General features: G+C 55.6%; 3 protein-coding genes across 6 annotated transcripts in view; 1 reads left to right on the top strand and 2 right to left on the bottom strand.

Annotated features, from left to right (window-relative positions):
• AUP1 (AUP1 lipid droplet regulating VLDL assembly factor) overlaps nucleotides 1-3,760 on the bottom strand; it is a 22,100-nt gene extending 18,340 nt beyond the window's left edge. For 2 of the 4 annotated variants that reach the window (XR_004375010.2, XM_032789995.2), the window contains exons 1-3: nucleotides 3,632-3,752; nucleotides 2,553-2,696; nucleotides 1,800-1,950 (exon numbers count right to left, since the gene is read on the bottom strand). Coding sequence is in view for 3 of the 4 variants with exons in the window: in XM_032789995.2 (XP_032645886.1) it covers nucleotides 1,800-1,950; nucleotides 2,553-2,696; nucleotides 3,632-3,729 (393 nt within the window). In the remaining variant the exon portion in view is untranslated. Of the gene's footprint in view, nucleotides 1-1,799; nucleotides 1,951-2,552; nucleotides 2,697-3,631 lie in introns of all 4 variants that reach the window. The other 2 variants (XM_032789994.2, XM_075066739.1) reach the window with 2 other exon arrangements.
• A 73-nt stretch (nucleotides 3,761-3,833) lies between these two features.
• Nucleotides 3,834-15,950, top strand: HTRA2 (HtrA serine peptidase 2). Its single transcript, XM_075066764.1, has 10 exons — nucleotides 3,834-3,962; nucleotides 4,312-4,433; nucleotides 5,758-5,790; nucleotides 8,141-8,345; nucleotides 8,516-8,710; nucleotides 9,052-9,084; nucleotides 9,662-9,770; nucleotides 13,428-13,497; nucleotides 15,126-15,221; nucleotides 15,563-15,950. Exons 1-10 carry the CDS (start codon nucleotides 3,834-3,836, stop codon nucleotides 15,726-15,728), a joined length of 1,158 nt encoding a protein of 385 aa, XP_074922865.1. The 3' UTR covers nucleotides 15,729-15,950.
• A 4,934-nt stretch (nucleotides 15,951-20,884) lies between these two features.
• Nucleotides 20,885-38,833, bottom strand: LOXL3 (lysyl oxidase like 3). The gene is made up of 11 exons (XM_032789991.2): nucleotides 38,516-38,833; nucleotides 36,816-36,979; nucleotides 36,133-36,344; nucleotides 29,823-30,045; nucleotides 29,408-29,588; nucleotides 28,691-28,845; nucleotides 26,609-26,782; nucleotides 25,811-25,973; nucleotides 24,937-25,180; nucleotides 21,777-21,892; nucleotides 20,885-21,604 (listed from the first exon to the last, which is right to left on the bottom strand). Exons 1-11 carry the CDS (start codon nucleotides 38,826-38,828, stop codon nucleotides 21,297-21,299), a joined length of 2,253 nt encoding a protein of 750 aa, XP_032645882.1. The 5' UTR covers nucleotides 38,829-38,833; the 3' UTR covers nucleotides 20,885-21,296.
• Between the last annotated feature and the right edge of the window lie 30,691 nt (nucleotides 38,834-69,524).

Below are 69,524 nucleotides of genomic sequence, written 5' to 3' on the forward strand. Positions count from 1 at the left end.
CTCCCTTCTAAACGCCACAAGCCAGCTGATTGCCCTGGGCAGGAGGCAGGGGAAGGAGGGGGAGTCTGCACACTGACTCCTCGTTCCTCCTCCCTCCCTTGGGCAATCAGCTGGCTTGCGGCATTTAGAATGGAGGGGGAGCCTGTGCGCTGAGTCCTCGCTCCTCCCTCCTGCCCCCAAAACGCCGCAAGCCAGCTGATTGCCGCGGACAGGAGGCAAGGGAGGGAGGGGGGATGCCTCCTGCCCAGGGTAATCAGCTGGCTTGTGGCATGGGGGTGGGGGGGAAGAAAGAGCCTGCACGCCAAATCCTCACTCCTCCCCCCTCCCTTCTGCCCCCAAAACGTGGCAAGCCAGCTGATTGCCGCGGGCAGGAGGGGGAAGGCACTGATCCGCAGGGTCTGCCGACAAGTGGGACGCTCTGTGGGGAGCGTAGGGAGGCTGCCAGCTGTGGAGAAAGCAGGAAGTCAAACAACGCAAGAGTGAAGTATTGCACAACTTTAAATGAGCATGTTCCCTAACTGATCAGCAACATAACAACAAAACAATGTTAACCAGGATGACTTAAAGTGAGGAGTTACTGTACAGCACTTGACCCAAGGTTTAAGAATCTGAAGTGCCTTCAAAATCTGAGAGGGACGAGATGAGGAGCATGCTTTCAGAAGTCTTAAAAGAGCAACACTCTAATGCGGAAACTACAGGCCCCAAACCACCAGAAAAGAAAATCAACCTTCCGGTGGTGGCATCTGATGCAGATGATAAAAACAAACATGCATTGGTCTGCACTGCTTTGGATTGTTATAGAGCAGAACCAGTCATCAGTATGGACGCATGTCCTCTGGAATGGTGGTTGAAGCATGAAGGGACATATGAATCTTTAGTGCATCTGGCACGTAAATATCTTGCAATGCCAGCTACAACAGTGCCATGTGAATGCCTATTCTCACTTTCAGGTGACACTGTAAACAAGTGGCGGGCAGCATTATCTCCTGCAAATGTAAACAAACTCGTTTGAGCGACTCGCTGAACAAGAAGTAGGACTGAGTGGAGTTGCAGGCTCTAAAATTTTACATTGTTTTATTTCTGAGTGCAGTTTTTTTTGTTTTATATAATTCTACATTTGTAAGTTTAACTTTCACGATAAAGAAATTGCACTACAGTACTTCTATTAGGTGAACTGAAAAAACACTTTTTTTATAGTGCAAATAATTGTAATAAAAAATAAATATAAAGGGAGCACTATACACTTTGTATTCTGTGTTGTAATTTAAATCAATATATTTGAAAATATAGAAAACATCCGAAAATATGTAAATAAAAGGAATTCTACTGTTAACTGTTATTTTTCACGATTAATTTTTATAATTGCTTGACAGTGCTGGTGTTTATTATTTCTATTGTCAGCAGTGTTATTTGGCTAGACCTTCATCACATAGCATCGCTCAGTACTTCCTGGGCAGGTGCAGGCGGCCCTCTGTACTCACAGGAAACAGCCAGCATCCTGGGAAAGCCCCAAACCCAGCTGTGCTTCCGCTCATGTCTATTTAAAGAGCCAGGAAGAGGAGGCAGAGAGGCTACATGCTTGCTTGGGTGGCCCGGTTCTGTGCTCCTCCTTTATTTGAACCAATCACAACGCAACAGCATAACATACAAGCCTAAAGAGAAGCTCAAGGCTTGTTCAATTATCCATTAATAAAGAAAGACCCAGGAGCCAGTCCCCAATCCCTGAACAGGTCACTAAGTGCTTCTCCTAGGGGAAAGGTTGAAGGGCGCACGCAGCCCCAGACCCCTGCATGACTCACGGTATTGCACGAGGTCAGTAGGTTGATGACACTGTGGTCGAAGTGCGTCACGTGGTTGGCAATATAAACCCTGACACTGGCATCCCGGAGATGGGGGTCACTTTGCCGCACAAACAGACCCAGCACCGAACACATCACACGCACGATAAACCTAACAACAGGAACAGAGACCCCCCCCAACCCCATTGTGACCAGAACTGGTTTAGATGACCAGTGAATGAAGACGAGACTAGCAAGGGCTATACAGACACTGCAGGATTAGGACTGAGAGGCACCAGAGGTGTGTCATGTGAGGGGGACAGGATGAATGGGAAGAAGCTCAGGGCTGAGATAGCACGGGCACCAACTATCAGAACTGTGTGGGGAGAGTTCAGCACTGGAATCGTGAGGGAGTGGCTGCGGGTGCATTTGCTGCAGTCTGTCACTTGGGCAAAAGAAACCTGTTGTCAGGCTGCATATATCATGGGGCTCGGTCCCTAGGGTCACCAGCAAAGGAGTCTCCTTGCTCGAGACTGGGGATGAAGGGCCTGGTAAGCACAAAAGGCACCAGGACAGAGCAACCACAATGCCAACCTGCGCACCACATCTAACAGCAAGCCCCAGCGGGCCAGGGAGAGGCAGCTCCAACTCCATGGATAACTGGGGGGCTCCACAGGACCACCTTGCAGACAGGTCAGAGAGGGCTATTTGCTGGATTTTTGGGGTGGGAGACTGACAAGAGACCAAAATCTCCCTGGGCAGTCCCACACCCACCCTAACCTCCGGAGCAGGCTGTCAGGCAGGGCGCAGCTGACCAGGAATACGTGGATGCCAATAAAGAGACGCAGGAGGAGCAGACAGAGCCCCACGGGGGCGTAGAGCAGCAGAGCCAGCAGCAGGAAACCATCGCTGGGAAATCTGACAGAGAAGACGACTCAGGTCAGGGTCCAACACCAGCCCCTGGCAACAACCCCCGCCAGCCAGGCCAGCCCCCCGACTCCTCTGCTGGCCAGGCCAGCCCCCCAAGCAAGATACCCTCTCAATGCCTCTGCTGGCCAGGCCAGCACCCCCCCCCAAGCGAGGCCCCCCCACTCCTCTGCCAGCCAGGTCAGCCCCCTCCCCCGAGCGAGGCCCCCCCACTCCTCTGCCAGCCAGGTCAGCCCCCTCCCCCGAGCGAGACCCCCCCACTCCTCTGCCACCAGGGCTAGCAGGTCAGCCCCCTCCCCGAGGCGAGGGACCCCCCCCACTGCCTCTGCCCCAGCCTCAGCCCTTCCCCCCAGCGAGACCCCCCCACTCCCTCTGCCAGCCCAGGTCAGCCCCCTCCCCCGAGCGAGGACCCCCCACTCCTCTGGCCAAGCCAAGGTCAGCCCCCTCCCCCAGCGAGACCCCCCCCACTCCTCTGCCAGCCCAGTCGCCCCTCCCCCCGCAGCTGAACCCCCCAACTCCTCTGAGCCAGGGTTCAGCCCCTTCCCCGAGCGAACCCCCCCCCACTTCCTCTCGCTCAGGCCCTCCCTCCGACAGCGAGACCCCCCCACTCCTCTGCCAGCCAGGTCAGCCCCCTCCCCGAGCGGACCCCCCCACTCCTCTGCCGCCAGGTCAGCCCCCTCCCAATAGGAGCGAGGCCCCCCCCCCCACTTCCTCTGCCAGCCAGGTCAGCCCCCTCCCCGAGCGAGAACCCCCCCACTCCATCTGCAGCCAGTCAGCCCCCTCCCCCAAGGCGAGACCCCCCCATCCTTCTGCCACAGGTCAGCCCCCTCCCCCAGCGAGACCCCCCCAACCCCCCTCCCTGCGGCCGGGCCAGGCCAGGCAGTCCCCCCCGCCGAGACACCCGCGCCCCTCCTCCGGGCTCTCACCGGTGCGCGTCGAAAGAGCCGCTCAGGAACCCGAGGCCGGAGGCTCCATCCCGGTCACGAGCCGGCCGCTTCACGCGAGGCCCAGGACCCGACCGCATCTTACTTCACGCCAGCCGTCTCCGCGCGGGGGCCGGGAAAGTAACCTGCTCCGCCTGCCCCGCGCGGGACTCCATCTCCCGGCCCGCCCCCGCCTCGCGCCCGGATGCCCGCGCGGGACTCCATCTCCGGCCCCGCCCCGCGCCTCGCTCCCGGCATGCTCGCGCGGGACTCCATTCTCCCGGCCCGCCCCGCGCCTCGCTCCCGCTGCCCCGCGCGGGACTCCATCTCGCCGGCCCGCCCCGCGCCTCGCTCCGGCATGCCCCGCGCGGGACTCCCATCTCCCGGCCCGCCCCGCGCCTCCGCTTCCCGGCATTGCCCGCGCGGACTCCATCCTCCCGGCCTGGCCCGCGCGCGTGCAGAATGGCGCGGCCTGGGCGCGGGGCGTGCGAGCGGCCTGGCGGGGCTGCCCCTGCTGGGGCTGAGGCGGGTTGCCGGGGCCGGTCCGTTTTTCCCGGGTCTGGCGGCCGCTTCCTCTGCCGCGCCGCGCCGGAGCCCCCGCCGCCCCCCCCCGGACGCCGGCGCCCGCTGGGGCACTGGCTGGGCGGGGCGGGGGCGCTGTGCTGCTGCTTCTGGGGCCGGAGTCGGGACCGGGACCCCGCGCTGCTGAACCTCGGGGCCGCGCCGCGGTCCGGTTCCCCCCCGCGCCGCCCCCGGCTCGCCGCGGCCGCTTCAACTTCATCGCCGACGTGGTGGAGAAAACCGCCCCGTCGCTGGTCTACATTCGAATCCTGGGCAGGTACCGACCCGAACCCCCCCTGGTACTGAACCGAACCTCCCCCCGGTTACCGTCCCGAACCCGGTTAGCGCCCCCGCGCTGCGTCTACATCGAGATCTGGGCAGGTACGACCCGAACCCCCCGTACTGAACGAACCTCCCCCCGACGGTACCGTCCCGAACCCCCGGTAGCACCCCGTACTGGTCTACATCGAATCCTGGGCAGGTACCGACCCAACCCCCCGGTACCGAACCGACCTTTCCCCCCGGCGTACCGCTCCGAACCCCCCAGGTTACTGCCCCGCGCTGGTCTACATCGAGTCCTGGGCCAGGGGTACCGACCCAACCCCCCCCCAAGGACGCCCCGAACCCCCCGGTACCGTCCCGCGAACCCCCCTGGTTACCACCCCGCGCTGCGTCTACATCGGATCCGGCAAAGGGACCGACCCGAACCCCCCGTACCGCACCCGAACCTCCCCCGTACCGACCGAACCCCCCCGGTACCGACCCGAACCTCCCCCCCGGTACCGCCCCGAACCCCCGACGCCCCCCGCTGTCTACATCGAGATCACTGGGCAGTACCACCCAAACCCCCCCTGGTACGACCCGAAACCCCCGTACCAATCCACCGGTTCTCCCCCCCCCGCAGGTACGCCCCGAACCCCCCGGGTACCACCCCGCGTTGGTCTACATCGAGATCCTGGGCAGGGGTTACGATAGACCCGACCGCACAACCCCGAGTACCGAACCGAACCTTCCCCCCCCGGTACCGCCCTCGAAACCCCTGGTACGCCCCCTCGACTGGTCTACATCGAGATCCTGGGCGGTACTGCCCGAACCCCCCGTACCGAACGAACCCCCCCGGTTACCGCCCGACCCCCCTGGGTATACCGCCCCTGGCGTACACTGAGTCTGAGGACGAGCCGAACCCATCGACCGATCCGCCGGTACCGGCCTAACCCGCCCCGCCGTGGTAATCCGAACGCAGGTACCCACGACAACAACCCCCCGGTACCCCGAACCCCCTCGGTAACTGCCCCGCGCTGGTCGTACATCGAGATCCTGGCAGGACCGACCCGAACCCCCCGGGTACCGACCGAACCTCTCCCCACTAGTACCGCCCGACCCCGCGGTTACACCCCCGCCTGGGCTACATCGAGAATCCTGGCAGGTACGAACCGAACCTCCCCCGGTACGCCCCGAACCCCTGGTACCGCCCGGCGCTGGTCTACATCGAGATCCTGGGCAGGTTACCGACCCGAACCCCCCCGGTACCGACCCGAACCCCCCCGGTACCGCCGACCCTGGTACGGCCCCGCGCTGGTCTACATCGAGATCCTGGGCAGGTACCGAACTCCCCCCCGGGTCCGCCCCGCGCTGGTCTACATCGAATCCTGGGCAGTACCGACCCACGAACCCACCCGGTGGGTACCGACCGAAACTTCCCCCGGTTACCGCCTGAACCCCCGAGTCCGCCCCCGCGGTCTACTCGAGATCGGGCAGGGTACCGAACCGTAACCCCACCCGGTACCCCGCAGCTGGTCTACATCGAGATCCTGGGCAGGTACCGAACCGAACCCCCCGAGTACTGACCCGAACCCCCAGGGTACCACCCCGCGCTGGTCTAACATCGAGATCTGGCAGGTACCGACCCGAACCCCCCCCCGAGTACCGCCCCCCCTGGTCATAACATCGGTCTGGGCAGTACCGAACCGAACCCCCCTGGTACCGAACCGACCCCCCCGGACCGCCCGCGCTGGTCAGCATCGATCCTGGGCAGGGTACCGAACTACCCTCGCTACCCCCCCCCCCCCACCCACGGAACCGAACGCCCCCCCCGTAGTACGCCCTGCATGGTCTACATCGAGATCTGACAGTACTGACACGAACCTCCCAGTACCGAACCGAACCCCACCTCAGGTACCGCCCCGCGATGATCTACATCCAGATTGGGCAGTACCGACCTGACCCATTTATTCTCTTCGCCCCTCCCTTCCCCGGATACGACTGATCCCTCCCTGTTAGCACCCACGCTGGTCTACATCGAGATTTGGGCAGTACTTGCACCCCCTGTCCGATCCCCCCCTCATATGACCCACCCCCCCCCGGTATGCCACATCTACTCATCCTGCCCCCCCCCCCCCGGTACTGCCTCCCTGCTGCTTAAGGTACTGACCTTCACCGCCGAACCTCCCCATACCGTCCTCCCCCAGTTACGACCGGTCGTTCTGCCCAAACCCCACCCTCGGTACTCACGCTTTGCGCCTGTCCCAACCGTACCAACAGATGCCAGTACCGACCCATCGCCTCACTCTCCCTGCCTGTCTGATCCATCAACCTCGCTTCCCCACCCACCACTACGGTACTGACCAATCCAGGGTACCACCCACCAGCCTTGCATTCTCTGTCCCTGCCATGCTGCCACCTCTTGCAGGCCCCCTCATTCTGATACCAACCTGTCACCTTGTACTGACTCATTCTTCTGATACTGGTGTTGTACTGATCGTTGCCCCGAGAGAAATCTGGCGACACTGCATCAAGATCCTGGGCAGGGTACCGACCATTGGCCTGCCCTAAGATTCTACCGACATCCTCTGGAGAGAGCCTTGGTTTGGAGCTGTGTCTGATTAGTGGAATGGCCTGCCCTGGGCAGGAGCTCAGGTCAGGAACGAGGTGTGTGTCCTAGCAGGGAGAGAGGTTGCTGACAGGAAGGAATCCTAGAATATCAGGGTGGAAGGGACTCGAGTATCTGTCCAACCCCCGCTCAAGCAGACCAACCCACAAATCATCCCAGCCAGGGCTTGTCAAGCCTGACCTTAAAAACCTCTAAGGAAGGAGATACCACACCTCCCTAGGAACCATTCCCAGTGCTTCACCACCCTCCTAGTGAAAAAGTGTTTCCTAATATCCAACCTAAACCTCCCCCACTGCAACTTGAGACCATTGCTCCTTGTTCTGTCATCTACCACCACTGAGAACAGTCTAGATCCATCCTCTTTGGAACCCCCCTTCAGGTAGTTGAAAGCAGCTATCCAATCCCCCCCTCATTCCTCTCTTCTGCAGACTAAACAATCCCAGTTCCCTCAGCCACTTCTCGTAAGTCATGTGCTCTAGCCCCCTAATCATTTTTGTTGTCCTGGACTTTCTCCAATTTGTCTACGTCCCTTCTGTAGTGGCGGGACCAAAACTGGATGCATACTCCAGATAAGGCCTCACCAGTGCTGAATAGAGGGGAATGATCACATCCCTTGATCTGCTGGCAATGCCCCTACTTATACAGCCCAATATGCCATTGGCCTTCCTGGCAACAAGGGCACACTGTTGACTCACATCCAGCTTCTCATCCACTGTAACCCCCAGGTCCTTTTCTGCAGAACTGCTTCCTAGCCATTCGGTCCCTAGTCTATAACAGTGAATAGGGTTCTTGCGTCCTAAGTGCAGGACTCTGCAGTTGTCCTTGCTGAGTTTCACCAGATTTATTTTGGCCCAATCCTCTAATTTGTCTAGGTCACTCTGGACCCTATCCCTACTCTCCAGCATATCTACCACTCCTCCCAGCTTAGTGTTATCTGCGAACACTAAGGAAGGGGGTCTGTGCCTTGACTAAAGGGGTTACAGATAACTGAGATGGGTGCCTTCCCCCACCGGTGCTGATCCTGGCTCTCCCCACAGCTACCTCTGGCTCTTGTCCTGCAGGCATCCCTTCTCAGGCCGGGAGGTGCCCATCTCCAACGGCTCTGGCTTTGTAGTGTCCCCGGATGGCCTCATCGTGACCAATGCCCATGTGGTGGCGAATCGGCGGCGGGTGCGGGTGAAGCTGGCTAGCGGAGAGCTCTACGATGCTGTGGTCCGTCAGGTCGACCAGGTGGCAGATATTGCCACCATCAAAATCAACCCCAAGGTGTGTGGGGAGCCAGGTGCACAGCCAGGGGCTAGCAGCCTTTTCTTCTTGGCCTCATCTGACCAGAGGGCTGGGAGTTCTCAGCCTGCTGCTGCTGCAATGCCCCTGCGCTGGCTGCCCGCAGGGCATTCCCTGGAGCTGTGCTGACCTGTCTCTCTCTCTCCCCCTAGCAACCTCTGCCCACGCTACCTTTGGGCCGCTCCTCAGAGGTGCGTCAAGGTGAGTTTGTTGTGGCTATGGGCAGCCCTTTTGCTCTGCAGAACACCATCACCTCCGGCATCGTCAGCTCTGCCCAGCGTGGCAGCCAGGAGCTGGGCCTGGCCGATTCCAACATGGAGTACATCCAGACTGACGCCGCCATAGATTGTAAGGGGAGTGGGGGGGAGGGGGGCCGTGGGCTGGGAGAGGGAGTGGGTGGGCCTCACTGAAGCCAGCATATTGTACATACAGAAGAATTTTGCTGCCGTTTGGGGTTGAGGGGGAGAGCTGGGGAAGGGGCCTGCATTCCGGAGGTTTCGGCGGTACCTTGTAGGATGAGCTGGAAAGCAGGATGGGGTGCGAGGCAGGAGATCTGGGTTATTTTCCCCAGGGGCTGTGTTTGCTGCCCGTGTTACTGACCACCCCAGGTTCTCTGGGGTTTGTCTCTGCCCCCCAGTGGGAATGTCGCTGCTGGGGTCTGATTCTCCCCCTCTCTCTCCTGCTGCAGTTCGGGAACTCAGGGGGTCCCCTCGTCAACCTGGTAAGTGCTGCCATTTGGGTGTTAGCCATTTCTGGGAGGGAACGTGGTGCCCGTTTGGGCTGGGTTCTCCAGCCCTATCTCATTTGCTCTGTGGAATGGGGGTGTCCACCTCATGCTGCCAGCAGGGAGGGCAGAGATGGGGCAGTTGGGGCCCTTCGTATTCCACTGGGAGCATTGTCTCAGACCCTTGGTGGGATGGGTGAGGCAGCAGCTTGACCCAGGCTGCTCATCTAGGCCCTGCCCACTGCCCAGGGGGCTCTGACCTGAGCGGAGCCACACTCCAAGCCTGGGGATAACTGGACTGGGGCCTGGTACTTATAAGTCACAGAGGAAGGGCTGCATGGCCCCCACAGCCAGTGGAACTTGGTCACCTCTGAGAGAGTATCACCACCTGACCCACCCCCAGCCAAGCGTGTGTTGGGAGCAAATTGGTGAAAGCCTGGATGGGCTGGGCTTGAGCCCTGCTGGGCGCCATGTCCCTCTTCTCCTTGCAAGGGGGTAAACTGGGGGGCAGGAGGGATGGCAGTGGGGCAGGCTGGTGCCCTGCTTGGCTTGCATGGTGACGGTCTTCCGGCAGGACGGCGAGGTGATTGGAGTAAACACAATGAAGGTGACTTCAGGTATCTCCTTCGCCATCCCCTCAGACCGGCTGCGGGAATTCTTGCAGAAGGAGGAGCAGCGCAAGAGTGAGTGAGCTGGTGCAGGAGAGATACAGGCAAAGGGAGAGGAGCAGAGCTGGGAGGTGGGGGGCAGGGGGCATAAGAGCACCCACTACAGACTCCTTGCTAGGGCTGTCACTCATCTATCTCTGGCAGAGGACTAGGTCTCAACCTCTTCCCGGCACCTCAGAGTCCAAGGGAAAAGTCTCTGCCTGGAAGGGCCCCTCAAGGCACCATCTCTCTGGGCTGGCCCCAGCACCCCTCCACTGCAGACTGGTTCTCCTCTTCTCAGCTATGGTAGCAGGGGGGCCAGAAGGGATGGAGCCAGGGAGAGGTGCCTGAGCACAGCTGGGTTCTGGAGAAGGGAGCTGGGGCCCATCTGTCTTCTGAGGAAAAGCAGTGCAGTTCTGCTGTTCAGGCTCTAGCAACTGTGCCCTAGCTGCAAAGGCGCCAGGGCTTAGGGGCCAGGGAACTCTCCCATCCTGGTCTGAGGGGACTGAGTGGTAAGAGGCCATGAGTTCCTACCTGCTCCCTGGCACCTATGTGGGGCAATAGGAAAGAGACACTCAGCCCATGCTGTCTGGATGTAACTCCTCTGAGACTTAACTCACCAGTGAAGAGGATGTTAAACAGTGGCTGCTGGGGAGAACCTCTTTCAAAGCAGCAGGCTGGATAACTGGCACCTCAGGGCTCCAAAAGGGCTGCTGGGGCCAACACTGAAATGTTGCATTCAGTTCTGGTGCCCACATTTTAAACAGGACATCAAAAAATTGGAGCTGGTGCAGATTAGAGCCACAGATGGTCTGAGGGCTGGAGAACATGCCCTGCAGTGAGAGACGTAAGTTAAACAAACTGAGCTCCTTATAAAGGCAATAAATACAGGTAGCTTGATTAGTGGCTAGGCACGTGCACAGGGAGCAAATACCAGGCACTAACTGGCTCTTTAATCTAGTGGACACAGGCAGAATAGGAACCAGGGGCTGGAAGTTGAAGCCAGACAAGTTTAGATTAAAAAAAAAAATTCTCCCAAGGGAAGTGATGGAGAATCCACCACTTTGTAGTCTGCAAATCCAGACGCGATGCCTTTCTGGATGCCTTTGTCAAACACAAAGTACATCTGGGCAGGCCTGAAGAATTTGTAGAGTGACTAGCAAAAGACTCAAAAACAAACAGCAAAAAAATTAAGTCCATTAGAAGCAGGAAGTCTGCCAAACAGTCAGTGGGGCCACTGGTCGAGCAAAATGTTAGAGGAGCACTCAAGGACGATAAAGCCATTGCAGAACAGCTGAATGAACTCTTTGCACTGGTCTGCATGCGAGGGGGATTCCAACATGGAGCCATTCTTTGTAGATGACAAATCTGAGGAACTGTCCCGGATTGAATCCTAGACTATCAGGGCTGGAAGGGACCTCAGCAGGTGTCTAGTCCAACCCCCTGCTCAGAGCAGGACCAATCCCCAGATCCTTAAGTGGCTCCCTCAAGGATTGAGCTCTCAACCCTGGGTTTAGCAGGCCAATGCTCAAACCACTGAGCTATCCCTCCCCAATTGAGGTGTCAATAGGAGGTTTTGAAACAGACTGATCAATTAAACATTAATAAATCACCAGGACCAGATGGGATTCACGCAAGAGTTCTGAATAAATTGAAACACGAAATTGCAAAACTGCTGATTGGGGTATCTAACCTATTACTTATATCAGCTTCTGTACCAGATGATTGGAGGATTCCCAACGTGATACTAATATTTTAAAAAGGCTCCAGAGGCGATCCTCGAATTACAGGCTGGTAAGCCTAACTTCAGTACCAGGCAAACAGAATTATCGGATGCAGAGATGAACACAGTTTGTTGGGGAAAAGTCACCAGATTTTGTAAAGGGAAATCATGACTCACCAATCTATTAGAATTCTTTGAGGGGTCAACATGCGGACAAGGGTGATCCAGTGGATATAGTGTCCTTGGACTTTCAGAAAGCCTTTGACAAGGTCCCTTGCCAAAGGCTCTTAAGCAAAGTAAGCTGCTATGGGATAGGAGGGAAGGTGCTTTCACAGATCAGTAACTGGTTAAAAGACAGGAAACGGTAGGAATAAATGGTCAGTTTTCAGAATGGAGAGAGGTAATCAGTGGTCCCCAGATTCTGTACTGGGACCCGTGCTGTTCAACATATTTGTAAATGATCTGGAAAACGGGGGTGAACAGTGAGGTGGAAAGTTTGCAGATGATACAAAATTACCCAAGATAGGGCCAGAGCAGACTGAAGAGTTACAAAGTTAAAATCTCACAAAACTGGGTGGCAACAAAGTGGCAGCTTAAATTCAGTGTTGATAAATCAAAGCGATGCACCTTAGAAAACATCATCCCAACTCTACATATACAATGATGGGGTCTAAATTAGCTGTTACCATTCAAAAAAGAGATCTTGGGAGTCACTGTGGATAATTCTCTGAAAACATCCACTCAATGTGCAGTGGCAGTCAAAAAACTAATGCTGATAGGAGCCATTAGGAAAGGGATAGATAATAAAACAGAAAATATCATAATACCACTATAAAATCCATGGTTTGTCCGCACCCTGAATATTGCATGCAGTTCTGGTTGCCTCATCTCAAAAATAATATATTGGAATTTGAAAAGGTACAGAGAAAGTCAGCATAGGGGTATGGAACAGCTTCCATATGAGAGATTAAAAAGACTGTGACTGTTCATCTTAGAAAAGAGAAGATTGAGAGGGATGTGACATGAATGGTGTGGAGAAGGTGAATAAGGAAGCATTATTTACCTCTTCACATAATGCAGGAACCAGGAGTCACCCAATTAAATTAATTGGCAGCAGGTTTAAAACAAATATAAAGTATTTCCTTCACACAGCACATAGTTAACCTGTGGAACTTGTTGCCACTAGATTTTGTTAAGGCCAAAAGTGTAACAGGGTTCAGAAAAGAGTTAGATAAGTTTCTGGAGGATAAGTCCATCAATGGCTATTAGCCAAGATGGTCAGGGACGCAGCCTTTTGCTCTGGGTGTCCCTAGCCTCTGACTGCCTGAAGCTGGGACTGGATGACAGGGGATGTGTCCCTTGTTAATTGCCCTGTTCTGTTTGTTCCCTTTGAAGCATCTGGCACCAGTCAGTGTCAGAACCCAGGATACTGAGCTAGGCGGATCGTTGGTCTGGCTCAGTAGCCCTTCATGTGTACAAGCTCTTGGGCTCAATGCAGGGGTTACTGACTGAAATTCAGTGGCCTGTGATGTACACAAGGTCAGACTAGATTGATCTGAGGGTCCTTTCTGGCCTTAAACTCTGACTTTGGGTCCCTCTCTGCCTATGAGTTGGCAGGGTGCTCTGGGGATCTACTCAGGGCCTGGACCAGAATCCGGGCTGCACCAGTCTGTATGTAGTGGGTCCGGATGGCAGAGCAGCTGCAGTTAGGATGTTGGCAATGATCTGGGGTGTCCCTGCTCTCCCAGCCCCCAGCTGCTGTTTCTCCACATGATACTTGCCCTGTATGGAATGGGGGTGTGGGATGGAACTGGCAGGCTGCAGCCTGGGGGTGGAGCGTGGTTTTCTCCTGGGTAAGCAGATTGAGGAGTGACCCAGCTGCACTGGCCTTGTGCTTTGGAGGGTGAGGGAGGGTGCTCACACAGGTCCCTTCTTGGACATCCTAGACCTGGTTCCCTTTCCTCTTGCAGGCTCCTGGTTTGGCAGCACGGAGATGAAGCGCCGCTACATTGGGGTGATGATGCTAACGCTGACCCCCAGGTATGTGTCCTGAGTCTGGGGCCAGAAGATGCTTCCAGGGCTTTTCCCGGGGGCCAGAGTGTCTCAGGAAAGCAAGATGGAGAAGGGAGCCTGTCACCCCTCACCCCACCCCCAGAAACCCATGCAGAGAATCACTCTGCATTTGGGAAAGCCCGTGTGGTCCTACCTCTCCTCAGGCCAATTAGTTTACTTGTGCTTGCTGAAGCCTAGGGGAGCATCCCTAGGGGCAGGGCACCCAGCCTTCGCTCTGGCAGATGAGTTCCCTGGGAGATTCAGCCTCCCGTCACCCCGTTACACCTCCCCAGTATTTGCCATGCCCCAGCCGTCTCTTAGCTAAGCTGGACAGAGAGAGCTATTCTCATCTCTGCCCAGCACCAGGTGTCTCTAGATTTACTCTGCCACCATGGTCTTGCACAGCAAATAAGGAGAAGTTGTCATTCTGGAGGAATGCAGATGGTCCATTTGGAGTTATGGGAAATCGCCAGGCAGCAGTAACAGTAGTCAGCTCTTGCGTTCCACGGCAGGTGACCAGGGTTCTGCATTCCCCACACCCTGCTCTACTGCATGCTCTGGGATGCCATAGGCAGGCAGCCCCTGGCAGTGCTCCAAAGGGTGGCACTGGAATACCTGTGTGCGCCCGCTGAGCCTCAAAGTGTCTTGGCAGGCTGGAGCTTTCAGGCTCAGCTGCATAAGGGACTTTGTGGGTCTCTCACTGCCTGGCTGGCTCAGTCTGTTAGTGGGGTTAGTAGTGCAGTGGTCCAACAAACCAGTGCCGCAGCATGAGCCAGCAGGCGTCTTCCCCCCCGGGGATGGAGACAGGTGCTGTTGCCTTCGTTGTGAGCTCACGCTCTGCTCTTAAGTCCTGCTTCCAGATAGGCCTGAGGATCCCGCTTGGTGCCCTTGGTCTTTTTCATCCCCTTCTTGGGGTGCTGGAAGGGGGGATGCCACTTCGTGTCCTTGAATCAGGGGTTAATGGTGGTGGTTGATTTCTTAAACTACATCTGTTGGTGTCCAGGAGATGGCGCTGGTGTGCTGGCAAGTCTGCTTTCCCTTGGGGGAGCCGGGCTGAATCCTGGAGGGGGGCAGGAGACAGTGGCCCAGCTCAGCGTTAGAGAAGCAGCTGCTGAGCAGTAACGAGTGTGGCAGAACTAGAACCTGCCTGCTGCCAGGTCAGGAGGGGACTTTCCTGGGGCAGGTTAACCTGGCCTTTCTATGGCAGGGCGGCGGCTGCTGCTGGCTGTTCTCAGGAATGGGAGATTGGGCTGGGTGCAGGCTGGCTCTGATCCTGCCTGGCATCTCCCATGTTCTTTTCTGGCTGCCTTGTCCTTGGGGAACTGGTCTGCTGCTGGGTGCCGGGGGCACACAGGGTGGGGCAGGGACTCTGTTTCCTTGTCCCCTCAGTGCGGCTGGGGCGAGGCAGCCTGTCCTGCCTGATCCTACTGTCTCTCCCAGGTCGTAGGGTTGGGCAAAGTCCTACCTGGTGGCTTTGTGCTCTGTTCCCCACGAGGAGCTGATTGCCCAGTGAGGCTGCTCCTGCGCTTTCCAGTGCTGGGACACAGTGTCCTGAACCCCTGGCCAGGGCCCTCTGGCTGGGTAAAGTTTCAGTGATGTGTTCTCTCTCTCTGCAGTATCCTGGCCGAGCTGAAGCTGCGAGACTCCAGCTTCCCTGATGTCTCGTACGGGGTCCTGATCCACAAGGTGATCATTGGATCCCCAGCCCATCAGTAAGTGCTGCAGGGGGAGGATCCTGGTGCTAGCTGCTGTGGGGGGTTGGGGCTCAGAACGTGGGGTGCTCACTGTGGACTCTGCCCATCCCCTGCCCCCAGGCAGCCTGCACCAGCAGCCAGTGTGTTCCTGAGGGGGTTAACCCTGTCCGTGCCCGGAGGGCCGCACTCACGTAAATACACTGCAGCTTTCCCAAGGGGGCCACAACCCAGAGCCAGCCAACTGTTCTAGGCGGGCCATGCCCCCATCCCCATCTGCCTGGGGCAGGGCTCTGTGGGGAGAGAGGGTCTGCATGCATCAATGTTGGGCCCCAGCATGCTGGTGTCTGCTCTCTTGCCAGGGCAGGCCTGAAGGCGGGTGACGTTGTGCAAGAGATCAATGGGCAAGCGGTGCGGCGTGCTGAGGACATCTACGAGGCCGTGCGGACGCAGAACAGCCTGGCTCTGCTGGTGCGGCGTGGCCATGACATGCTGCTGGTGAACGTCAGCCCTGAGGTCACGGAGTAGAGAGCTGTCCAGCTGGCAGGGGTGCCATGGACTTGGCTTGAAGCACACGAGCCAAGCCAGAGGCTCAGGGTGACAGGCAGGAGGCCCCGTGCTGCCACAAGAGACTCAGGGCCTTTGCAAGAGCCTGAAATGCCCCAGCCAACGGGGCTGATCCTGGAACTGGCATGTTAGGGGGTGGCTGCTGTCTGCTTCCCTCATCCCCATTAAACCTCTCGTGGGGAACCATTGGCCGTGGCTCTTGCTTCCCTCCTGAGGCTGAGGGAGTCAGCAGCCCGTGGCAGCTAGGCAGGGCCACTCCTGGTCTGGGCAGCCCCCCACCTGTGGCAGGCTGGGGGCTCTCCTCTTGCAGTCAGTCAGAGCCAGACCAGGGCAGGTGACGGAGCTCTGCCCACGGCATTGTGGAGATGCAGCCCCCACAGCAGCTCCAGCCATGCACTGAGAAGGGCAGGCTAGGCTCTGACCCCCCTCGGAGATCATGGTGGGGTTTGTGGTCTGACTCCTGCTCACCCACACAACATTTCCCTTCTGGGCTGCAGGGGCTCCTGTCATCACATGATTAGGGCCACATGTCAGCTGTTGCATGGGGCCAGCGGGTGGTGCTGGGGCTGGGGCTGATGTCTGCCCCAGCACTGCTTGCAGCTGCTGCTGTTTCTGTGGAGGCTAAGGGGAGTTCATGCTCTGGGATTGGCAGGCAGCGTTCTGCTCCAATCACTTCCAGTCACTGCATGGGCTCCAGGCCATGGTGAGAGGGGCTGCAGTACTGGGTCTGAACCCAGCCCTGGCCTCTGCCAGGAGGGGGCACGTGTGTCAATCCTGGCCAGCAACTTCCCTTGGGCCTAGGCCTGTCCCTCAGAGCCTCACGCCCAGCTGCCTGAGCACTGGGCTCTGGACTGCATCCTTCCTGGCTCCTCACCCAGGGAGACCTGCCCTGCTTCCCCCAGGGCCATCAGGGAGGGTGACACAGGCAGTGCTGTGGCAGTGAGGGACTGGCCCCCTGGCCATGCTCCCTTTAGCTGTGGGGCTGAGACTCCCTGCCTGCCTAGTGATGCCACAGGGTTGCCTTGGTCTCCTGCATTCACTGGCTGGGGAGCAGGCGCCTGCTTGCCTCTCATGGCTGTGCTGCTGCTGAGCCAGGGGCTGGCTGGGCTGTTTGTTCCCTTCCCTGGGCCCTGCATTCTGGGAACCAGCAGCTCCAAGCTGTTCCCCAATTCCTGGAATTCCCTGCAGCAGGGAAATGCTGGTGGGAGAGTGCTGCTGCCAGCAGGAGCACAGCTGTATGTTTGAGCCCTGGCCCATGGCTGTTTTAATGTATGAAAGGAGCTCCGTGCTGGGTGAGGAGGCAGCGTTGAACTACGGCTCCCTCCCAGCCGGAGGGAAAACAGCCCAGCATAGAAGCCTCCTTTCACAGCTGGCCCTGGCCCCTCGACTGGAATTTGTTCTGCACCAAAGCCCAGCTCGGGAGGAGGGGCGTGCGCTTGCGATGGAACAAGCTGTGTGGCAGCTGTGCCTGAGCTTTGCCCAGAGCTGGGACCCTCCCTGGCAGCTCCCCATCTTACCCTCACCTCCCCTGCAGGGCTGATCTCCACTAGTCTGGCCTGGCTTCTCCCTCAGTGGTGGCACCTGGGCTACCCTGCTCTCCTAGCCCAATCCACTTGCCTCTGATTCTTCCTGCCCCTGAGCTGGCACCTGCTGCTGCTTCTCAGGCTCCCTGCCCTGATTGAGCCGCATTGGGACAAAGGTGCCTAGTCCTGGCTGGAGGCTGCTGGGCCATGCACACCTGAGGCCTTGCCTGGGTGGCTGTCATGCTCTTGCATCTTGTGCCCACCTCCCCCCCTGGCCCTGCAGCTCAGCCTGCCTGCACTTCTGCTGCAGCAAGGCCAGGCTGGGCCATTGCCTCCGTGGGTTAAGCATTGGCCTGCCAAACCCAGGGCTGTGAGTTCAGCCCTTGAGGGGGCCACTTGGGGATCTCAGGCATAAATCAGTACTTGGTCCTGCTAGTGAAGGCAGGGGCTGGACTTGATGACCTCTCAGGGTCCCTTCCAGTTCTAGGAGATCGGTAATCTCCCATTTTATTGGTGCATTAGGGGCCCAGTGACAGCCCAGTGCACAGGGGGCAGAGGGCTGGCTCTGGGCTCCAGCTGATGCTCCTCAGCCAGGGGGAGGGTTCGGCAGCTCCCAGGCTGCTGAGCAGTGTCTGGATGGGCCAAAGGCAAACTGCCCAAGCCAGGGGCTTGTGCTGGAGCCAGGGTGGGTGTCAGCCCAGGGCAGTTTGTCCCCAGACACAGCCCTTATCACCAGGGCCAGCTCCAGGCACCAGCCTACCACACATGTGCTTGGGGTTTTGGTTTGGCCAGGCAGTGCTGGCGGGGGGGGGGGGGGTGATGACTTGGGCAGCGTGATGTTGGGGGGGCAGGGACTTGACGTGCAACATGACACTTGGGGGGGCAGGGACTTGGGCAGCATAGCACAGCACTGGGGGGGGCGGGGACTGGGGAACATAGCACAGCAGTGGGTGGGGGGGGCTTGCCTCAGGAGGGCGGGTGGTGTTTTGTTTGGTTTTTTTTTGCCTAGAACAGCAAAAATGTTAGAGCTGGCCCTGCCTATCACACCCTCCTCCCTGCCCCAAGGTCTGCAGTCTGCCCCCTCTGTCACACCGCAAACCCCACTCCCTGGGGACAGGCCCAGCTCTGCCCCCCTGGGTCTAGCTTCCTTTATCTCCTCCCAGCTGCTTTCAGTGACTCCCCAGGCACACTGGAGCCTGCAGAGCATTGGCCCTCCTGTGACTTGCCCCCTCAGATTCATTGGGTGGCATTCCCACCCCCCTGGCTGTGGATTAGTGAGCCCTACCCTACCCTTTGCAGGAGCAGCTGCCCTTGCCTGTCAGGTGCAGGGCAAAGCCATTCTGCCCCTCACTGCTGGCCCTCGCACTGCAGCTGGGCTGCCATCGCCCTGTTCTCTGTGCAGGCACCTACCCCTGCTGGGAGCTGTGGCTACGAGCAGCAGGCCTGTGCTGGCCTGGTTGGTCTCAGGGCCAGGCTCTCCTCTTGGCCAGGCAGGAAGCCCCTGCGCGTAGCCCATGGGAAAAACCAGCCAGCAGCGCTCAGGGAAACAGACCGTCACTTTTATACAGAAAATAAAATGACAACTGAGAGACGGGGCATCCCAGCTGCAGTCGGGGAAGCAGGACCTGGGGCTGTGGGCAGGGCAGCCTGATGTGGGTCGGCTCTAAGTCCATACACACGCAGAAAGGCATGACAGCCCAGATCCAGCCAGCCCTGCAGGTGGCATGGGCCAAGGGACGCTGCGTAAGGTGCCTGGAGCCAGTGCCAGCTCTTCCATGAGGTTCCTGTGTCCGCTGGGCAGGAGAATGGCTAGGAACCAGGTGGGGCTGGTCAGACCAGGAGTGGAGGGGCAGGATGAGTGTGGGGCAGTGGTGGGAGCAGAGGATGAGGGACAGGAGTTGGGGACAGAGCTGGAGGGAGCAGATGGCCATCCACATACCTCTCCAACTCTCCCAGGGAGAGGGTGTTGCTAGATTTGGCCCAGGCTCTAACCCTGCCCTGCTTGAGGTCATGCTGCACCTCAGCCCCACACTGAGGTGCAGAAGCCCCTCTACTGCCCCGTGGTAGAAGTCCACAGTTCTCACTGAGCAGGGCTGGGTTCTGTGGAGCGCAGTGCCCAGAGCCTACCTCCTGTGAGGCCCTGCGCAGCCAGACAAGAAGGTGGTGCCCACATCAGCCCAGGAAAATCCTGCCTGAGATCAGAGATTCCCAAGAACTCCACAGCCAGGCTGGGCCACAGGCTGCCCCTGGGCACAGAGCCTCGCAAGCCAGCCTGCTGCCAGCCCGGGACGTGGCACTGCCCCGGGACAAACGGCTTCCTCCTCGGAGCACCCAGCCATGTGTGGGGGCGGTGGGGGGAGACGGCCTCTCCGGGGGGTGTAGGGGGGAGAGGGGTCAGCTATACAATCCTGGTTTGGCTTGGAGCTGTCCTGCGGGACTGTTCAAACCGTGTTTGTTGGCCTCATCTCGCTGAAGGCATTCAGCCTTGAAGCATCAAGGTGAAACAGCAGGTGCCAGTGAGGGCAAGACACATCCCTAACAAGCCCCCTGCCCCAGCGCTGCCTAGCCGTAGCCCGCGTGGAAGCCAGTGCCACCTCCGCCGCCCGACCAGACTCCCACCCCCAGCACCACACCTGCACCCACAGCTTGCCAAGCCAGTGGGCCAACTTCCCCAAACAAACAAAACGAAAGATCAGCACCCAACCTGCCCCCAAGCGCAGGCCCTGCCCATACCCGCAGCCAGTGTCGGCCACCTCCAAACCAGCACCCAACCTGCCCCGCAGTATGCAGCTCTGCCCCGTAAGCCCAAGTGCCATCTCCCCCCCACCAGCTCCTGCCCCCAGCCCCACACCCGCAGCAGTGCCGCTCCCCATGTCCCACGCATCCCCAACCTATCCACCCCACCTGCCACGGCCCACTTCCCTCCCCCTACAATCCAACCTACTCCCCCAACCTTACCCCTCCTGCACCTCAGCCATTCAGCCTTGCCCTACCCCGCAGCCAAATGCCACCCCCTACCCCCCAAATCTTACCCCCTACATCACCCAACGTGGCCCAACGTGGGCGCCTCCCCACCCGCCTTCACCGCCCCCCAATGGCTTATGCCCCCCTGCCCCCATTTCTCCCAGGGCTCTGGCACGGCACCATACCGATATGGCAGTTGTGCACCCAGTGCGAATGCCCGGTCGTATTTGCAGTTGCCACTTTCATTGGCGTTGTTTGGTAAGTCACTCTCGGCGCCACCTGCGTAGTTGGGGGTTTAATTCACCACCTGCCAGGGCACCACCTCGGGTGGGACTGCGGGCACCCACACCTGTGTCCCCTGATCCATCCCCCCTTCCAGGCCAGGGCTCTGCTTGTCCCCCATATCCACCACCCCATCCCCAGCGAGGGCTCTGTGTGCCCCACTGTCCCTCTGGCGTGAAATGGCACTTGCCCCATGTGCGGCTTGGTCAGCCTGGGATTTTTAAATACATGGTTAAAGAAGCTGGTGATTAAAATGCTAATTCCTGAATGACGGTGGAGTTTGCTCCCCATCCCCCCCCCCCCCCACCACACACACACATTCACAGACGGGGCCATAGCAGCTCGCCCAGCTATGCACAAAGCCCCTGGCCTGAGAAAGCTCCGCCTGGTGCACACCCAGCAGCACAGGACGCTGGGCCCACATTCCCCACAGGGCCAGGCTCTGCACAGCCTCCCCACTGAGTACAGAGCCAGGCTGCTGGCCACACTGCCCTGGGGAACCCTCCCTGATGGCCTGTGACAGCTGCATTGCAGGGACACTGACCCTGGCAGCCCAAGGTGGTGAGAGTGGGAGACAACTGCCCTGGAGGCCAGGCCTGGACTGTGGAACTCACTGCCACAGGAGAGGATACCACGGCCCCATTGTGCCCCAAACTAAATGCAACCTCAGCTCTAGGACAGCACCTACCAATAAACTCATCTAGCTGAGCCTGGCCCATCTCAGCCCAGACACCACCCCTCCCCTCACACCCAACCCCGCTCACGCGCACAGCCGCTCCACACACATTACCCACATGTTGCAAAGCAAGCTCTGATGGGCTAGGAAGTGGGAGGCAGAGAAGAGGCACCTGCAGCTGAGGCTCCAGGTACCTGACGGCTGCCCACGTACACATGGGGAGGGCGCAGCAGCCTCTGTCCGCCCCCCACATACCTGCAGGATGTAGTTGCCAGGCTGGACGTCGGTGATATCGATCCACTGGCAGTCAATGTCGTGCCTGTACAGGTCCCAGCAGCCCACGGTGATGCCCTGCTCTCCGAAGTTCGCGCACTCGTACCGCTTGGCCACGTCTGGAACAGGGTGAGGTCACTTACCCTGGCCCTCCCTCTGCCCCACAGCAAGCCCAGCCTGAGGCAGGCAGCAGCTCCCCACGGGGCAACCCCAGAGGGAGAGGACACCCTCCCCCCAGCTCTCCCCTCGCTTCCAGCACAACTCGTGGCAGTGCTGAGCCACTGCACCCACCTTCCTGGCACTCCGTGTCCTCCAGGCAGAAGCTGGCCTTGTGGCCCTCGGCCACCTTGGTGCCATTGGGGGTCAGGAGGTCGTAGTGGGTGAAGATGTCCATGCTGTGATAGTGCCTGGGAAGAGACACAAACCGAAGGTGCTGCACCCACAGACACACAGTGGGCGCGATGAGAGACAGGAGATCCCAGTGCTGCAGCGGGGGTGGGCGGAGAGTCCAGAGACACGCACAGGGGGTGGAGTGCGAGCTGGGGGGATGCCTGGGAGGGTGGAGGAGGGAGAACGGCCCAGAGACATGCATGGGGCAGCGTATTGGGAATAGCCTGGAGACATGGCCCTCGGGAAGGGGCAGCCCAGAGAGAGGCATGGAGTGGGACGTGACGTGTGTGTCCTTCTGTCCAAAGAGGCAGTGGGAGGCAGCCCAGACACATACCCATAGAGGGGCCCCAGTCCTACCCCGTGTGACGTTATTGATATAAACTGGGACCATATAGAACATGGGTTGCAACCACGGTTCTGTAGTGGCACCAAATCCTATGTAAAGGGGGTCATATAAGGTGTCTAAGACCAGGTTACGGGTTACTGGTTATGATTATGCTGTCTGTATGTCTGCATCATTTTGTAGTTGAAGTTATGAATATTGGCTGTATGCTGTCTGTATTTCAAACTTGTGCTGTGTTTCTGGGAAAGATCCCAGACAAGTTGGTGTTAGCTCTGCTTAGCCTGCTTGATGGCCCATTAAAGACCATCAGCTACACAATTGACCCATTGAGAGGAGGCAGATACGCCTTGTGACTCAGCAGGGTGTGCAGAAACTGGCCCATGTGACTGCAGACTCCATTTTGCTGTAACTTTCCACAGTAAGAACAGAGAAGTGTCCTTACACCTGGAAAAGCCTATATAAGGCTGAGGCCTCATCTCCATCTTGTCTTCAATCCTGCTTACTACCTCTGGAGGGACTTTGCTACAAGCTGAAGCTCTACACAAGGGACTGATGACCCATCACAGCGGGGGATGTTCTCCAGAGACTTGATTTGAACCTGCAGTTTACTCCATCACTGCTACAAGCCTGAACTAAGAACTTTGCCATTACTGTATGTAATTGATTCCATTTAACCAATTCTAGCTCTCATCTCTATCTTTTTCCTTTTATGAATAAACCTTTAGATTTTAGATTCTAAAGGATTGGCAACAGCGTGATTTGTGGGTAAGATCTGATGTGTATATTGACCTGGGTCTGGGGCTTGGTCCTTTGGGATCGAGAGAACCTTTTTCTTTTACTGGGGTGTTGGTTTTCATAACCATTCATCCCCAGGACGTGTGGGACTGGTGGTGATACTGGGAGACTGGAGTGGAAATTGCTTGTGTGACTTGTGGTTGCCCAGTGGGGTGAAACCAGAGTCCTTTTTGTCTGGCTGGTTTGGTTTGCCTTAGAGGTGGAAAAACCCCAGCCTTGGGCTGTGACTGCCCTGTTTGAGCAATTGGTCCTGATTTGGCACTCTCAGTTGGGTCCCGCCAGAACCACATCGTCACACCTGCCCCGGCGCTTTCTCATGCAGCCCTACACAGACCCCCGGTCCCAGTGACTCCCGCTCCATTGTCATGCAGAATGAGGGAGAGCAAGGAAAAGCCCCCAGAACTGGCAGTCACAGAGGATCCTGCTCCCCCTACATTAGTGCTCACAGCCCCACTGCGTCCCCATGCGAGTTCTGTGCCACTGGAGCCCACAGATCCCCCTCCCTCAACACATCCATAACTTGCCCTACAGCAGCCTCTCCCAGGGTTCCCCCCTCCCATCTCCAAGCCAAGTCCCTCCCCTCCCCGCCTTCTCCCATGGCCCTTCCCCTGAGAGCGGAGACTTGCCATGGCTTGGACAGGACAACCCAGGCACCCAGCTGCCCTGCACGGCCTGGAGCTGGGACTTCCTGGGGCTGCTCAAGGGGTCACGCGGTGGCAAGCGTTACGCCTCACTTCCACCTGCTTCAATGACTGCAAGGCTCCCACCACCCCATCCTGAGACACAGGCTGGCCCAGAGACCTGCATGAGGGAGCCCAGCCCCACAACTGCCACTCCCACAGCCTCACAGCACCTCACCCTGTGGCAGACGAGGCAGTGACTGAGCAGCTGGCCAGCAGCCCACGGGCAGGATACCAGCACTGTCTCCCCAGGGTGCAGCATCCCATGCCCCCCAGCCTCCCCCGGGACCCCACCCAGCCTCCTCCCCCCTCGGACCTCGGCCTCCCCCGGGACCCCGCCCAGCCTCCTCCTCCCTCGGCCTCCCCGGGACCCTGCCCAGCCTCCTCCCACCTGGGACCCTGCCTAGCCTCCTCCCCCCCTCAGCCTCCACTGGCCCCTGCCCAGCCTTCCCTGGGACCTCAGTCTCCACTGAACCCTGCCCAGCCTCCTCTCCCCTCGGACTCTCCTGGACCCTTCCCAGCCTCCTCCCCCCCGGGACCCTGCCTAGCCTCCTCCCCCTCCTCAGCCTCCACTGGCCCCTGCCCAGCCTTCCCTGGGACCTCAGTCTCCACTGAACCCTGCCCAGCCTCCTCCCCCACTTGGCCTCCCCCAGACCCCACCCAGCCTCCTCCCCGCTCAGACCTCAGCCTCCCCCGGACCCTGCCCAGCTTCCTCCCTGCGCAGCCTTCCCTGGGACCTCAGTCTCCACTGAACCCTGCCCAGCCTCCTCCCCCCTCGGACTCCCCTGGACCCTTCCCAGCCTCCTCCCCCGTGGGACCCTGCCCAGCTTCCTCCCCCCTTGGCCTCCCCAGACCCCACCCAGCCTCCTCCCCCTTTGGCCTCTCCCAGACTCCACCCAGCCTCCTCCCCCCTCGGACCTCAGCCTCCCCCAGACCCTGCCTAGCCACCTCCCCCCTCAGCCTCCCCAAGACCCCGCCCAGCCTCCTCCCACTTTGGACCTCAGCCTCCCCCGGACCCTGCCCAGCCTCCTCCCCCTCTCAGCCTGCACTGGCCCCTGCCCAGCCTTCCCTGGGACCTCAGTCTCCACTGAACCCTGCTCAGCCTCCCCCAGACCCTGCCAACCCCCTGTCCTGTCAGACCTCGGCCTCCCCCAGCCCAGTCTAGACCCAGTTGAGCTTCTTTCCAAGCTGGGCCCTGGCCCGCGCCCCTGCACGTCTGAGCCATGGTGAGCCCCCAGTTTACCTATGGCATTCGTGCCAGACCCAGGAGTGGCGCCCGGCCTTGGGGCGGAAGTCGGCGCGGCCGTTGTTGTGGATCTGGGAGGAGAAGCGCAGCAGGCGGCGGTGCCCGTAGGGCCAGTTGGCATTGCGGGCAGTGCTGGAGAGGCAGTTCTCCTCCGCGGCACAGTACAGCATGTGCAGGGGTCGGTCCTCAATGTAGGCCGTTTCCTGGACCAGCGGGGCGTGCAGCAGCAGGTCCGAGGCAGCTGCGGGGAGAGAGGCCTGCTCAGCGCTGGGGGCAGGAGGATGCGGGGGGCACCTGCTCCTTTCTGGGGGGAGGGGCCTGCTCAGTGCTGGGGGGGGGGACGGACAGAGGAGGTCAAGGCCATATTTGGTTTAGCAGGGATGAGCCAATCAGAGCACAGGATGGCTCAGAGCAGTTCTTAGCAAGGGGCTGCCGCCTTGCACAGCTGTTTTTAGCACAGCTGGACCACAGTTCAGAAGCTGCTGCTCTGGTCTGGCAGGGGGTGGAGCTGCCTAAGGGGAGCCAGGGTCTTGCAGCCTCCACCCGCGCTCCTGTCAGCAGGGGGTGGTTAGTGCTGCAGTGGTTGGGAGAGTGGGTCTGGGGGTACGTTGGGGGGGGCTCTAGGGGTTTGCCCCAGGTTTTACTTGGGGCTCTGCTCCTGGCCCAGTGCTGGGGCTGCAGGCTGCTGCCCGGCCCATCCCCAGGACTCCACTCCTAGCCCCAAACTGGGCGAGGGCACTGGGCATAGGGGATTGTGGGCAGTTTTGGGGGGGGGGTGCTGTGGTTCTCAACCTGCAGCCCACGTAATACACTGAGAGTTGCTAGTACATGGGGCCAGGGTGACTGAGAGCTCCCCCCACCCCTCGCTCACTCTCGGAGCAGATGACCCCAGCGGCGAAGCGAGTGCCCGTCCTCTTGCAGTTGAGGCTGTTTCTGTGGTGATGGCAGTGGCTCAGTGCCATCTCGTGGCCAGCGCACCTCACACCGCTCAGCACCATCTCCGTCACGTTGCTGGCATCCCAGTACCACGTCTCCTGGGAGAGACACCAGGCTGGTCAGAGTCCTGTGTTCCCCCTGCCCCTCTGCACAGCAAGCCAGGCACTGAGCCCGTGGCATGTCCCTCCTGCCCCACACTTGTGTGTGCCATGCCCGTGCCATGCCCCCTCGCCACCCCCGGCGAGACCTGTGCATACCTTCCCGCCTGCTGTGTGTTTAACCCCACCAGCAACTCCCAGAGACCAAGCCCCCAAGCGTCCCTCCCCTCACTGCCTGGGCCCTGCGAGCAAGCCCTGAGCCAGTCCTGGTGGATGAACCCCTGCCCCCCACACTCCCTGAGACCTGGGCCCCTCCAGCACCTACCGTCACTGCATGCAAGGAGTAGCCCAGGCCGAGCTGGCGACATGCCACCATGGCTTCCTTGGTGGTCCAGCCCTCACTGCAGACCGTTCCCCACTTACTGCCTCGCTTCACCTCCACGCGGCCCTCGGTTGGGGTTCTTCCTCCTACTATTCGGATCTGTGAAGAAGCCCTGTGGGCCGTGAACATGCAGCCCCACCCCACAGCCAGCCGGCCCTGCGAACCCAGCATGCTGCCTTTGCCGTGCCAGGGTACTAGGGAGGAGTCCTGGGCCCTGCCTGACGCGGTTAGCCAAGCCAGCACTAACACCTACTTGTAAGCCATGGTTAGCGAATCCCAGGCCCAGCTGGCGACAAGCCACCATGGCCTCCAGGGTGCCCCAGCCATCGCCACAGATCAGGCCCCAGGTGGGGCCACCACTGCTTCCAGTGCCCAGCGCCACCTCAACCCGCCCCTCGAAGCGGCTCCGGCCCCCGCTCAGGCGAATCTGTGGAGAGAAGGTGACAAGGCCGGGTTAGCTGGGGGGCAGCGGGAGGGGCTGGCGGCAGGGCACAGCTGGGTCCCTGAGGGCTCCACTTGCAAAGCTCCAGGCGTCCCTCATCTCCCCCAGCAGCCTTCCATGTGGCCACAAGTACCACGGGGTTGGGGCCTGAACTGGTGCTGGGGAAGGGGCCAGAGGGGAGCCCCTACAGCCTGAATGTTGTATCTCAGAGTGGGTGCACCCTGGGCAGTGCCAGAGGCAGCTCCAGCTCCGGTCCTGTCTGCTCAGGCTGCGAGGCAGTGCCTGCGCAGAGCTGGCCTGCGGAGCCAATCACCTTAAGGCCGGAGTTGTATCCCCCCCCCAGCCCTGATCCCCCTGTGGTCCAGACGGCCCCTCCCATCTGCTGATGGTGATTTGCAGTCGCTTCATCTCCAGGGGGCACCAGGTGCCCAATCCGCCACTGGCCAGTGCGGCAGGACTAGGGCAGCCCTGTCCAGCTGCTCGTTCAGGAGCCAATATCCTCGTCCAGGCTGGTGCTGGGGGCCCTGGAGATGGGGAGTGAAATCAGCAGAGACCTGCCGTGTGGGCAGCTCCGTGTTCACGGTGGGAGCGAGCCGAGGGGGGAGCTGCATGCGCCCAGTTTCCCAGTGCCCATCCCCCATGAGCACGCAGGGAGCATGCAGTGCAAAGCAGCAATCTCCTGATGGGTGCTCGGGACTCCCCTCCCCGTGGGCGCAGGTAGGAACGGGCACCTCAGGGCAGGCTGAGGTTCCCCAACATATCCTCCTCTCCACCCCTGACCTGGGGTGGCACTGCGGGGTGCCACGCCTGGGGCAGAGGAACAGCTCCAGCTCGGGCTGTGAACTGAACAGACCCTGGGCATGTGGGACACCTCCCATCATCACCGCCCCTGGCCGGCACCAACCCACATGGGAGAGAGAGATGCCTGGGGGCAGGGGCACCACAGAATGGGGAAGCAGAGAGGAAATGGAAGAGGGACTGTGCTGAGGGTTCCTCCCTCCCCCCCCATGATTGCCCCCCAAGTGCCCAGCGCCGAGGGTACGACCAGTCCTCCTGCACCCCAGCCTGGGAATCGTCTCCTTTCAGCCTCACCATGGCAGCACTGGGGTCTCTGCCACGTGTTCTGGATGGTAAAAACCCAGCTGGCACATGCCCCCCCACCAGGGGACTCTCCCAGCTGGCACACGACACTCCTCCCCCCGCCCGAGCAGGGAGCTACCCCAGCTGGCACATACCAGCCCCCCCACCACCAGGGGACTCTCCCAGCTGGCACACGCCCCCCCCACCACAGGGGACTCTCCCAACTGGCACACAACAGTCCTCCCCCCGCCTGAGCAGGGAGTTACCCCAGCTGGCACATACCCCCACCACCACCACCAGGGGACTCTCCCAGATGGCACATGACACCCCCCCCAGCAGGGAGCTACCCCCGGGCCACATGGGTTGCCTGTGAAAGGCGTTAACATGCTGGGTTTCCCATGGGCAGTCAGACAGCTCCGTGCACGTGCTGGGTTTCTGTTTGGGTCCCACGGCTCCACCCCACTGCAGTAACAACCAGCTCTGCTGGGCACTAGCACCCTTTTTGTTGCAGGTAAAGCGGGCGCTGCCCCACCTTTACCTGCGTCTCAGAGGTGGCATACGAACGGTGCCAGGGCCTCCTTTCCTGCCCCCTCCATGCCCAGGAGCTGTCAGTGTGATGGAGGGACATGAGGGGAAGCTGCTGGCAGAGGGCTGGACCCTGTGATCCCTGCCAGAGGAGGTGGCCCCCTCTGGGCAGTGACCTGGGATGCTGGCAGAGCAGCAGATCCTGGGCTCCGCGGGCTCCACGAGCCTCTAAGCCAGGCCCCCTACCCCAGCCCGCCGGGCTGCCCCCCTGCACAGGGCAGTGCTGACCGTGGTCTCGTAGCCCATGTAGGGGATGTTGCAACGGACCCCGGCATCCTCGGAGTGCTTGCAGTCCTCCGCCGTGATGTTCTTATAGGGGCAGCTCCACAGCAACTTCTCCGAGCCTGTGCACTGCACCTCGTTCATGTGGATGGGCCCCATCCCTGACAGGGAGCAGAGGGGCCAGGGTGATGGGGAGGCAGGCAGCCAGCGCCCCAGGAAATCCCCATACCTACCCCAGTCTCCGGAGCCCTCCCTCCTGCTGGACACATATGGGGGTCTCCTCAGACCTGATGGGTTCCCATGGGGCTGGCGTCAGGCATTTCCCTGGCCCTCCAGGAGCTGGGCTCTCCCTCAGAGGCTGAATTTCTCCCAGCCCTTGCAGCTTGCCTGGCTGGAGTCCCCTTGGAGAGGCTGGCGGAGAGGGGGCAGGGCGCGAGGGCACCCAGACTGCACAGCACTCACTAACTGAGAGCTGGAGCAGCTCAGCAACAGGGCCCACCCCAATGTGGGGAGAGCCCCCTCGAGCCAACATCCATGGGATAGAGAGCCCTCAACCCACCTTACCTGGTTCTCTCCCCTGCAGAGCAACAGGCTCAGGGGCTCAAGCAGGCGCCCAGAGGGCAGACGTGCCCTGACGGGCTCCCCGGCATGCATTGAATCACTCCCACGTACGCATGGGGCTGCCCCAGAGCTTCTCCCCTCACCACCCCCATCCCAGCTCACCTTGGCCCATGCGTGCTCCCGTCAAAGCCTCCTTGGCACTGCCGAACCCCAGCTCACGGCACACCACACTGGCTGTCAGCAGGTTCCAGCGGTCATCGCAGACGGTGCCCCACTCACTATTCTTCAGCACCTCAACCCGGCCTTCCCCGGCCTTGGCACCGCCCTTCAGCCGGACGCGCTGCTGCGGCGAGAGCATGGGAGACACGTCATGAGACAGCCGATGCTCCTGCACTGCTGCCAGGCCCAGAAGCAAGGGCACCTCAGGGCTCCTGCTGCCCCCACTAGGCCCTGGGAGATAGTCACTGGGCTGGGGCAGCCTCCTGACTGACCCTGGGCACCCCCTATTCCAGCTGCTGGTGTCACTGCCTGATACGCAGTGGGTATGCCCCACGCTGAACCCACGGAGAGCGCTTACCTGGCCCGGCTGGTGCTGCCGCTGCTGCTTCTTCTTCAGGGACCTGCCAGTGGTGAAGAGGGGCCCTGGCATGCAGCTCACCACAGCGGGCATCCCGCCTTTGCAGGCCACAGTGGCGTTGCCCTTGTAGAATTCAAAGGGGCACATGGAAATGTGCACCTCATTCCCCATGCAGGCCACCGAGTGCAGCCGGTAGCTGAGCTGCTGCCGTTCCAGGTACAACCTGCCAGCAGAGAGCAGAGCGTGAGTGCCTGGCAGGGGGGGAGAGAGGGGCAGCGGGGTGCCAGGAGCCGAGCCCAGCCCAGGGACTCTTGCCATCCATGACCCTAACACCAATCAGCAGGGAAGAGAGAGACTGTCACTCCATGGCCCAGCTCCTTGCAGCACTCCCCCCGGCCCCGGCCAGCAAGGCTCACACTCCTTCTTCACCAGGGAACCCCAGAGTAGGCCACAGGCCTTTGGACTCCAGGAGCCTCTGGTGCCAGGCACCCATTTACCTCTTGGGGACCCTAAAGTCCTCCCTGTGCTTGTGTTTGGGGCGAACTTTGGAGACCGGCCTGGAAAACAGAAAACAACAGTCAAGGAGTTCGGAGCCCAGGTCTGCAACCAACGTCCTGCCCTGGCTCTGCCTGCCACTGCCAGCCTGACAGAACGGGGCTGCCCAGCTGCCTCCAAGGCCCTGGTCAGATCCAGCCATGTGGGCACCAAATCCACCTGGACAGGGCCCAGGTGCTGCCCATTTCACCAGGCCTCAGGTAGGGCTCACAGCAGGAGGGCAGCTGCTGCCAGTGACAGTTTCTCCCACCTCATGGCCGGAAATCAGTCACCCACTGCAGTGACTCCATTTCCCACCTGACAGCCCATGACAGGTGTGACGTAGCCATGTCCTGTGTCACGCCAGCCACCACATCCCACAGGCAGGCACATGCTCCCTGGAATGCAGCACACATGGCGCCCGGTGCCCTATGGCCATGGTATGCATGCTGCATGCTCCCCACCCTGGCGACCCCTGGGCCTGCACCGCTCGCAACCTCACCCTCTCCCATATAACCCCATAGACAGGCAGGGGCCTGGGCGGGGACCTAGCTGCAAGGGGCCAGGTAGGCTTCCGGGCTGTCTCTCACAAGGCCCTGCCGGGAGCCCCACTCCTCCTGATGCAGCGTCAGTCAGCCCCCAGCAAAGCTTGAGTGCCCGGTGTGTCTGGGGCGGGAAGGAAAGCTGGAATTCAGACTCTACTGCTCGCTCCTGCACTGGCCATAATTCAACCCCCTTGCTCCAAACGGAGCTGTAACGTGCAGTATCGCTGGCACCACCCGTGTAAATACTGCCCCAAACCATGAACTCCATTCTGTCCTGCGCTACCCCTCTATCCCGTCCAGTGTATCCCCCTCAGCACACCCAGCAGCCAGCGAGCCACCAACCCACACCTGTGCATAGCTATCCTCCCTCCTATCTCTCCCCCTCCGTACACCCAGCCAGCCACCCCCATATGTACCCACCAACCCACACCTGTGCAAAGCTATCCTCGGGACACCATCCCTGTCCATCTTGGCCAACAGCCATTGATGGACCTATCCTCCATGAACTTTTCTAGTTCTTTTTTGAACCCTTGGCCTTCACAACATCCTCTGGCAATGGGTTCCACAGGTTGACTGTGCATTGTGTGAAGAAATACTTCCTTTTGTGTGTTTTAAACCTGCTGCCCATTAATTTCATTTGGTGACCCCTAGTTCTTGTGTTATGAGAAGGAGTAAATAACACAGAGGTGAAAGTAAGCCGGTTCGGTCCAGTACGACATACTGGCAAGGACCAGTATGCTGTGCTGGACCACACCGGCTTCCACTGGGATTAAAAGGCCTCTGGGCTGCCCGTGGCTGTTGGCAGCCCAGAGCCCTTTGAATCCCAGCTGCGGTTCCAGCTGCCAGGCTGAGGCCGGGATTTAAAGGGCTCAGAGCTCTCCGCGGCTGCGGGCAGCCCAGAGCCCTTTGAATCCCAGCCACAGCTCTGGCGGCGGGGCTGGGGCCAGGATTTAAAGGGCTTGGGGCTCCCCTCAGCGGCAGGCGTTCTGGGCCCTTTAAATCCCTGCCCCAGGCCCGCAAAGGTCGGGGCTCCTCCAGCGGCAAGATGCACTCAGGCCCTTTATTTGCCTTGAGCCCGGGGGTTCCCAGCTACCTCTTCAGCTGGGAGCCCTGGTTGATTTAAGGCCCTGGTTCTCCAGCCACAGCTGATGCCCCAGGGCCTTTAAATCTTGAGAGGCCACGCCCCTTCCAGATGAGGCCAGCCCCCCTCGGACTCCAGCAGTTACCGGTAAGTGTTGTAGTTACTTTCACCCTGAATAACACTCCTTATTTACTTTCTCCACACCGTTTATGATTTATAGCCTTTATCATGGTCCTACTTCGTTGTCTCTTTTCAAAATGAAAAAGTCCCAGTCTTCTAATTCTCCTCATCGGAAGCTTTCGTCCATCTCTTTATAATTTTTTGTTGCCTTTTTCTGACCTTTCCATTCCAATTATCTTTTCGTAATGCAGCAACCACATCTGCATGCAGTATTCAAGATGTAGGTGTCTCATGGATTTACGAGGAAACATGATATTTTCTGTCTTATTTTATCTATCCCTTCTTAATGATTCCCAACATTCTGTTTGCTTATTTGACTGCCGCTGACATGGAGTGGACGATGTTCACGAGAACTATCCACAATGACTCCAAGATCTTTCTTGCAGTGTAACAGCGAATTTTTAGACCCCAGTCATTTTCTATGGTATAGTTGGGATTATGTTTCCCATGTGTGACGTACTTTGGCATTTATTCAACATTGAATTTCATCTGCCTTTTGTTGCTCGGTTTTCCAGTTTTTGCGAGATCCTTTTGTAGCTCTTTGCAGTCTGCTTGGGACTTAACTATCTGAGTAGTTTGATATCATTGCAAATTTTGACACCTCACGGTTCACCACTTTCCAAGTCATTTATGAATATGTTGACGCATTGTCTAGTACAGACCTCTGAGGGGCATATATTTACCTCTCTCCATTTCTGAAAACTGACCTTTATTCCTACCTTTTGTTTTCCTATCTTTTTAACCAGTTACCAATCCATGAGAGAATCTTCCTTCTTATCCTGTGGCAGCTTACTTTGCTTAAGAACCTTTGGTGAGGGCCTTGTCAAGGCTTTCTAAAAATCCAAGTGTAGCGAGGCGGTGTGGCTCCCCTCCTCCACAGGGAGGGTTGAGCCCCATCCATCTTCCCCCAGGGCGGAACTTCCGGGCGAGCCCCGCCCCTCAAAGGGTCAGGCGGCGACCGGAAGTATAAAAGTCCGGGCGCCGGCCTTCAGTTGGGGCTGAGCAGCTGGCCAGAGCAGAGTGCCGGCCGACCCTCGTCGCTGGGGGCTGCCGAGCTCCGGGACAGGGATCAGGCCTCGCCGGAGCCGACCCACAGCAACCCGATGCTGAGCTGCGGAGCTACCAAGCTGCCACCCCACTACGGTGGAGGAAACCTCGGACCGACCTGCCCAGCTACCAGGGGTGCACCGCGTCTACCCAGCCCAGACTGGGAGGACCCATGACGGTAGACGATCCGGCGGACCAGGCAGGAAGCGAAGGGGAATGGAAAGTAGCCCGGGGCGGCTGACCACAGTCAAGCCGCAGAAGGCCCCGAAGCCCGATGACCGTTTGTGCCTTGTCAGGACCCCACTGACCGCGCCTGTCAGTGTGTTCTCGGTTAGGATCCCCCGATCACTCTGTCAGTGTGTTCGGGCTGGATCCCCGCTGACCTACTAGCGGCGACAGCCCGCACTGGGCCCCCGGCTGGACGCAGAGGAGTGGGTGGGCTGCGTTCCCCTGCCACCGTAGCCGGGTGGCAGTACCCCTTCAGCCCCACAGCTACCGTGTGTTGCTGCTCTGCCTGCCCCAAAGGGCCAGAGCTTTCGGACACTATTTGCTGCACTGCTCTGCCCTGCCCAAAGGGCCAGAGCCCCCTGAACAGTTTGTTGCTCTGCCCTGTCCCAAAGGGCCAGAGTCTAGTGTACTGTGTTTGGTGTCCGCCTGTATCCAAGGCGGGGCCCCACTAACTGTGCTATGTCCCGCTCCATAGGGGCCGAACGCCCGGACAGTGGATCGCGGACCGGAGGGACAAGACCCGGTGAGAACAGGACGAGGCCGGTGTGGCTCCCCTCCTCCACAGGGAGGGTTGAGCCCCGGCCTCCCTCGTCACACCAAGTAACTATATTCACTGGATCCCCCTTGTCCACATGCTTGTTGACCCCCTCAAAGAATTCTAATAAATTGGTGAGGCATGATTTCCCTTTACAAAAAACATGTTGACTCTTCCCCAACAAGTTATGTTCATCTATGTGTCTGACAATTCTGTTCTTTACTATAGTTTGAACTAGTTTTCCCGGTACTGAAGTCAGGCTTACTGGCCTGTAATTGCTGTGGTTTTTAATTCAGGGTATACATTTAGGTTAAGCCTCTATTATGGTGTCTTTAAAAAGTTTCCATGCAGCTGCAAGGATTTCCCTTTTGGTGCTGTACCTTTGCATTTCTGTTTCACTAACTTCCTCATGTTTGTGTAGTGCCCCTTTCTGAAAGTAAATGCTGCCCCTTTGCACAGCTTCCACTACAGCCTCCAGGCTCTGCCGCCACACACGAGTCCGCCAGCCCCATGGCTTAGGCGCAGGCAGAGCCAGGTGGGGAACGGAAGGGACTCTCAGCCAGCCCAGCTGCTCCACTGCCATTTTCGCCAGAAAATGGCCCGTGTCCACCAGCCCTTCCTTCCCCCTCCAGGAGACAGAGCTCTGCTCCAGGGCCCTAGGCTGACCCCGCTGGCCACCGAACCCACTGCTGGGCTGGGTGGGGTGACGACCAACAGTCCCATCTCTGTGGCAATGGCCCCCACATAGGGATCCCCAGTGTGTCCCCCTGAGAGGTGCCCTTGCCAGCCAGTGGTGGGCATGGCGCTCCCAGCTCCCAGTACAGAGACCAGATCAGACCCCACCTGGGCATAGCCCCCTCTCTGCCCTGCCCCTTGAGGGGCTGGCTTGGGGACCCTATGCAATGCCAGGCCAAGGAGAAAAAGCCATTTCTCATGGAGGACACAGAACACATGCAGGGGCGGGTCAGACCCCAACTAGGCCTCACATCCCATCCACGGCCGAATGAACTTCACCCACTGACATGCAAAGGACCCGAAGGAGCTGTGCAGCGAGGGGCTCAGCCTGCCGGCCCAAGGCAGCCTTTGAATCCCAGGGTGAAGTTCGTGGCTCCAGCTGGATTCCCAGGGGCCAGCCCAGAATCCAGCCCTGATGGCAGAAGAGACTGGCCCAGGCAGGGGCAGCTTCTCCCATCCAGAAAGACTCGGAGCCCCAGACCTGCCGGGGAGACTTGGCCCCAGGATGTGGCCCTGGCCCTACCCTGTTACCTTGCACCTGGCCCTGGCCTCTGGCTCTTTATCTTGGCTGCTTGTTTTAACCTCTTATAGAAAGGAAATGGTGACCGGCCAGTCAGGGGATGGTGAGGGTCCAGCAGATGCTCAGAGCTACAGCCTATAAGTCCAGAGACAGCACCAGGGCTGGAAACTGCCTGGCAGCCATGACAGAGCCAGGCTGGGGCCGTCGGCCAGCGTGGGGCCTGGGAGGGCATGAGGAAGGCCTCCTGGTGCTCAGCACCATGGTGCTGGATCCCTGCAGGGCCGTGCACATACAGCCTCCTGGGCCAGACCCAGCCTCTGCACAGGCTCCAGGCCAGGTCTGAGCACCTCAGGCCACCCAGGCACCACGAGAGCTGGGCAGACGCTTCTGGTGACAAGGGCTGCCCGAGGCTCCCCACGCAGCAGGGCCAGGCTCAGTGTGGCTGTCAAGATGGGAGCACGCTGGGGCTCGCCGGACACAGGCATGGACTCAGGGTCGCTGCCTCAAAGGCAGGGAATTTGTAACAAGGCCCATGCAGGGTCCCTGCCCTCGCCCAATTCTGAGCCATCAGGTTCCACCTCCGCGTCCCACCCAACCGACCAGCTTAGTCACGTGGGAGACGACGCCCTCACAGTCACCTGACTTCAGCAGCTGGGGATTTAGGAAAAATACCAAATATCACGACAGTCACAACAGAATCATAAGCGTTGGCAGCACTGACCCAGCTACCACCAGGACTGCCCCACTGTGCGGCCCCCCAGCCTTACCCCAGTTCCCCCAGGGTTGCCTTGCCATGGGCCTCCTCCAGTCCCCCAGGACTGCCCCCTCCTTGGTGCCCATGCAGGCCCCACGGGGCAGTGCCAGGCCCACCCCATTGGTGGGTTCTCCTCCGGCCCCTCACTCACTTGTAAAAGTTCCTGTTGACCTTCTTCTCGGCCGGGAAGCCCATCATACCGCAGACCACACGACTGTTCTTGGGGTTCCAGCCCTCGTCGCAGATCTGCGCCCAGCCCTCCTTGTAGCGCACCTCCACCACGCCCTCTGTCACCGGCAGCCGCTTCCTGGCACCCGAGACCACAGGCCGCAGCCTGAGCTCCTCCACCTGGTTCTGCTCAGCCTGGCGGAGGGAGGGAGAGCCCAGTCAGGGCTGCTGAGCTCCACCGGACAGGTCTCAACAGCCTGCTCAGTGCCAGCCTGGCCAGTCCACCAGGTCCAGCCCCAGCCCGCCCGGCCCTGTGCCAGCCGCCCCAGGCCCCTGTCCCCCGCCAAACCCACCCAATCCACCCAGCACCAGTGCCGACCTGCCCAACCCTCCCAGCCCGCTCGGTGCCAGCCTGCCCAGTGCCAATGATGGGGACGCAGAGACCGCATCAGGCTCAAGAGAACCCGGGAGATGGAGCCTGAGCAGGAGCGAGAGCTGCGGTGGGGCAGGGCAGCCCCAATGTGTGGGCCCCAGGGAGAGGGATGGTGGCAGCCCTGCTGTGTGGGGGATGGGAGGGGACTGGCAGCCCTGCTGCGTGGGGCATGGGGACGGGGGACTGGCAGCCCCCCTGGCTGGGGCCCAGACCCCAGGGCTGCAGCTACTCACCTCGATGACGTTGGAGTCCACATAGCCCGGGATGTGCTCGTCCTTGCAGATCACGCCAGCGTCCTCCTCGTGGCTGCAGTCACTGTTTCCCCAACCCCGGGACTTGCAGTCCGCGATGCTCTTCTCGCTGCCCCCGCAGTTCACATTGTCCAGCCAGACCCGCCCTGCAGAGGCACCAAACCAGGGAGGGGTCGCGGACAGGGCTGGGGCTGGGCTGGAGGGGTGTATATAAGGTGTGGAGGGGGTCTTTGGGACATATGTGGCAGTGTGGGGCAGGTCAATGCAACTCAAAAAGAAGTCAGAAGAAACGTGAATCTCGGCCCCAAAGGGTGATTTCCCGGGGAGCTCCCGGGACAGGGGGTTGCAGCCTGGGGTTTCCCCACCCACAAAAACCAGAGCAGCCTCCTTAGGAGCCACTGCCCTGGAATCCTAGCCCCCCACACTACCCAGTCCCACAGCCACAGGCGGGGGGGCAGGGGGCACTTCACATGCACTGCCCCCTGCCACTGTGTGTGCAAATCTACAGCAACACACACCCAGCCCCACTGCTCGCACACAGCCCCCTGGCCCACTGTGCACTGTGGCAGAGCTCTGACCTTGATCCCATGGGTCCTGCACTTCTAGGCGGTTTATACTAGCCTCAGTGGCTCACTGTGACCCTCTACGTAGCCTTCTCTCTCTAGGGCCAGCGTTACTGTCTACTGAGCTCTTTTCATCATAGGCCAGCAAGGAGGTTGTTGAGAGAACTCCCACAGTCTCTGCTGTCCCTGAGGGCTTATTTCAGAACAGTTTAGCCTCGTGTCCTGACAGGGACCTGACTTCCGCTCCTAGGAGATGTTCCTGTAGTGGTGGGTTGGGGGGAACCCAGGCCTGCCCTCTACTCTGGGCTCCGGCCCAAGGACCCTAATGGTAGCAACTGTTAGCAGCCAAACTTTCACTGCCAGAGTTGCTTAGAGTCAGGTGGACACATTAGCTTAATGGCCTCACCTGACTCTTTGCAGGTTAATTGGAGTCAAGTGTTCTCACTAGCCTGGAGCAGCCCCTGCTCTGGTCAGTCAGGGAACAGAAAACTGTTAATCCAGTGGCCAGCGTATCTGTCTTCTGCTATTCTGCTGTACCCAACTGGCCTGAGTCTACACCTAGCCCCACTGCATGTGCACCTAGCAGCACTGCACACACAGCCCCTAAACCCACTGCATGCACACACACACCTAGCCCCACTGCTTGCGCACTCAGCTGCACTGCACATAGCACACAGCCCCCAGCCCACTGCACATGCACACACACCCAGCCCCACTGCACATGCACACACAGGCTCACTGCATGCGCATCCAGCTGCACTGCATACACATCCAGCCGCACTGCACGCACACAGTCCCCAGCCCGACTGCATGAACACACACATTCAGCCTCACTGCATGCGCATCCAGCCACACTGCCCACACACAAAACCCCACAACTGCACACACACATACACAGCCCCTCCGTGCATGTTCACACACACAGCCTCACTGAGCACATACAACCCACAACCCCATCACATGCACAAACAGCCCCCAGCCCCACTGCACACATACTCCCCCATAAGCTCAGTGACACACACAGTCCCTCACCCACACTCAGCTCCACCATGCGCACCCCCCAACACACATACAGATTCTGGCCCTGGCAGTCAGGGCCACGCCAGCTACAACCCTCACCAATGCCTTTGCCATATTTGGCACTGTGGGCCCAGCCGGTGGCGGCCACGAAGCCAAGGTGGCGGCACAGCACGTGGGCGTTGGCCAGCGTGAAGTCGTCGTCACAGATGGTGCCCCACTCCTCATTGTAGAAGACCTCGATGCGCCCCTCGTTGTGCTTGCGGGGATACCCAGCCAGGCGAAACTTCAGTTTGGGGCCCTGGCTCTGTGCTGTGGGAGTGGGCCCGCTGCGTTGGGCAGCGCACACCCAGAGCCAGACGCTGCAGAGCAGGGCCAGCAGTTCCTGCCATGCCCAGGCACTGCTGCTTCTCATGGCTGAGACGGCCTGGAAAAAAAGGAAGACGGAGTCAGATGGGCTCCCACGCTCACAAGCAGGGGCACGGCCCCATGGAACAGCAGAGACTTAGGGCCTTGGGGCACGTCTGCACATATGGCGCTGCATGGCCCGGGGAAGGGCCGGACCCATTGGGCCTCGGGGCCCGTCTGCACGCCCGGCGCTGCGTGGCCTGGGGAAGGGCCGGTCCCGTCTGCACGCCCAGTGCTGCACGGCCAGGGGAAGGGCCAGCCCCGTGGGGCCTCAGATCACGCCTGCATGTGCGCGCCGCGCAGCCTGGGGAAGGGCCGGTCCCTTCAGGTCTCGGGGCACATCTGCACATCTGGCTCTTCTCTGCACCCTCTCCAGTTTTTCAACGTCCCTTTTGAAAGGTGGGCTCCAGAATGGCTGCTATATTCCAAGTACCTGCCTCACCACTGCCATATACAGAGGGGAAATGTCCTTGGCGCTCCTACTCACGACTCCCCTGTTATACACCCAGGCACTGCATTAGCCTTTGCCCATGGTATTGCACCAGGGGCTCATTGCTTTGCTTATCCACTATGACCCCTGTATGAAATTGGATTTGCTTGATGAAAGCTACGTAACCCACAAAACTAGGTTGAGTGGCATTAATCATATTCATATTCTGTAATTCTTCATTATCTAACTGAATCCTGGATCTGCTTTTCCATTATTTTCCCCAGGACCGATATCAGGCTAACCAGCCTATCCCGTCTGCCCTTACTCAATATTTGCACATTAGCCCTGTTCCTGACTCCTGGACTTTCCCCAGTATTCCAAAATTTATTAAAAATAAACACCACTTGGTCAGAGATCACCACAGCCAATTCTTTTAGGACTCTTGGGTGCAAGTTATCCAAGCCTGCTGATTTTAAAATGTTTATCCTAACATTCAACTTGATGGCATTTCATCATTTGGATATTACACAATAACTTCAGAAGGCAGAATCTGATCAATAGCAGAATCCTATTGATTTTGATGGCAAGCAGGAAAACAGGAAGGTGGAAATGGGGAGCACACAGAGCACTGGCATGTCATCAGCAGAACCAGCAGCTTTGGCCACCTCTGTAATTGTCTGCAGATCAAGGAACCAGTTGATGTCACCATTGACACCTTCCAGCATAACCACCACCCGGTCAGCTCTGCCCACCCCACAATGCAGTTTACCGTGTTAGAGAGAAATGGAATAAAAAGGAGGAAAGTTAGGGGCGGCAGAGAGCCCCTGGCATGGGAGGGAGAGGGAACAGGGGGACGCAGAGCCCTGGCACAATGGAGGAGAGGGGCCCCTGGCACAGGGCAGTTGTTTCTGAGCATAGTGCAGGCATGAGGGGCACAGGGGACACTGATTGGCAGACTCTGATCAGACAGGGCATGGCTGGCTCCCAAAACCTCCACGGCCAGGTTGGGTTTGCAAGAACAGAACCAAAGCCAGCTGGGAGATTGTTTGTGGGCAGTCAGCAGGGCTGGCCGGGTCGCTGTACACACCCATGGAAGGCATCTGCCCCTTCACCAGGCCAGATCATCACTGTGTCTCGCTGACCCTGCAGGATCAGGACTAAAAATGCCGTCGTTCACCTGCAGCTTGCCAGGACACGCCAGCCCTTGCTGCTGGCCAAAAACTCCGGCACTGACATTCCCTGCATCACGGGCTAGGCTGCTGTGTACACATCAGGCCTGTGCTCGTCCCCAGCCGGCCCCTTTGGTCCAGCTCTCCAAAGCCATTAATGGACTCAGTCTGCTCTGGGCTTCGTGATCGGCATCTTCCCAGCAGCTGGTACCTTGGCAACACAGTCCCAGCGCTGCAGAGCTCACAATCTGAACTGCCCAAGGGGGGAGGGGACACAGAGCAGCGGGGCAGCTGGGTTTTGTTGGCTCTCTCTCTTTCTCAGCAGAGGTCAGTTGGGTTTATTGACCTTTTAGAGAGTGGAAGGCAGAGAGACTGGGGCATGTTGGGCCCAAACATTCAAACCTTCCAGCATGAGACCCCAGCCAGCTCAGCCAAAGGGGCTGCCGAAACGGGGGAGCAGAGGCACTAGCTCACTCACCATGGAAATATTGGTGGGGGGTCAACACCATGTAAACTCACAGAGGCAAGAGTGGGACCCAGAGGGGCTGCTGAAGCAGTCACTGCAGCACCCAGGATCTGGCCAGGGAACAGATAGGAACCACTGGGACCCCCCCCTTCCCCAGCCTGGAACAATCTCCCCCTTCCCCACCCCAGCTGAGCCTCAGTAGCTCCCCTTTCTCCCCTGTTCACAGCAAACTGTCCTCTGCCTTCCCCCCACTAGCAAGGGCAGAGGTCTGAAAAGAGACAGGAGCAGAAACATAGTCCAGCATGCACCCGGATAACTTGCACCTGCAGCATATGAAAAGCATTGGCCCAGGAGCTCTCTGAATCACTAGATATTTTTCAACTTGACTGGGAACAAAGGGAAATTCTGTGGGACAGAGCTCATGGTGCACCAGAATTTAAAAGGGGTACATGGGGTGACCTGGGTTACTACAGGCCTGATGACCCGACATTGGTTCAGAATAAAATCATGGCCAGGCTGATATGGGAGGCAGCGAGTCAAGAAAGAAGATGGCAGCATAAGTGATGCCAGTCACCAGGGGTGTATGGAAAATGGGTCTCGTCAAAAACTTGATATTGTTTTTAATGAGTCCCACGTTGGACTGATCAGAGAAATGTGTTGTCATAACAGACAGACTTCTGGAAGGCATTTGACTTTATCCCATGTGACAATCTGATAAAAAGATCAGCACTACACAAAATCACTGTAGCCCATAGTAAATGGATTAAAATTGGTTACCTGCTAGAGCTAAAATGTAACGGTGAATGGAGAAGAGTCACCCAGTGGGGGTGTTTCTGTGGGGGTCTTAACAGGGATCTGTTCTTGACCTGATGCTTTTCGATATCTTTATCCATGATTTGGAAGAAAATATAAAACCATCCAAGGGGTGTTTTCTCTCTCTCTGGGGAACAGGCTGTAACTCTCACCCCGTCCGAAGGACGTTTACTCTCTGGGTGAATTCAGCAAACCAGCAAGGAGAAACCGGACACACAAATTCTAGTTTTCATAACACCCTCGCTCTGTACCCACCCATTGGCGGCCTGCAGGATTTCCTCCTGAGACCCTCAGCACCTAGGGTGACCAGATGTCCCGATTTTTGGGTCCTTTTCTTATATAGACTCCTATTACCCCCCACCCCCATCCCAATTTTTCACACTTGCTGTCTGGTCACCCTATCAGCACCCCAGGACAGGCCTCTGTCACATGACCTGAAGGAATCATAGACTTCAAGGTCAGAAGGGACCATTACAATCATCTAGTCTGATCTCCTGCACAACGCAGGCCACAGAATCCTACCCATCCACTCCCGTATCAAACCTGTGTCTGAGCCATTGAAGTCCTCAAATCATGGTTTAAAGACTTCAAGGTGCAGAGAACCTTCCAGCAAGTGACCTGTGCCCCACGCTGCAGAGGAAGGCAAAAACCCCCCAGGGCTTCTGCCAATCTGCCCTGGAGGAAAATTCCTTCCCGACCCCAAATATGGCGATCAGCTAAACCCTGAGCATGTGGGCAAGACTCACCAGCCAGCACCCAGGAAAGAATTCTCTGTAGTAACTCAGATCCCACCCCATCTAACATCCCATCACAGATCATTGGGCATATTTACCGCTAGTAGTCAAAAAGACCAATTAATTGCCAGAATTAGGCTACCCCATTATAACTATTGATCCCTAGGAGAGCAGCCACAGAGGGGGACATGACACATTTTGCCAGTCAGTCACACACCTCTGTTAGAGAGCAAGACTCCTGAGCTCTAATCCTGGCTCAGGGAGGGTAGCATTGCCCTGTGGTTAGAGCAGCAGCGGCCAAGTAGTGTGGCCAAGCAGCTGAGAGCTGCCCCCTGGCTTCAGCTTTGCCAAAAGTGCCGCTGTGCAGCGTCTTGGTACCTCATCAGTAAGATGGTCTGAGCTGCAACTGCCCTTGCGCAGGGTCTGAGTCCTCACTCAGTGCAAGGCACTGCACAGAAACATGGACAGCAGCCACACAGGGGCTCCCGGGTCCCAGCCCAGTGCCCCTTGCTGCAGGATATTGGGCGGGAAGTCCCCCGCTCCAGTGCGGCACAGCAGGACAGGCAGCCCCATCACATGACATATGCAGCAGCCCAAACAACCCAGCCCCCCTGAAAACTCTGCTTGGAGCACACCAGAGTAGGGAGGGCACAAGGAGAGAGACGAGGCAAGACCTGAGCACTGGCCAGGGGCTGGATTCTGCAGGGCTGAGAGGATGGGGAATGCCAGGAAGGGGTGCCAGCACTCTGGCACCAGAAGGTTAGATAACCTGAGAAGGAACAGGCCATGGGAGGCAGCACCTGGACTCTGTGTTTCCTGCCTCAATTCAGGGCCCTCCGGCTGTGGAAGGCTCTTCCTCGCACTTAGCCGAGTTCTGTCAAGGCCGGGGGAGAAGAGGGTGTTTCTGAGAGGGGTACGACATGCTGGCTGAGGCAGGGCGCTGGGCTGGTCCCCTCATGAGCGGACAGCTCCAGATACTGGCAGGCAGCACATTTACAATGCAAGGAAACATATTTCACCCAACATGTAATCAGTCTATGGAACTCTCTGCCACAAAGTATCGCTGAGGCCGAGATCTCTTCAGGAGTCTCACAAGGCTCAGGCATTTGCAGGGACAATGGAGCCACGCAGAGTTACACTGGAGAACACCAAAAATTCAGCCAGGCCGTAACCTTCCAAGGTACAAGCTGCCCAGCCCGCTCGGCTGGTGCCTCCCACCTGGGGCAGGCTGCTCAGGAGGGGCTGCCGGTGGATGCAGCTGCTAGTGTCAGGAGCTGTCATACAGGAGCCTAGTGTGTGATCCCGCCTGGCCGCTCCTGCGGCTCGGGAACCCGGGTCGCCTACTCCGGCCAGAGACAACGTTTCCTCTGACTGGGGTTGTGTGTGAGGGGTCCCCGCCCAGAGCAGGAGATTTGATCCACCCCACACCGAGCCAGACGTGCCTGCCTCCCCCGCATGAATGGGCCTCAGAGACTTCGGGGAAAAGGCTCGGAAGGACTGACAGGCTTTCCGCAAACAGCAGGGAGGGAGTTAAGAGAGCCCAGCTCCCTGCGACTGCTCAGGAAACCTCAGGAATTTACTAACAGCTCCAATGAATGGGCAGGCTGCATGCAGGGCCCAAGGCCACCTCCTCACAGGGGAACGGGGCCAGGAGCGGGGGTGGGAAGGGGTTAACGCTGCCAGCTAGGGGAATGAGAGGCCTTGCAGAATCCAGGGGTAGGGATAAGGATGGGGGCTCAGCAATCCCCCCACACCTCTACGCTGGCCCCTGCTCAGACCCTCCCCACGGCTGTCCCCTTGCCTGGGGGCTCAGGGAGTCTTCCACCCACACTAGCACTGGGGAGCGTCCCTCAGCAGCCGGGGCCAAGCCCTGCAGAGCTCAGCGTGGACATGGCCTGCTCTGCTCTGCCATCTCTGTTGACAGCGCCCCCGGCCCTCTGCCCTTCCTCTCCCTCACACGTTCATGCAGGCCATGGCCAAACCCTACCTCCTCTTTCTGTTGTTTGTCTCCCTTTCCCATCCCCTCCTGCTGGGACACCCCCTCACCCCCCCGTGCTCCCCTTTCCCCCGCACCAAGCCTGTGGCCCTTGGTCCCTGTGGTCAGTGTGCACTTCTGGAACAGCGGCCTGTCTCGACATCAGCCGCTGAGCTGCTCGTGCAGGTGTCGCTGTGCCCGGGCAGAGCCAGAGTCTGAGCAGGGATGTGGGCTCCAACCCCTGCTTGGCAGCCCAGCTCCTCATGGCTGGGTTGGCACAGGGCCAGTTAGCACTCAACCTGCTACCCAGACACGCTCATCAACAGTGAGACTGAGCCGGCCTGGAGCTAAGTCAGTGCTGGTCACATTTTCAGAGGCGTGGGAAATGACAATGGGGAGGGGTCCATTCTACAGAGCTGACTGTGGTGGCTGGTACAGTGGGTGAACAGCATGCACTTTAATACAGTCACAAAGGATGTAGGTCATGCATATGGCAAGGCCACGTCCAGGAATGCAGCAGCATTGGTGCAAACCAACTGAGCGCAAGCTCCCCATGGGGCACTCTGGTAAGAGAAAGGACATGATCCTGCAATGCAGAGTGAGGAGCAGGGAGGTGGTGTCACCTTTGTATACAGCATTACGAGACCATCACAGGGCATGGCCTCCAGTACCAGTGCCCACGCTCCAGAAGGGATGTGGACCACTAGGTAAGGGATGAGAGAAGAGCTACAGGAACAACGTGAGGTCTGGCAAACCAGCCCTGCAGCAAGACACTGAAGCAGCTCAATCCAAGGGTAGGCTAAGGGGTGAATTGGCCTTGTCTGCAAGTTCAAATCCCAGAGTCCAATTGTTCCCTCCTGAAATGATGCTGCAGAGAGCAGGAAAGTCCCCACTGACTGACCGTCTGGCAGCACTGGTGCTGTGAGCAATGTAGCTCCTGGGGCTGGCAGCTGACCTGGCTGCCAGGACACACTTCCTGCTAATACAGAGTCTGGGGCAGGGATGGAGCCAGGTGCATTGGGGGAACCAGTGGTGGTGACATTCCCGGGTGGCACCAGGAAGAGCTGCGGCCCTACATAGGGCAAAGACAAACTCCGTGGCTCCACGGCCAGACACAGCTTGGGAAAGGCAGCTGGAGAATCTTTAGGAGCTCTGGCAGTCCGGTTCTCTAGTGGTCAGGCCCCAGCAGAGCCCTACCTGCGCAGAAGTCCTGCCTACAGCTCGCCGCAGCTGCCCTCCTTCATTCCACGTGTTCACAATGGGCTTGCGGCCCTTGCCAGCCCAGCCTCCGCAAGGGGGCCACAGCCGGTTCAGGTGCTCAAACAGTTCTGGTCTCTCCTGCTGATTGGGGGGCCTGGCGGGAAGAGCGACTGACAGCCACGTCTGCGCTCTCCGTGTAACGCCAGGGCTGGGGGGCGCCCGTACTATCTCACCCTCCACGTCCCTCCCCTCTGGGGAGCTGAGCAGAGGTCAGTGCTGCAGCTGGGCCTCTGGGGCAGGCAGTTTGGTAGTGCCAGTGCCAGTCAGAGCCAGGGGCACCATTCTGCCCACTACAGACACGAGTCCGTGTGCATGCGAGGGGTGGGGCTGGCACCAGTCCCTGTGAGCCCCTGGCGAACAGATGCAGTGCAGGGGAGGAAGTGCGGCCAAGGCAATCCTGTGGAAATAGGGTATTTCTGGGGGCTCCCAAGCATGCGTTGGGGACAGGGCCAAGGCCACAGCCCTGGAACGGGGGAGGACACAAGCCACTGCCCTGGCATTATCACAGGGATGTCTGGCCACCAAGGTCTAGCCTAAGCAGCAGAGAATCCTGTGGCACCTTATAGACTAACAGACGTTTTGGATCATGAGCTTTCTGCTCCAGGAGCATGTTGCCCAGGGCCCTGCTCTCTGTCTGAGCTCCCCACTGCATACAGAGCCCAGCCTGCTGCCAAGCCCCCAAGGTATCTAGGTCCCCAAGAGATGCCTGTGGCCACGATGACAGCCACATCACCAGGACAATGAACTGGTCGCCCCACAGGGGACAGCTGGGGGCTCATGACAATAGAAGACAGAACTGTCCCAAGAGCCTGCCTTGGCCTCTGGAACTCACTGCCACAGGATATGCTCCAAAGCTCAGCTCTGTGTCTGAGTTCCCTTGCAAGAGCCCCTCGCTCACACATGCTGGCTGAGCCTGGGGTACAGCCCCTTTTCCAGCCCCGCTCACACCAGCACTCCCTCTGCAGGTGTGCCAAGCCACCCGGCTGATCCAGGCAAAAATTCCCATCTAGGCACCGGCTGCAGCCCCAGGCAAGTGCAATCGCAGCCCAGGAGCCCGTGACCCATTCTGAGGTGAACAGCTTCCCTGCGCTGTGACAGCTGCAGCAGGTGTGACCAGGTAACAACCATGCAGCCCTATGGAACTCAGCCCCATGGAAAGAGCATGGCAGGCAGGGGAGACTGTGGCCCAGCAGCTTCAGCCCCACTGGGAGGGAGGTGTCAGGGCCAGTTTTGGCTCTGTTGGGGAATGGGGGGGCAGTCATGGCCCCGCCAGGGCTGGAGGTGTTTCATTAGCAGCTGGTGATGCTGCAGGGAGGCAGGCAGGGCTGAGAGGCCAGTGTTACACACAGCAGCCAAATTGGGGCTTGCTGGGCCAGGGCACAGCCTGGCCCTTTCCATCAGTGGGGGCTGCTCCCATAAACACGGGAGCCCCAGAGCCAGCAGCCTGGATTACTCTCTAAGATACACCTGGCTCCTCTATGTGCCCTTTCATTTCCAGAGCTCCAACGAGCTTTCTAAGGGCAGGGGAATGGGAGATACCACCTGCTCCACAGAGGCAGTGACAGGCAGGACTCATCAGCCATGAGGAGAGAATCCAGGAGTCCTGGCTCCCAGCCCTGCTGCTCTCACCACTAGACCCCCACTCCCCTTTCAGAGCCAGAGATAGAACCCAGGAGTTCCTGCTCCAGCCCTGCCTGCTCTCACACTAACCAATACTCCTCCTTGCTTGGTTACTGTAACCTCCTCCCCAAGCACAATTCTCTTTCACTCCTGGCCCATATGGCTTCAGCAGACCTATAACATGAGGTGCAGGGCCGGTGCACAGCATTAAGGTGACCTATCTGTCGGCCATAGAGGCACTAGGATCTTGGGGGCAGCATTTTCTGTTGGCAGTGACCATGGCAGGCCGGTCTTTTGGCTTGCCCCAGCTGCGCCAGCAATTAGGTGAGGGAAGCTGGGGCGGGTAGCGCAGGGAGGGCGACTGCAGCAGTAAGGAGGGCGGGCACGCAGGGAACTCCCTGCCCCACTCACCTCTGCCCCGCCTCCATCCCCGAGCATGCCGTGGCTGCTTCATCTCCCGCCTCCCACACGTGGAGTGCCTGCCAATGGGAGGTGGGAAAAGTGAAGCGTGCCATAGGCGTGCTCGGGAAGTGGAGGCGGAGCAAGAAGGTCGAGCTGGGCCGGGGGGGAGTGTCTCAGGGCGGAGGGGTAATTTTGTGAAAGCGACTGCCACAAGGGGAGCGCCTCAAGTGGAGCGGGGGAGGCTGCCGTGGGGGAGACTCCTCAGCTTGCAGATAGAGGGGGAAGCATGCCACGTGATCGGGAGGGGGGGGCCTCAGGAGTGGGGCATCTCACAGGGGGAGGCGAAGAGAAGGTGGAAGTTTTGGCCTTAGGGACAAAACATCCTTGCCAACCTTGCCCTGACACGTCGAGGGGGCTATGGATGCCACCAACTCCAGCCTGTGCTGTGAGCTCCCTTCATCTGGAGGCACAGAGCCTAGCAGAAAGACTGGGCCCTCTCTCTAGATGAAAGCACTCCCACAGTTGGTATGGGTACTCACCTCTCAGCCCATTCACTGGCTGACTTCGCTCCTTCCCAAAAGGGAGCTGGATGCCGCCCCCTCGAGTTGGGGAGTCATCAGTGCAGCTCCAAATACCTTCTGCCCTCCTGCAGGGCCCCAGTGCCTCCCATGGGTAACCACACAAGAAATCAGGAGCGGAGGGATGTGGCCCGCGCATGCGGCAGTGGTGGGGACTGCCAGCACGGCCCTTGGCTGGCACTGGGCAGGTTCATTGGGTCCGCTGGTGGCTTGAGAAACTGCTAACAGGCAGTGGTGTTGCAAAACATGATCTAGATCGGGAATGGCAGATACTTGGACAGCTGCAACGCATCTGCAGACTTCACCACTACGTGACGAGTTGCTGTCATGCTCAGGCCCCAACGGCTGCCCGGCCAAGCACTGCATGCTACCCGAGGGCACAGGCTGCTCCATTTGGACTTACCCGCATCGGGTGACCAGATGGCAGCGTGAAAAATCAGGAGGGGCGGGGAGGGGACGCATGACGGGGGAGGAAGGCCTATATCAGAAAAAAGACCAAACAAATCAGGACTGTCCCATAAAAACGGACATCTGGTTCACTTCGCTCTAGTACCCAGGGACATGGACCTCTGCCTCGGCCCTAGCCACCGACTTCACCCTTACCAATGCTGCTGCAGGTCAGCATGGTCTGAACCCAACCAGAGAGCCGACTGGGGCGACTCTGCCCCTGAGGATAAAAGAGAGCTCCCTCCTCCCTCACACACTCTGTCCTGTCCACCCTTCCTTCGCCAACTCATACACAGCTCCTCACAGGAGCTAGCAGTAGCCAAAATATCCAGAGTCTGTGGAAATATCTTGAGTCCCACTCGTGAGGTGTTAATATTTTACAGCATCAGCAAACAAGCTGCGGCGGCCAGGAGCATTAGCAGCCCAACCCAAGACGCATACGACAGCTACAACAGCTTGCGCACTAGCACAAACGCCTCAGTCTACTACCACGCTCAACAAACAGGCCCTTGAGACTGACAAGAACCTGTGCAGGCGCACCAGCCGGAGCATCCAGACCAACAACAACAACCAGCACAGGGTACAAGGCCCTCCTCCCTCAACACACTACCATAGTGACCTGAACCTGCACAGGACCCCAAGTATTATCATGCCGGACTCCCACGCACAACTCCCAGCCCCTAGCTACTGGTGCAGACAATCCCCTGCCTGCACACACAGCCAACTGGCCGCCAACACGTCTCACCCACTGCCAGCACAAACGTGTACCCCCAACTACAACAACGCAGCCACACACAGCTCCCATTCGGCACACACAGTCCATTAGCCCTCAAACACACAACCCCCTCCGCCTGTTCAGCTCGTGTGTGCTCCGATACCGCGGCAGATGGGCACCAGCACAGACGGCAGCGCCTGCGTAACGCGGAGCCCGAGCGGCGTTACCTGCGCGCCCTGCCCGGCCGGGCGGCGCTGCGGGCGGAAGGCTGCGGGGCTGCTCCGCGGGGCCTGCGCTCGCTGCGAGGGCCAGCTCGGCCCCTCCCCGCCCCCGAGCCCTGCGGAGAGCGGCCGCGCCGCCAAGCGCGGGCCCCCAGGAGGGACCGGCCCGGCCCGGCCCGGCCGCACTGCCGCCCCCGCCAGGTCCGCACCGCGGCCTCTGGGCGCTGCAGGAACCGGCCTCAAACCCCATCGCTACCGGGAGGGCTCAGGTCGGACCCCGAGGCGAGGGCCGGGCGTGTTGGGGTGTCAGCCTCAGAGACCCCACCCCGGGCGGGGGCTGGGTGTGTTGGGGGGGTCAGCCCACTCTGGACAAGCCCTGCATATGGAATTCCCCTCTGATGGGTCTGAGGGCTCTGCACTTCTGCTTCCGCTGGGGTTTGACTGTCCCTCATCACTGTAGGGTCCAAGCGCCCCAGTCCTGCCGGGGCCCCTTCACTCCACGAGCATCTGGTAACTGGGGCCCCTCCCAGATGAGGAGGGAGGGCTTAGGCTCCCCACCAGGCCTGGCAGGGAGCACAGAAGTGTCCCCCAGGTGGGGGGTTGCTACTGAGAGCTGACCCCCAAGACGCCCCAGTGTGAGCGCTGAGGCCTTTTTCTACAGTTAAGCAACAGCGGCCACAGCAGGGCAGCAGCCCTGAGCTAAGAAGCAGAAAATCACATCTTCACATTCCATGTAATATCTCTTGAGATGTTCCTGTCCTGAGAACTCCCAGCGTCTCCTTCTCAGGACCCACCATCACTAGCTAAAGAGACAGATCGTCAGAGGTTTAGGGAAAACGTTTGATGCATTTTGTCTGGCAAGGAACCACTTCTCAACAGCTGTGGTTGTGAAATCACTACTTCCTTACTGTTTTGCCTTTATGGTCCCCACCAGGGCCGGCTTTAGGAACTGTGGGGCCCGATTCGAATACCCGGCGGCGGTCTGGGTCTTCGGCATCGCTTCGGCGGTGCAGGGGTCCTTCACTCAACCCGGCCCCCCTGCTGCCGAAGTGCCACCGAAGACCCTGACCACCACCAGGTATGTAAAAAAATTAAAAAGACGCCTCAGGCACGGGGCCTCAGTCCCGGGGAATCAGCCTAAAGCTGGCTCTGGTCCCCACTTCTCTGCAGTTTGTATGGTCTCTCTGGTTCTTTGATTGTTTCTGTCTGTTACATCATTAACTGCAAGATTTGAATCAACTAAGGTGGTGGGTGTGACTGGGCAAAGAAGTGTTTTGTAATGGGCTGGGATGGGTGAAAAACACTCTTTTGTAGGACTTTAGTTTGCAATGACTGGTTACAGTGCAGCTAAGCAGGACTCAAATTTCACTATATCAACTGGGCTGCAAAAGGAAGCTGCCAGACCTCAACATCCTGCCAACTACGTTGTGTAGAAGCTGGCCTGATGACCTGATCCTGACTGGCCAGCAGGAAAAGTTTGTCTGCCTTATTGGGAGTGGTGTGCATTGTCTGCTTAGCGTGCGTATTCTGTTTAGGAAAAGGTTAATAACTAGAAGTTAAGGATGTTACTGTGCAAGGCTCTTGCACTGGTAAAAGGCTCTGCAGAAGATGATGCTCTGAGCCCTGGGAACTGGGAAAGGATGAGGATGCCTACATTAACCCATGGAAGGGTAAAGGTGGGGTGCCCTAGAGTGTAACAACAGGGCTCCCAGTGCCCTCGCCCCACTTCTATCCCCTCACCCTAGTTTAAATGCTTCTCCCCCCAGGGGTTTTCTAACAGCTGTACCAGTTTGTCTGGGCGAGGGAGTCTCTTTCTTTTCATTCTGAAAACCCCTGCTCTGTGGCACTGTGTAAGTAACAATGAAACTCACTGTCATTCACTGCAACAGGGTCAATCACAGAAGCAACCAAGAGAGACGGGGTCATGTTCCCAGAGTGCCAGGACCCATTCCTAGCACATGTTGGCCAGTTGCCAAAGCCCTGTGATTCATTAGTAGAACTCAGGGGAGGGAGAGCCCAGGGCTGGGACAGAAGGGGGCTGTGGTGGGTCAGGATTGGGAGCACTGGCAGAGCTGGGGCAGGGATCCCAGGGCTGGGACTGCAGGGGGCTGTGGTGGGTCAGGATTGGGGGCACTGGCAGAGCTGGGGCAGGGATCCCAGGGCTGGGACAGCAGGGGGCTGTGGTGGGTCAGGATTGGGGACACTGGCAGAGCTGGGGCAGGGATCCCAGGGCTGGGACAGCAGGGGGCTGTGGTGGGTCAGGATTGGGGACACCGGCAGAGCTGGGGCAGGGATCCCAGGGCTGGGATAGCAGGGGCTGTGGTGGGTCAGGATTGGGGGTGACAGGAGGCTGCAGATCAGGACTGATGGACAGGATGGGGGACTCTATCCTGGGAAGCAGTGACTGAAAAGGACTTGGGGATCATGGTGGATAACCAGCTGAACGGGAGCTCCCAGAGTGATGCTCTGGTTAGAAGAGCTGATCTGACCCTGGGACCCAGGACCAATCTCAGATAGAGGTAGCACAGTTACAACCCATACTTATCGGCTACGGCCTCCCTGGTCTGACCTTGGAGCCTTCACACCGTGCACTTCCCCTTGGTGAGTCCACCTGGACAGGACCCCTGGGGAAGCCAGAGGGCCCTGCACCACAACTCTGCAGGCTGTGACTCTCAGCTAGTGTGTAGCACAGAAGGTTTATTAGCTGACAGGAACACAGCATGGAACAGAGCTTGTTAGCACAGAAATCAGTAACTTTCAGCCAAGTCCATCTTGGGGGGACCCCGGGCCAGATGCCCTGGACTTCCCCCTCTGAGTCCCAAACAGGAGACTGCCCAGTTTCCAGCAACCCAATCTCCAACATACCATTGCCCCTCCTCCTGGTCTTTGTCTCGCTTCCCCAGGCAAAGTGTCACCTGGTCACATCCGCCTCCTGGGTCTCAGGTTACCAAGGGCACCATCCATCACTTATGTCCAGGCAGCTGGAGCCGCCTCACCTGTCCCTGAGGGTCTCAGCAAAAGTCACACACCCTTATTCTCACCACCTAGGCATTGGTGCAATACAGAGGGAAACTGAGGCACACACAGTATTCTTGCAAAACAGTAAGACTCATACAGGCTTGTGTACAACATCATAAGGAGGAAAAACCCACTTTGTCACACCCTCTGAAGCATCTGGTCCCAGCCGCTGCCAGAAGACAGGATGCTGGGCTAGATGGATCATTTGTCTGACCCAATGCGGCCGTTCTTATGGATCAATCACTACACTCTCGAATGAACTCAGACAGAAAAATGATAAAAGACAAAAACATCCTATCACCCACGGGCAAATACTTTTCACAAAATGACTGCTTCTTGGAGCAGCTAGTCCGGGAACCCACAAGAGGGGAGCAATTCTTGATTTAGTCATAAGTGGAGCACAGAATCTGGTCCAAGAGGTGAATATAGCTGGACTGCTTGGTAATAGTGACTATATCATAATAAAATTTAAGATCCCAGTGGAGAGGGGGAGGGGACACCACAGCAGCCCACCACTGTAGTATTTAATTTCAGAAAGGGGAACTACACAGAAATGAGGAAGTTAAACAGAAATTAAAAGGTACAGCGCCAAAAGTGAAATCCCTGCAAACTGCATGGCAATTTTTAAACATAGCCTCTGTTCATCAGAGGATGGAGATGGATGGCAGGAGAGAGATCACTTGATCATTGCCTGTTAGGCTCACTTCCTCTGGAACACCTGGCATTGGCCACTGGGCTAGATGGACCTTTGGTCTGACCTGGTACGGCCGTTCTTATGTTCTTATACCATAATAGAGGCTCAATTTAAATGTAGACCCCAAATTAAAAAACATAGTAAGAGAACCAAAAAAATGCTACCGTGGCTAAACAACAAAGTAAAAGAAGCAGTGAGAGGCAAAAAGGCATCCTTTAAACATTGTAAGTTTGAATCATAGAATATCAGGGTTGAAAGGGACCTCAGGAGATCATCTAGTCCAACCCCCTGCTCAAAGCAGGACTAATCCCCAAGCAGATTTTTGCCCCAGATCCCTAAATGGCCCTCTCAAGGATTGAACCCAGAATCCTGGGTTTAGTAGGCCAAAGCTCAAACCATTGAGCTATCTGTCCCCCTAGTGAGGAAAATAGAAACGAACATAAACTGGCAAATGAAGTGTAAAAATATAATTAGGAAGGTCAAAAAAGAATGTGAAGAACAGCTAGCCAAAGACAAAAAATAACAGCAAAAATATTTTAAAGTACATCAGAAGCAGGAGGCCTGTTAAACAACCCAGTGGGGCCACTAAACAATCGAGATGCTAAAGGAGCAGTCAAGGAAGATAAGGCCATTGCCAAGAAACTAAATGAATTCTTTCCATTGGTCTTCACGGCTGAGGATGTGAGGGAGATTCCCAAACCTGAGCCATTCTTTTTAGGTGGCAAATCTGAGGAACTGTCCCAAACTGAGGTGTCATTAGAGGAAGTTTTGGAACAAATTGATAAACAAAACAGTAATAAGCCTCAAGGACCAGATGGTATCACCCAAGAGTTCTGGAGGACCCCAAATGTGAAATTGCAGAGCTACTAACTGTAGTTTGTAACCTATTGTTTAAATCAGCTTCTGTACCAGATGACTGGATGATTGCAAATGTGATGCCAATTTTTAAAAAAGGGTCTAGAGGAGATCCCAAAAATTATAGGGTGCTAAACCTAACTTCAATACCAGGCAAACTGGTTGAAATTATAGTAAAGAACAGAATTATCAGACACCTAGATAAACACTATTTGTAGGGGGAAGAGACAACATGGTTTTTGTAAAGAGAAATCATGCCTCACCACTTGTCAGAGGATTTTGTGAAGGCCAAGACTATAACAGGCTTCAGGAAAGAACTAGATAAGTTCATGGAGGATAGGTCCATCAATAGCTATTAGCCAGGATGGACAGAGATGGTCTCCCTAGCCTCTGTTTCTTTCCTGGGTGCTGGCTGGTGAGTCTTGCCCACATGCTCAGGATTTAACTGATTGCCATATTTGGGGTGGAAGGAATTTTCCTCCAGGGCAGATTGGCAGAGGCCCGGAGGTTTTTCACCTTTCTGCAGCATGGGGCACTGGGTCACTTGCTGGAGATTCTCTGCAGCTGAGTGATCAGGTTCTCAAACCACGATTTGAGGACTCGCTTCAGACTCGTCAACAAATAGGTTAGGTATGTTACTGAAGCATGATGGTGAGATCTGTGGCCTGCATTGTGCTAGGAGGTCAGATAGTATGATCATAATAGGTCCTTCTGACCTTAAAGTCTATGAGTCTATGTTTGCCAAAGATGGGATATGGGTGACAGGGGTGGATCACTTGATGATTCCCTGTTCTGTTCATTCCCTCTGGGACACCTGGCACTGGTCCAGTTGTTGGAGACAGTGTACTGGGCGATGACCTTTGGTGTGCTGTCTAGTAGGGCCGATTCTTATGTGCTTATGAGCATGCTGAACAGAAGACTTTGACCAAGGTCCTTTCACCATAGGCCTTTTAAGCAAGTAAGCCTGTATGGTGTAACAAGGACGTCCTCTTCTATTGGATTGGTTAACTGTCGTTAAATAGATTAGGAAACAAAGCGGTAGGAATAAATGTTTCATGTTTCAGAATGCGGAGAGATGGTAAATAGTGGTGCCACCCACGGGTCTGTATGGGACTAGTGCTGTTCAACATATTCATAAATGACCTGTGTGATGTTATTGCTATAAACTGGACCATATAGAACATGAGTTGCAACCAAGGTCCTGTAGTGGCACCAGATCTTATGTAAAGGGTCATATAAGGTGTCTAAGACCAGGTTACGGGTTACTGGTTATGATTATGCTGTCTGTATGTTCTGTATTTTTTGTAGTTGAAGTTATGAATATTGGCTGTGTATTGTCTGTATTTCAAACGTGTGTTGTTGTTACTGGGTGTCATAAGTAGATAGGTAATCAGGTAAGGGTTAAGTTTCTTTTACCTGAAAGGGTAACCAAACACCTGACCAGAGGACCAATCAGAGAACTGGATTGTTTAAAGTCAGGGCGGGAATTTGTATACTCGGGGTCTTTTTTGTTTTTCGGCTGTGAGTAAACAAGGTTTCCTCCTAACTCCTTCTTATTTCAAATATTTATACCAAAGTCTATGAGTACAAAGGAACCCAAAGCAATTCGGCTATGAGGAGCTTTGTGTTGTACGAATAGAGTGGATGGCTGTGTCTTTTGTTGTTTCTCGGCTGTGAGTTAACAAGCTTTCTCCTACCTGCATCTTATCTCCAAGTGTCTCCTACACATCTGTAGTACAAAGGAACCCAAGCAATTCGGCTATGAGGAGCTGTGGGTTGTATTTACATGTATGTGATTGGTTGGACTGGTTTAATCGGGCTATCTTTTAAATCAGACTGTTTCTTCATATTTCTTATAAGCAAGAGCCTGTAATTGAGTTTCTTAATGCAAAATTATTGTTTTATATTTTCTTTCTTTTTTTTTCTATAAAGTTTCTTTTTAAACCTTGTGAAAGTTTCTTTTTCTAGTAAGGCAGAGAAAGTGAAACCTCTGTATCAGGTACTGTCTCCCTCACAGGAAGGCAGGCACGGGGAAGGCAAAGCCAAGCTGTGGTATTTTGCATCTCAATGTCCTGAGGGCAGAGAACGCTTATCTCTTTGGAAGAGAGAACCCCGGTTTTGATACTTGCAGGCTAGACCAAGAGCAAGCCTGGGAAGGAGGGGAAGGGGTTTTCTCCCTGCTTTAGCATCAAGGGATTGGAATCTGGATGTCCACCTAAGGGAGGGTTGGGGACACCAGAGAGAGGAAAGGGGGGATCAGGCCCTAGCAATTCCTGATCTGGTGGCAGCCTATCAGATCTAAGCTGGAGATTAAGCTTAGAGAACTTCATGCTAGTACTTCAATTTGAACTCTAATGTTCAAATTGAGGATTAATACTATGACATTATAGTCATTATATATCATTAATACTATGACAATATGACAATATATTGAAAATATAGAAAATATCCCAAATATTGAAATAAATGGTATTCTATTGTTAACAGTGAGATTAATCATGATTCATTTTTTTAATCGCTTGACAACCCTAATTTATGTCTTCCATGGGATGATATCTTGAGCTCGCTAGTGATTTTAGCCTCACAACTTCCATGTGGGGCAGATAAAGAATCTAGTAACTATGACCTCGATCCTGCAAACACTGAGTCATTGCCACTGGTTCAGGCCTATCTGGTCCCCATGTATGGACTCCAAAGGGGTAAATCCACTCAAGATTGTGAGGTGCTCAGGTACCTGTCTTAGGTACTTGGCCCTCATTCCCCCAGTGGGTACCTGATAGGGAGGAGGGAGAATGAGAAGGGGCTGGTAAGGAGCTAGTCTGCTGCAGCCGGAGATGGAATGATTTAACTGGACTTCACGCACTGGCCCCAGGGGAACTCAAAATATTCAGTTCATTTAAATGAACAGAATTGTGCTCCTGGGGGATCTTTGCACTAACAACTTGGAGCAACACGAAGGACAAATTCATCCCAAGTTTCCCTGTTTGTTCTCAAGTATTTTTTTAACCACCGGACTGTGTCACTTGGACATTTGAGCAGGTTCTGTGCGTGCCCAAGGACGACGACAAACTAACAGCACCGAGAGCAGGGAATGCAGCTGCAGGTTTAATGGCAGGTTTGCTAGGAGGGCTCCTGGATCCTGGAAAGTCAGTCCATTGCCTTGGTGGGGATGCCACAGGCACTGCTGCCAAGTTCCAGGGCCGGAGAAGAGGAGGAGTCGCGGGTTATCTCTTTTTCCGGTAATAGCACACCGTGCGAGTGGTGAACGCTTGGAAGAGAAGATGGAGCGAAGGAGGACCGGGGCCTCTTTCCTCTTCCTGAGTTTATAATTCTAACTGAAACCAGGAAGGGGACAAGCCAGGGAAATTAAACCAGGTCGCTGGGAACTATTTTCTCAGCCAAGGGTTTGGCAAGTAGCCTGCTGTGATCTAGACTATCTTCAGTCCCATCCTCTCCCAACACACACAGCTACAACCAACCGCTTCAATACGCTCCGGTCCCCTTACCTCTCCTCTGTCGCCTCCTCCTCTCATGCTTGGCTCGCCTTCTCCTCCCCCCATGTCCCCTTCTTTTGTTTTTCCTGGTAGCAGGCGCGCAGGGGCATCTCGCCATTGTCTGGGGCCTGGGGTGGTATTAAAACTGCAGGGAAAGGAGCATCCCTTGTAGGCTGTGCCAGGCCAGTTCTTTTCTGGTGCTGACCCTGAGCTCAGAAGAGGCGCTTCAACTGGGCTTTATTTAAAGGGGCAGCTTTGATACGACAATGGCTCCAGCATCCCGGGTCATTTCAACATGACCATATAAGGCAGAGACAACCTCTGGGATCTGTAGCCAGCAGAGACAGGGTCAAGGCTCAGATTTTACTTTAGGAAGTGGCCTGGATGAGGTGAGGAACGGGGACTTCACCCTTCCCACAGGTTTTCAAACAAATATCCCTGAGTCTGGCATCTGTACACAGTGTGTCTGTCTACCTCGGGTATTTATCTGACCCCAGTATTGAAGCGCCTCACAATCTGTAATGTATTTACCCTCACAAGACCCTTGTGAGGCAGGGCCGGGCTACTTGTGTCTGGGGTCAAGAGAGGTGAAGAGCCAGATCTAGAAGGCTTTTAGGACTAAAGAGGCAGAAAGAGCTTGGGTGAGGTTTCAAAATCCCCCAGGTAAGAACACAAAAACAGCCAGATTGGGTCAGACCAAAGGTCCATCTAGCCCAGTGTCCTGTCTTCCCCCAGTGAAGAGACTCTGTCCCCTCTGTTGGCCGGGCCCCTAACCCTCCTGGAGCTCATTGATACCCAGTTTAGGTGCTTTGGAAAGTCCCATGTGATGCTCCTCTGCACATTTAGGCACCTAAACACCTTTGAAAATCTAGCCTTGAGGGTCTGTCTACACTAGGAGACAAAGGCAGAACGAGATCCAGTGGCTGGAAACTGAAGTGAGACAAATTCAGATTAGAAAAAGGCACGAATTTTTAACTGTGAGAGGAATTTCCCAATGGGACTTACCGAGGCAGACAGGGAGTTCTCAGAGTTATGCTCTAGCCCAGACAGAAGTTATGGGCCTGACACCAAAACGACTGAGCGAGGATCATGTCAGTTCCTTCTGGCCTGATGAAATATTTGTATTTCTAATTTTCAGTCATCAAAATTCAGTAATAACAAAATCCCCCTCTGTCCCCACCCTTCTAGCAAGACATTTAAAACAATAGCATTCATTGTGTGTCAGTGACCCTAAACTTCAGAAGAAATACTTCCAATGCACTTTGCTGGGCATCAGCCGGTGACTGAAGCAAACTAACATAAGGGGGCTCTAGGTAAAGCACTATTTAAAAGAAATTTAATTACTCTGTAATCGCATTATGAAAGGACATAGACGTGGGAAAGAAATGCATTTTTCTTGCCGTCCTGTGAGGTCCCCTGCAAAAACTATGGAAAGGGGCTCAGAGTGCCCATCATGAATGTGTGAAAGGAAAAATGTTGTTGTTACAGGAGATGTCAGTCTGGGAGGCATATTCTGGAGACCACATGCAGCCTTTAAAAAAAATCATAGGGAAAATAATTTTCTTACCCAAAAGGGATTGAATCCAACATGGGGTAACTCTTATTTTGTACCTTATTGGGATGGATAAAACTGAACTGATCTTTGGACTGAAAGTTGGTGGTTTTGCCTACGGACCAATGATTATGACCTGATTAAATTTATTATGGGCAAACAGAAGACCAGTGATATCCATATTTGGTGCTTCAAGAGGGCTAATTCCCCAAAGGTGAGGGAAAGTATGAGTGAAATTGATTGGGAGGAAACATTTAGACAAAAAAATGTTAATGAAAATTTGGAGTTGTTTAAGAAGAGTTTACTAAATATCCAAAAACACACCATTCCACCATATGAAAGAGTACACAATTTTGGTTAAAAGCACATCCTGAGAAAGAAGGGAAATGAAGATAGATAGATAGATAGATTAGATGTTTCTAAAATCTCTCTCTCTCTCTCTCTATCTAGTGAACAAGATGCAGTGTTGAAAATTGATAAGGAAAGCTAAAGACATTAGGGAAAAATCTATGACTGGCAGGCTAAGAACAGTAAAAAAGAGTTTTTAAGTATATCAGGAACCAGAGAAATACTAAGAATGGTATATGCCAATGACTACTGGAGATGGTAAAATTGTTATAATGATGCAGAAGAGACAAACGCATTTAACTTAGTACTACATGACATTCTGATATAAAAAAAAGCCCTATACAAGATACATAAAGCACAAATTAAATAGATTAAGAACAGTCTGCTTGAGAGATCTTGCAAAATAGCTGTCAACGAGGAATCATAATTGAATGAGGATGTTTCTAACAAGCTTTAGGGTCAGTTCTAGGCTTGATGACATTCAATATTTTATCAATGAGCTGGAAGTATATCTAAAATCACTGCTGATCAAATTTGAAGATGACACAGTGTAGTGTGATCTGAATCCCTTGGTAAACTGGACCCATTCCAACAAAATGTGTCGTATTAAAACAGTGGCCAAATGGCAAGGTTATACATGTAGGAAGAAAGAATGCAGCGGATGTAGAAACAGGGGGTGGGGTGGGGAGGGAAGATGGTTATCAGTGTTCATGGCACTGGTGAGACAAATACTAGAATTCTGGTGCCCAAATTTTAAAAAGGATTTTGAAATATTGGAGAGGAGGAAGAAAAGAGAGAGAGAGATTAAAAAAAAAGAAGAAAACCGAGGGGGCAGAAAAATGCCATACAGTGAGAGACTGAAAGAGCTCTGTTTTTCTGTTTAAGCTCAGAAAAGATAAGAGCAAAATGGGTACTAAAGGGCTCGTTAATCTAGCGCAGAAAGGCAAAACAAGAACCAACAGCTGGGAGTTATAGTCAGGCCAAGTGAAATTAGAAATGAGCACAAATGTTTAACCGTGAGGCTGATTGAGCATTAGAACAAACTACCAAAAGGTGTGGTGGGTTCTCCAACTCTTGATGATTTCAAATCAGGACTGCAAGGGATATGGAAATGTTGGATCTACCAGAAAGAAAGGCATCCCTTCCCAGGCTCCACCTCCAGAGAAAAGTTGGATGGGAGGAGAGCACAAATCTTTTCAATAAACTATTGAAATCATTCATTTCAGTCGCCTCATTTTGATGTTACCATTTCAACTTGTATATGAATTATATTATAGTTGATAATATAATGTGTCAGTCTTATATAATAAAATATGTATTCAAAGTATGATCTATTAATACAATTCCATTACATTAATATATCTACATTAAAAATTATTGTGCTAAATTATAATATAAAAGTCAAAATGATAAAGATGAAACAAAGCACTTCAACTTTATCAAAATAAAATATTGTTTTGATATTTCCATAATGAAATTTCAGAAATTCTTTTTAATGGAAAAAAGACTTTTCATTCAGATTCTGGGCAGAATCTCTATTTTATAGCAGGGGGTCTCAAACTTCATTGCACTGCGACTCTCTTCTGACAATAAAAATGACAACACGACTCCAGGAGGGGGTGGGGGGCGTGAAGCCTGAGCCTGCCTGAGCCCCACTGCCCTGGAGGAAGGGGGGCGGGGGCTGTCATAAACAGATAGCTATGGGTTAATGTCTCTTTCACCTGGAAAGGGTTAACAAACAGTGACCTGCAACACCTGACCAGAGGACCAATCAGGAAAGAAGATACTTTCAAATCTCGGGGGGGGGAAGCCTTTGTTTGTGGGTGGGGTTTGCTTTGTTCTCTCTGGTCCTGGAAGGGACTAGAGGTGCAACCAGGTTTCTTGCCAATCTCCCTGCTACAGTCTCTTATACATTCAGAATAGTGAGTATTGAGTAGAGAGGCGTTATAGTCTTTTGATTTTTCTGTTTGCAACTGTGTATCTGGCTGGTAGAATTTAATGTGTATTTGGCTGAAAGTATCTTAAATGTATTTCTGCTAGAGAAAGCTTTTCTCTATTGTCTATAAGCTGAAGACCTGAAATATTACCATCTAGATTACAGAGAAACTTGTACTTTTTTTTTCTTTCTTATTAAAGTTTTGCTTTTAAGACTGATTTTTTTCTCCTGGTTAAGCTCAAAGGAACTGAGTCTGTACTTACCAGGGAAGTGGGGATAGGGGGAAAAGGGGAATCCTGTTTAGATTCACAGAGCTTGAATCTTTATTGCCTCTGGGTGAGGTGGAAGCCTCTGTTTTAAGATTCAAGAGTTTGGATCACAGTATTCCAGTAACCCAGGAGGGAAAGCCTAGGAGAGGCACTGGTGAGGAAAGAGTACTTTCCTTGTTAGGATCCAGGGGGTCTGGATCTTGGGGGTCCCCAGGGAAGGTTTTGGGGGACCAGAGTTTATCAGGTACTCAGATCCTGATTGGTGGCAGCGTATCAGATCAAGCTGGTAATTAAGCTTAGAGGACTTCATGCTAGTACCTCAGTTGACTCTAAGGTTCAGATGAGGAAAGTATACTATGACAGGGGCAAAGCCCAAGCCCTACCACCCTGGTGTGGGAAGCCAAAGCAGAAGGCCAAGGCTCCATTCCCAGCTGGCAGGATGTAGCCTCGGAAATGTAGGCTAAGAGGCGGTGAACCAAGTCTAGGAATAAATGGTTGATTTTTATTCTGGCCAGAGATTATGAGTTGGTGCCACAAAGTACCCTGGGAGTACTGAAATTTCAGAGATTGATCTGGTAAAGGTGACTGTGTTTGGGGGAAGGGGGGGTGGTGCAGGTTAATGTTTAGGTTTGTCTGGACCAGAGAAAACATGTCTCAGAATGTGCAGCATTTCATAAAAATGACATAGGGGACATAGAATCATAAACATAATGGGATGGAAAAGAAACCAGAAATGTAACACCATTATACAATCAGTGGAGACAAGAAGGATGCTACAGCAGAATTTTAAAAAAAGAATACTGAAAACATGCCATCTTCAAATCCCAAGAATGCCCCACTCCTTGTGTGCACTCAGTTCTGGATACCCCATAAATGAAAGGGGTTCAGAGATGCCTGTTCAAATGATTAGTGTCTCCCTTCATGAGGAGAAAATACCAGGCACTAATGGGTGTCACTGTTTCAGGGTAACTGCATCTGCATTTCCCCTCCGTGGTCTAACAAGGGCACCCACTTTAGTCTTCCGGCTCCTATTTGGCACCTCTCTTGGGTGGAGACCCATGTCTCATACTCTCCTGCCCAGGGATTTGAAAGCGGCACATCCCCATCAAGACAGACTGTGATGTCCTCAGCAAGACAGACTGCCTATAACAGGCCGGCAGCTACACTTTGACCAGTGTATTGCCAGCAACATAAGTTCCCACCCAGTTCCTTCTAAGCAAAGCACATCAATTCTTAAGGTAACATTTTCACAGAGAAAGCCTATTAAGACAACAAAAGAACCTACATGCATTCTAGAAAGCTCACCTGAGGTCACCCCCAACACAGGCTCTGGTAGGTTTTAGTTCTTCCAAACCACAACTGGCTTTTCCCTGTGGTTACAGATTCCTCTTAGATCCAGAACCAGGGTAGAGACTCTGCAGATCAGTTGTTTCTTTATACAGAAGGGACCAAAGACCTGAGCTGTAACAGGTGATCAGAAGACAATGCACCTCTCCTCAGGGCATAGCTTCAAAAGGCATGGTGGAGGTTGTATAACCAGAGCTGAGGAATTTGCATTACCCTCCCTCTAGGAATTAACCAGGAAACTTACTTAACACTGATTGTTCCAAAAGTCCATCCATCTCTGGCACCTTTTCAGTATAGTCCCAGATCTCCCATCTGTCACATCTTCCCCCTAGAGAGATGGCCCCTAGAGAGATGTAATCTTAATACAATCAGCTCTTTCCAGGACATGGCAGGAAATTGCCATCTGTGTCACAAAGGGCTTTTTCATCTAGTAGAGAAAGGCAGAACACAAATAAATGGCTGGAAGTTAAAGTTGGACAGTCCAATCAGGTTTTAGGCACACGTTTTTAACAGTCCCACTGGAACACACTCCGAAAGGAAACGAGTGAATTCTGCATCTCTGGAGGTCTCCAGTTCCAGCCTGGTAGCCTTTCTGGAACATCCTTTAGCCAGACACACATTACTGGGCTTAGTTTGGGGGTACTGGGTGAAATTTTCTGGGCTACTGAAGGCCAGGTTAGAGGCTCTAATGGTCCCTTCTAGTTTTAAAATCTATGAATGTAGCAAGATTACTTGGGGAGTCTCTAAGACTGGGGAACTCTCTAACCCTCTGGGGCCCCTGGCATGGATATGCAGTGGTGGGCACCCTATAAACATCTCAGATAGTAGCTGGATCAGAAAGATAGGCCAGCTCTGGTCTAAGAAGACCTGCTATGCCACTAGTTCCAAAGTCAGATCAGTGAAGACTCCCCATGGCCTGCCTTTTCCTTTCACACACCAATCCATAGTAGGTGCTGCTTGTCTCTGCTCCATCACCCAGGACTTCCAAAGTGTGTCCTCTTCCCTGTGACTCTCCTGAATGACAGACAAGATCTGATTCTCTTCTCACACCAACATGAAACAGGAGCAGAACCACCAATGTAAATGGAGTTATCCCAGTGTGGGCTGGTAGCTGTGAGAAGAGATCAGTTCTTCCATATATTTTGAGAGCTCTCAACCTAAATCAACATCAAGAGTGTCTCTGAAAAGAAGGGAGGATGCTGGGCCTGATTTCTAATCACAATTGGGCTAAATTTACACTGGAATTACTCGACAAGGTCTGAGTCACATTTTACTGACCCAACAGAATGAGGCCCACATAGTTTAGTTACTCCTGATTTAAACCAGGGTGTGATCAGATTTTGCCAGGTACCTGCTTAAACTTTGAAAACATTTCTTTATGGTGATAGGGATATGAAACTGTTGTATCTGTCCTAAAGAAAGACATTCACTCCCAAGCTCTGAACCAAGAGAAAAATTGGCAGGTCAAGAATATGTTTTTCTAAATAAAGAAGAGAAATAGCATTTGGAAACTAAAGTTGTTTATTTCTATTAATAAAATAAGTAAATAATCAATTCATGTCCATATTATTGAATTTGTCTTAGTGCTAGAGGAATCCACTGTGGGCCAATGTTGAATGAAAGGAAGAATGCCTGAAGTCTTCAAAAGAGGGACAGTTTTTTCCCCCCATACCTTAAATAAAAAATATCTTGAAGACTCTCTAAATGGCATTTAAGCCTTTAGGCCTTTTAAAACACCCTATATCCTTAGTGTACATAAACTCGTGGGGAAAACTGTAGGAGGGAACAGCATACACCATGCAATATCATTGCAAGAACTGTTGTGTGTTGAGCTGATTTAGTAATTGGTATCTTGTGTGGGAAAGGAGTTGTCTCCTGGATCCTGAAAGCTCCTGAAGGTCTTTGTGCGGTGCGTCAGTTTGGAAATATCCGGTGTGGGCAGCAAGCCGTGCAAACTGGCCATGGAACGGGTGAAAGGAGTGATGGGCAATGGAATGTGCCATCAGTGGCAGATTAGCCACTGGGCCGGTGGGGTCCGTGGCAATTGGGGTGCTTCTGCAAGGGAGGTGGGCAAGCCCCTGTGCCAGGTGGGCGGAGTGGGGCAAGCTGATTGGACAGGAGAGGTTTAGGTAAAGGAGGTTCTGTGACAAACAGAGACCTGATAAGACAGCGAGACAGTGGGGTATCTTGGGAGCCATCAGACCTCACTGGAACGTGAAAGAAGCTGCTGCCAGATAATCAACAGGAAAAGTTTGAATCTAATAATTAACCCCCAGTAATTTACTAGTCCTGATGCTGTTGCTACCCAATATGACGCTGGAGCTAGAAAGCACCGAACTCTTCCTGGCTATTTCACTGCATGACCTGTGTTACAACATGGAAATGCTCAGAGGGTGTGTTTCTTCCTATTGCTTACTATCCCATACTGGGAATGGCAAAACTCACTTCAAAGCAAAGCAAATACCTATAACCAAGCAAGAATTCAGGTTACATAAGCCCCCTTTCCTTAGTAGCAAAATGCTAATTAAGAAAATTAGTTATAATTAAAAAAATCAGTGCAACTGCCAATGTACATTGTAAAGAACATTATACCTTAATCCAAAATTGTTAATTTTGCCTTTAAAACCCACCAATATTATTCTGCTTCTAGCATCTCATTAAAAAGTGAAATTCCCTTCCCCTGCACCCTGCTCTCTGGCAGGAGCACAGGGGGAGTGGGGGGGCGGGGAGGGAGGAGGACAGGGAGAGACTGCAGGAGGAAGGGGTGCACTGCTAACTACGCTCTGGGAACAGTTGTCCTTATTTCCCTTTTTATAGATGGGCACTACATTTGCCCTTTTCCAGTCTTCTGGAATCTCTCCCGTCTTCCATGACTTTTCACAGATAGTCACTAATGGCTCAGATATCTCCTCAGTCAGCTCCTTGAGTATTCTAGCATGCATTTCATCAGGCGCTGGCGACTTGAAGACATCTATTTTGTCTAAGTAATTTTTAACTTGTTCTTTCCCTATTTTAGCCTCTGATCCTACCTGATTTTCACTGCCATTCACTATGTTAGATGTCCAATCACCACCAACCTTCTTGGTGAAAACCAAAACAAAGAAGTCATTAAGCACCTCTGCCATTTCCACATTCTCTCTTTTTTTGATTTTTAGATAATTGAAGAATGACCATCTCCTGGTTAAGCCAGCATGGTTTCTTGCCATACTTCCTATCTTTCCTGCGCAGTGGGATAGTTTGCTCTTGTGCCCTTAATAATGTCTCTTTGAAAAACTGCCAACTGTCTTCAATTGTTTTTCACCTTAGACTTGCATCCCATGGGATCTTACCTACCAGCTCCCTGAGTTTGCTAAAGTCGCCTTCTTGAAATCTATTGTCTTTATTTTGCTGTTCTCCCTGCTACCATCCCTTAGAATCATGAACTCTGCCATTTCATGATCTCTTTCCCCCAAGCTGCCTTCCACTTTCAGATTCTCAACCAGTTCCTTCTTATTTGTCAAAATCAAACTAGAACAGCCTCTCCACTAGTAGCTTTCTCCACCTTCTGAAATAAAAACTTGTTGGATAATCTGTGCCCTGTGGTGGTGTTTTCCCAACAGCTGTCTGGGTAGTTGAAGTCCCCCATCACCGCCAAGTCCTGAGCTTCGGATGATTTTGTTAGTTGTTTAAAAAAAGCCTCATCCGCCTCTTCATCCTGGCTAGGTGGTCAGTAGTAGACCCCCTTCCATGACATCACCCTTGGCAATGGTGCACCTGGTGCTGGAATGCTGTGTTCAGTTCTGGTGTCCACAGTTCAACAAGGCAGTTGATAAATTGCAGGGCTCAGATAAAAGCCAGAAGAATGATCAAAGGATTGGAAAACATGCTGACGAGTTGACCAAAGTCTATAAGTACCTAGGGAGGAAATAAATATCTGATAATGGGCTCTTCAGCCTAGCAGAGAACTATCGCCAGTGTCTGGAAGTTGAAACTAGACAAATTCAGACTGGAATAAGATGTAAATTTTAACCACGAGAGTCATTAACCACCAGAACAATTTCCCAAGGGCTGTGGTGGATTCTCCATCACTGGCAATTTTTAAATCAAGATGGGATGTTTTTGTAAAAGCTCTGCTCTAGTTTAAACCAGAATTAATTCAGGGAAGCACCATGGTCTGGGTTATGCAGGAGGTCAGATTAGAGATCAGTGTGGTCCCTTCTAGCCTTAGACTCTATGAACAGGGCCGACTTTATGAACGGCAGGGCCCGATTCTAATACCGGCGGTGGCCCAGTGCTTCAGTGGCACTTCAGTGGTAGGGGGTCTGCTCTGGATCTTCCACAGCACCAAAGGACCCCTCACTGCCGAAATGCCACCCAAGACCTGAAGCGCCCCTCCCCCCTGCCACTGGGTGAGTAAAAAAAATTAAAAAATTAAAAAGACACCTAAAGGCACGAGGCCCTCTTAGCGCAGGCGCGGGGCCCTTCCAGGGAATTGGGGGAATCGGCTTAAAGCCAGCCCTGTCTATGAATCTAAACATTTCCCCCTGTTTGTCTTTTCCACATCAATGCATTAAACTCCAGACTTCCCTATCCTCCCTCTGCAATAAAAAAATGAGGGCATGAAACCTTGGTCCCATAGAAGTCAATGGCAAAACTCCCATAGCTGTTAGTGAGGCCAGGATTTCAGCTGGTCTGTTTTCATTCACCTCTTGGCAGTGTCATTATTCCAGGCAGACTGCGCCTGCCTGTTCTAGCTGGCCAATAAGCACAGGACAAGGGCCTGCAGCTCACCAGAAGCATGGATCCAGGGCCGGTGCTTCCATTTAGGGGACTAGAGCACCAGCATTTGGGAGGGCAGCAGACTGCTCTGGTGGACCTCCCTCAGGCATGCCTGCGGACAGTCCGCTTGTCCCATGGCTCTGGTGGACGTTCCGCAGGCACGTCTGCGGCCGGTCCACTGGAGCTGCGGGACCAGCGGACCGTCCGCAGGAACGCCTGCGGGAGGTCCACCAGAGCTGCGGGACTGGCGAGCTGGCCCTGGGCCTAGGGCGCCAAAAACCCTGGCGCTGCTCCTGCATGGATCCAGACTACCTCGGGTCCTCGTAGGCCCTCCCAAGGGCTAGCAGGGTCTCCCGTTGGTGCCCTAGTGTATTCTGTCTACAGTTTCACTGCCTGTGGCATCTTTTCGCACTCCCTGTCCTCAATGCCCGTGCTGTGAGGTGGGTTCAGAGAGGTTCTTGTTTGGGAGTCGGGCTCTGACGGGAAAGAGGCCGCCTGATTCTCACCAGGCATGAAGGCAGTGAGATCACTTGCTGTGGGACTCGTACATCTCCATTGTACTCCACGCCTTGCAATCGTCTGTGAGAGTGCCCGTGCTGCAGGCAGTCTTCGACAGGCGACCCACATTCTGCCCTCCAATCTCCTCCTCCCTGATCACTAACGCTGCGATTCTTTCACCGAGGTTGTGGAAGTCAGAGATCCCACGACCTTCTGTGATTTCCACAGCGGCTGGTGCGGCTGACTTCAGGGCCAGCGGCTCGATTGCCCAACGACCAGCTGCACCGGCTGCTGCTGAAGCGACCGTGGGCCAACTGGCTCTGGGGACCACCCAAGCAGCGGCCAGTGCAGCTGGTCCCATGGACTGCCTGAGCAGTGGTCCCAGGAGCTGCCCTGGGGCAGCCACTCCAGCAGCTACTCAAGCGGCCCCAGGCAGCTGACTCTGGGGAGTGCTGCACCCAATGTGGCTGGTGCCAGGGAGCACCTGAGCAGCAGCGGTCTGGAACCCAGAGGCCAACTGGAGAGCGGTCCCTGGGGGGCAGTCAACTCCCGGCACTGGAGCAGGGCCCTTCCCCCTCAGCAGGACCCCCCCTCTCCCCCAGAGCAGCAGGGCCCCAGACGTAGAAATTTAGTTGGGGTACTTTTTGTGAAAGTCATGAACAGGTCAGGGACCTTGACTTTTACCAAAATATCTGTGACTATATCTTAGCCTGCCTGATCACGGGGATCAAGGGTAAGGCGTGACACTCACAGCTACAAGTGCCCACTGCAGGAACACATATTTGACACCAGAGGCAGGTTCAGTCTAGCAGAGGAAGGTCGAATTGACCCCAGGGCTGGAAGTTGAAGCTAGACCCACTCAGACTGGCAATAAGGAGTAAATGTTAGCTGTGAGGGTAACCAGCCACTGGAACCATCGACCCAGGGGCGCGAGTGAGATTCTCCATCACAGGCAAATTTTCAATCCAGACTAGCTGTTTTTCTAAAGGATCTGCTTGAGTTCAAGCAGATACTAATTCAGGGATGTTCTGGCCTCTGTTCTCCAGGAGGTCAGACTAGGTGAGCACAGTGGGTCCTTCTGGCTTTGGAATCTGTGACTTCATG

The sequence above is a fragment of the Chelonoidis abingdonii genome, chromosome 5 (genome assembly GCF_003597395.2).
Source record: "Chelonoidis abingdonii isolate Lonesome George chromosome 5, CheloAbing_2.0, whole genome shotgun sequence".
NCBI lineage: Eukaryota > Metazoa > Chordata > Testudines > Testudinidae > Chelonoidis > Chelonoidis abingdonii.

Coding starts and splice junctions, on each gene's coding strand:
- LOXL3 (XM_032789991.2), bottom strand. CDS start 38,828: ATGAGAAGCAGCAGTGCCTGGGCATGGCAGGAACTGCTGGCCCTGCTC. Junction 29,589..29,822: donor GGCAGCACCAGCCGGGCCAG/GTAAGCGCTCTC, acceptor CTCTCGCCGCAG/CAGCGCGTCCGGCTGAAGGG. Junction 25,181..25,810: donor TGGGGTCATCTGCTCCGAGA/GTGAGCGAGGGG, acceptor CTCTCCCCGCAG/CTGCCTCGGACCTGCTGCTG.
- HTRA2 (XM_075066764.1), top strand. CDS start 3,834: ATGCCCGCGCGGGACTCCATCTCCGGCCCCGCCCCGCGCCTCGCTCCC. Junction 4,434..5,757: donor GACGTGGTGGAGAAAACCGC/CCCGTCGCTGGT, acceptor ACCCTGGTACGG/CCCCGCGCTGGTCTACATCG. Junction 8,346..8,515: donor CCATCAAAATCAACCCCAAG/GTGTGTGGGGAG, acceptor CTCTCCCCCTAG/CAACCTCTGCCCACGCTACC.